We start from the raw sequence: 72,089 nt of genomic DNA, 5'->3' as shown, positions 1-72,089 counted from the left end.
CAGTACATTTACAAGAGTTGTGTGTAATGTTTTGTCAAGTCAAAGACAGGGTCACCAAAACCATAAAACCAGCTAAAATGATGCACTAACCTTTTACAATCTCCATCAGATGACACTCCTAGGACATTATGTTAGACAATGCATGCATTTTTAGTTCTATCAAGTTCATATTTATATCCAAAAACAGCGTTTTACTATGGCATTGATGTTGAGGAAATCGTTTCCCTCCAATAACCGGCAGTCAAGTCAGCGTCAGAAATTAAATAATTAAAATTAGAAAACATTGGTAAAATATTATATTGTCATTTAAAGAATTATAGATTTACATCTCTTGAACGCAATCAACTTGCCAGATTTAAAAATAACCTTACTGGGAAATCACACTTTGCAATAATCTGAGCACTGCGCCCAGAAAAATACGCGTTGCGATACAGACTAGACGTCATGTTGGGGAGATCTAAAATCGAAAATACTATGTAAATAATCCATTACCTTTGATTCTCTTCATCAGATGTCACTTCCAGGTATCACAGGTCCATAACGAATGTAGTTTTGTTCAAAAAAGCTCATCATTTATGTCCAAAAATCTCCGTCTCGTTAGCACATGATGTAAGCCAGCCGGACTTCTCGTCATGAACGAGGGGAAAAAATATATTTCCGTTCGTTCAAACATGTCAAACGTTGTATAGCATAAATCATTAGGGCCTTTTTTAACCAGAACATGAATAATATTCAAGGTGGACGAATGCATACTCTTTTATAACGTATTGGAACGAGGGTACCCAACATGAACTAGCGCGCCAGGTGTCTAATGGGACATCACCGTTCCATGGCTCTTGTTCGGTCAGATCTCCCTCCAGAAGACTCAAAACACTTTGTAAAGGCTGGTGACATCTAGTGGAAGCAATAGGAAGTGCCAAAATATTCCTAAACCCCTGTGTTTTTCAATGGGATAGGTTTAAAGTCAATACAACACATCAGGTATCCACTTCCTGTCAGAAAATGTCTCAGGGTTTTGCCTGCCAAATGAGTTCTGTTATACTCACAGACACCATTCAAACAGTTTTGGAAACTTTAGAGTGTTTTCTATCCATATATAATAAGTATATGCATATTCTAGTTACTGGGTAGGATTAGTAACCAGATTAAATCGGGTACATTTTTTTTATCCAGACGTGCAAATGCTGCCCCCTAGACCCAACAGGTTAATATTAACAATTGACAATTGAAGGCTCACTCATTCGGGAACAATTGCAATCAATATATATTTACGCTCAGTGTGTCGTCGTTCTTTGTTGGAGAGTTCGGTTCTGTTGGAGAGTCTCTCTCTCGGTTAGAATGGATCTTTCAAAGCAACATTCATTAATGTCGTCATAGAATGGTTGTTTCGTTGGTCTTCGCGTTCGATGATATAATTTACTTAGCTGCAGACTAATAATTAATATCAAAGACTTGTTCTTATTCTGTCGGTATCAATAGTCTAAAAGTTAACCACGTGGTATGGTTCACTTTCAGTAGAGGAATTGGAAGGTAAAACCTATTAGCCATGAGTGGAGGCCTGGTCTGAAGAAATGTAAATCAGGGGGTGTTTTATAGTGCCCATAGAACAGCTTGTCAAATGACGCCTGGTCCTGTATGGGTCCCTGGGGGCGTGCCTATGACTGAGTTAGATTTGGTTACAGAAATACAATTCTATCACATTACATCAGTACATAGCATCTCAATGTCAAAAAAGCTTTATCCTTATTAATACATTCTATACAACCATTATGATGCTATTATATAAACAGTTTTATGGTAATATGGCTATATTGTCTCTTCTGAGTATCACAAAATTGTACCAAGCGGATCAGTTCGTAGCTGGATTCTTCACCAATCTTCCATACCTTCTCCAGCACACACAAAATGTCGCTTGGCTCTCCAATTCTATGAGTGGGAAGAATTTCTGGCCATGTGGCCAGAGACTCTCCTGGAATTTTAGAGTTTTTACAACTCTTTACACACAGGGTGGATTGGGGAGGGGTCAACTGTCCTCCCTGTACCAAAAGAGGCCAACGTCATGACACATGAATATAGAATGGACGAATAAACGTTCAGGTTTTCCTCTTCGATCAGCCAAATAATACCAGGGTTCTGGAATAGAATCACCTGTATATAGAAAAATACCAGGGTTCTCCCAGGCCCTACCACCTAGTGGCTTTCTGGAATAGAAACACCTGTATATAGAATAATACCAGGGTTCTGGAATAGAATCACCTGTATATAGAATAATACCAGGGTTCTCCTAGGCCCTACCACCTAGTGGGCTTCCTGGAATAGAAACACCTGAATATAGAATAATACCAGGGTTCTCCTAGGCCCTACCACCTAGTGGCTTTCTGGAATAGAAACACCTGTATATAGAATAATACCAGGGTTCTCCCAGGCCCTACCACCTAGTGGCTTTCTGGAATAGAAACACCTGAATATAGAATAATACCAGGGTTCTCCCAGGCCCTACCACCTAGTGGGCTTTCTGGAATAGAAACACCTGTATATAGAATAATACCAGGGTTCTCCCAGGCCCTACCACCTAGTGGGCTTTCTGGAATAGAAACACCTGTATATAGAATAATACCAGGGTTCTCCCAGGCCCTACCACCTAGTGGGCTTTCTGGAATAGAAACACCTGTATATAGAATAATACCAGGGTTCTCCCAGGCCCTACCACCTAGCGGGCTTTCTGGAATAGAAACACCTGTATATAGAATAATACCAGGGTTCTCCCAGGCCCTACCAACTAGCGGGCTTTCTGGAATAGAAACACCTGTATATAGAATAATACCAGGGTTCTCCCAGGCCCTCCCACCTAGTGGGCTTTCTGGAATAGAAACACCTGTATATAGAATAATACCAGGGTTCTCCCAGGCCCTACCACCTAGTGGGCTTTCTGGAATAGAAACACCTGTATATAGAATAATACCAGGGTTCTCCCAGGCCCTACCAACTAGCGGGCTTTCTGGAATAGAAACACCTGTATATAGAATAATACCAGGGTTCTCCCAGGCCCTCCCACCTAGTGGGCTTTCTGGAATAGAAACACCTGTATATCGTGTTTTAAAGGGCAATAGAGTATTGAGTGAATTTCATTCTCGACCTCTTCAAGGTCACAGTAGTTACAAAGTCTCTCCTCTACTATTCCGATACTGTTGACACATGGAGGGTTAATATCCCTGTTCTTACCTGTGTACATAGTGATCTCTAATACCGGCCTCTTGACACATGGAGGGGCAATATACCTGTTCTTACCTGTGTACATAGTGTTCTCTAATACCGGCCTGTTGACACATGGAGGGGCAATATCCCTGTTCTTACCTGTGTACATAGTGATCTCTAATACCGGCCTGTTGACACATGGAGGGGCAATATCCCTGTTCTTACCTGTGTACATAGTGTTCTCTAATACCTGTTGACACATGGAGGGGCAATATCCCTGTTCTTACCTGTGTACATAGTGATCTCTAATACCGGCCTGTTGACACATGGAGGGGCAATATCCCTGTTCTTACCTGTGTACATAGTGATCTCTAATACCGGCCTGTTGACACATGGAGGGGCAATATCCCTGTTCTTACCTGTGTACATAGTGTTCTCCTGCTGTATGGTGCACATAACCTTTGTCTCACACATTCATTTGTTCTTTAATCAAACAAAAGTTTCTCAATTGATGTTTATGATTTATCTCCTCCACCAATTTATTTTCATATTGCTTCATCAGTTGTTTTATTATTGGTTTTCATGCAGATGTTCTTAGTCAGACAGTTGTGAAGGTTTTAGATTAGATGAGTTTATTAGTCACTTGGGACGGAGATGTAATTGCAGGGTGAAAATCTGGTCCAATAGGTAAACATTTAATAAATAAAAAGAGAAGTGAATGAGACATAATAATAATAATAATATATACACATTTATAACAGTAGCAATTATAAATTAAAGTTGGGTGGTGGGGTGCAGGGTAAATGTTCCTGTGTGGGGGAGGTGGGGTGCAGGGTAAATGTTCATGTGGGAGGTGGGGTGCAGGGTAAATGTTCCTATGTGTGGGAGGTGGGGTGCAGGGTAAATGTTCCTGTGTGGAAGGAGGGGTGCAGGGTAAATGTTCCTGTGTGGGGGAGGTGGGGTGCAGGGTAAATGTTCCTGTGTGGGGGAGGTGGGGTGCAGGGTAAATGTTCCTGTGTGGGAGGTGGGGTGCAGGGTAAATGTTCCTGTGTGTGGGAGGCGGGGTGCAGGGTAAATGTTCCTGTGTGGGAGGTGGGGTGCAGGGTAAATGTTCCTGTGTGGGGGAGGTGGGGTGCAGGGTAAATGTTCCTGTGTGGGGGAGGTGGGTGCAGGGTAAATGTTCCTGTGTGTGGGAGGTGGGGTGCAGGGTAAATGTTCCTGTGTGGGTGGTGGGGTGCAGGGTAAATGTTCCTGTGTGGGAGGTGGGGTGCAGGGTAAATGTTCCTGTGTGGGAGGTGGGGTGCAGGGTAAATGTTCCTGTGTGGGAGGTGGGGTGCAGGGTAAATATTCCTGTGGGGGAGGTGGGGTGCAGGGTAAATGTTCCTGTGTGGGGGAGGTGGGGTGCAGGGTAAATGTTCCTGTGTGGGAGGTGGGGTGCAGGGTAAATGTTCCTGTGTGGGGGAGGTGGGGTGCAGGTTAAATGTTGCTGTGTGGGTGGTGGGGTGCAGGGTAAATATTCCTGTGGGGGAGGTGGGGTGCAGGGTAAATGTTCCTGTGTGGGAGGTGGGGTGCAGGGTAAATGTTCCTGTGTGGGAGGTGGGGTGCAGGGTAAATGTTCCTGTGTGGGAGGTAGGGTGCAGGGTAAATGTTCCTGTGTGGGAGGTGGGTTGCAGGGTAAATGTTCCTGTGTGGGAGGTGGGGTGCAGGGTAAATGTTCCTGTGTGGGAGGTGGGGTGCAGGGTAAATGTTCCTGTGTGGGGGAGGTGGGGTGCAGGGTAAATGTTCCTGTGTGGGTGGTGGGGTGCAGGGTAAATGTTCCTGTGTGGGGGAGGTGGGGTGCAGGGTAAATGTTCCTGTGTGGGGGAGGTGGGGTGCAGGGTAAATGTTCCTGTGTGTGGGAGGTGGGGTGCAGGGTAAATGTTCCTGTGTGGGAGGTGGGGTGCAGGGTAAATGTTCCTGTGTGGGAGGTGGGGTGCAGGGTAAATGTTCCTGCGTGGGAGGTGGGGTGCAGGGTAAATGTTCAGGTGTGTGGGAGGTGGGGTGCAGGGTAAATGTTCCTGTGTGGGAGGTGGGGTGCAGGGTAAATGTACCTGTGTGGGAGGTGGGGTGCAGGGTAAATGTTCCTGTGCGGGAAGTAGGGTGCAGGGTAAATGTTCCTGTGTGGGAGGTGGGGTGCAGGGTAAATGTTCCTGTGGGGGAGGTGGGGTGCAGGGTAAATGTTCCTGTGTGGGAGGTGGGGTGCAGGGTAAATGTTCCTGTGGGGGAGGTGGGGTGCAGGGTAAATGTTCCTATGTGGGAGGTGGGGTGCAGGGTAAATGTTCCTGTGTGTGGGAGGTGGGTTCAGGGTAAATGTTCCTGTGTGGGAGGTGGGTGCAGGGTAAATGTTCCTGTGTGGGAGGTGGGGTGCAGGGTAAATGTTCCTGTGGGGGAGGTGGGGTGCAGGGTAAATGTTTCTGTGTGGGAGGTGGGGTGCAGGGTAAATGTTCCTGTGTGGGAGGTGGGGTGCAGGGTAAATGTTCCTGTGGGGGAGGTGGGGTGCAGGGTAAATGTTCCTGTGTGGGGGAGGTGGGGTGCAGGGTAAATGTTCCTGTGTGGGGGAGGTGGGGTGCAGCGTAAATGTTCCTGTGTGGGAGGTGGGGTGCAGGGTAAATGTTCCTGTGTTGGGGAGGTGGGGTGCAGGGTAAATGTTCCTGTGTGTGGGAGGTGGGGTGCAGGGTAAATGTTCCTGTGTGTGGGAGGTGGGGTGCAGGGTAAATGTTCCTGTGTGGGTGGTGGGGTGCAGGGTAAATGTTCCTGTGTGTGGGAGATGGGGTGCAGGGTAAATGTTCCTGTGTGGGTGGTGGGGTGCAGGGTAAATGTTCCTGTGTGGGAGGTGGGGTGCAGGGTAAATGTTCCTGTGTGGGAGGTGGGGTGCAGGGTAAATGTTCCTGTGTGGGAGGTGGGGTGCAGGGTAAATGTTCCTGTGTGGGAGATGGGGTGCAGGGTAAATGTTCCTGTGTGGGAGGTGGGGTGCAGGGTAAATGTTCCTGTGTTGGGGAGGTGGGGTGCAGGGTAAATGTTCCTGTGTGTGGGAGGTGGGGTGCAGGGTAAATGTTCCTGTGTGGGAGGTGGGGTGCAGGGTAAATGTTCCTGTGTTGGGGAGGTGGGGTGCAGGGTAAATGTTCCTGTGTGTGGGAGGTAGGGTGCAGGGTAAATGTTCCTGTGTGGGAGGTGGGGTGCAGGGTAAATGTTCCTGTGGGGGAGGTGGGGTGCAGGTTAAATGTTCCTGTGTTGGGGAGGTGGGGTGCAGGGTAAATGTTCCTGTGTTGGGGAGGTGGGGTGCAGGGTAAATGTTCCTGTGTGTGGGAGGTGGGGTGCAGGGTAAATGTTCCTGTGTGTGTCTGTGTGTAGGGGGGGGGGGGGGTCTTGCAGTCACTCTGAGTGTGGATTGCAGTCACTCCGTGTCCTTATCCATAGACTGATTTCAAGGTAAGGAAACAAATATCTAAAATATTTCAAATCGCTGAACTATCACTGTAATGTCATCGTATTAATTGTAGTCTTACTGTTGTACTTTTGAATGTTCTAATAAAATAAAAAGTCTAATAAAATAAATAATTTTGGAAGTTTGAAAGACGTGCCCCAACCCTCCCTGGGAGTTCCACTGAATCTTTTCAACGGCCAATAAGGTTTGAGTATTAAGTTAATCAGTTAGACCAGGAAGTCAGATAAGACAGACTGAGTGGGCGCAAAGCTCACCTTGACTAAAGGTTCTTTGAAAACGTCTGTGTCAAGCAACATGGACGCAGTGTTGCAGTGAGACTAGGTCAATGTGCTGATACACAAACAAGTCAAACAACATTGACATTGCATGCATAGGGTGGCAGGTAGCCTAGCGGTTAAGAGCGGTTCGAATCCCCGAGCCGACTTGGTGAAAAACCTACCGGTGTGCCCTTATGCAAGGCACTTAACCGTAATTGCTCCTGTAAGTCACTCTGAATAAGAGCGTCTGCTAAATGACTAAAATCATTAAAAAAATATATATAAACATCCAATCCTGTCAGACACTGAGTGGACAAAACATTATGAACACCTCTTTCCATGACAGACTGACCAGGTGAATCCAGGTGAAAGCTTTGATCCCTTATTGATGGCACTTGTTAAATCCACTTCAATCAGTGTGATTGAAGGAGAAGAGACGGTTTAAAGAAGGATTTTTTAAGCCTTGAGACAATCGAGACAATGGATTGTGTTTGTGTGCCATTCAGAGGGTGAATGGGCAACACAAAAGATTGGTTTGAGTGTCAAGAACTGCAACGCTGCTGGGTTTTTCACTCTCAACAGTTTCCCCGTGTGTATCAAGACTGGTCCACCACCCAAAGGACATCCAGCCAACTTGACACAACTGTGGGGAAGCAGTAGAGTCAACATGGCCCCAGCATCCCCATGGAACACCTTATCCATGCCCCGACGAACTGAAGCCGTTCTGAGGGCAAAAAGGGGTGCAACTCAATATTAGGAAGGTGTTCTTAATGTTTTGTACTCCCAGTTTACATCATCAATATTTGTTTTTTTCCAACTGTTTGGTTATTATAACAGCGTCACTGAATGTACAAAACATTAAGAACGCCTTCTCTTTCCATGACATTAGACAGATCAGGTGAATCCAGGTGAAACCTACGATCCCTTATTGATGTCACTTGTTAAATCCACTTCAATCAGTGTAGATGAAGAAGGGGAGGAGACAGGTAATAAAAAAATGCTTGAGACAATTGAGACATGGATTGTGTGTGTGTGTGTCATTCAGTGTGAATGGGCAAGATCAAAATACACTACAAAAGTATGTGGACACGTGCTCATCGAACATCTCATTCCAAAATCATGGGCATTGACATGGAGTTGGTCCCCCACTTTGCTGCTACATGTTGGTACATTCCTGCGGGGGGACTTGCTTCCATTCAGCCACAAGAGCATTAGTGAGGTCGGGTCACTGATGTTGGAGCGATTAGGTCCTGGCTCGCAGTCGGCGTTCCAATTCATCCCGAAGGTGTTCGATGGGGTTGAGGTGGGTTGAGGTTTGCAGGCCAGTCAAGTTCTTCCACATCGATCTCTGCCGTTGTTGCTCCTAGACGTTTCCACTTCACAATAACAGCACTTACAGTTGATAGGTGAGGGGGGGGGGGGTACCTCTAGCAGGGCAGAAATTTCACGAAATGACTTGTTGGAAAGGTGGCATCCTATGACGGTGCCACGTTGAAAATCACTGAGCTCTTCAGTAAGGCCTTTCTACTGACAATGTTTGTCTATGGAGATTGCATGGCTGTGTGCTTTTATAGACCTGTCAGCAACAGGTGTCTGAAATTGCTGAATCCACAAATTTGAAGGGGTGTTCACATACTTTTGTATATATAGTGTATTTAAGTTCCTTTGAACGGGGGTATGGTAATAGGTGCCAGGCGCACTGGTTTGTGTCAAGAACTGCAACGCTGCTGGGTTTTTTCACACTCAACAGTTTCCCCGTGTGTATCAAGAATGGTCCACCACCCAAAGGACATCCAGTCAACCTGCCACAACTGTGGGGAAGCATTGGAGTCAACATGGGCGCAGCATCCCTATGGAACGCTTTCCACACCTTGTAGTGTCCATGACCCAACGAATTGAGACTGTTCTGAGTGCAAAAGGGGGGGGCGGGGGTAACTCAATATTAGGAAGGTATTGTTCATTTTTTGTACACTCAGTAGAAACAGAATTAGTATCAAACAGTCAGGAAGACAGGGATGTGAATGATCTAGCTACTGCCTGTCTTATTTATCGGTGGACCGTTTCTTCTTCTCTCAGTTGTGGTGTGCCGTGCGAACCCCGGAGAGCGCCCACGAGGGACTCGTGACCCCAAAACCCCCCCCCAAATACAGCCTCATTGGCACCCTCTCCAACTCGCCAGACTTTGCTGAGCACTTCCAGTGCCCCACTGGCTCCCTTATGAACTGGGGTCACCGCTGCATGTCGTGGTAAGGCCTGGCAGACCCACTGGCTCCCTTATGAACTGGGGTCACCGCTGCGTGTCGTGGTAGGGCCTGGCAGACCCACTGGCCCCCTTATGAACTGGGGTCACCGCTGCGTGTCGTGGTAGGGCCTGGCAGACCCACTGGCTCCCTTATGAACTGGGGTCACCGCTGCATGTTGTGGTAGGGCCTGGCAGACCCACTGGCTCCCTTATGAACTGGGGTCACCGCTGCATGTCGTAGTAGGGCCTGGCAGACCCACTGGCTCCCTTGTGAACTGGGGTCACCGCTGCGTGTCGTGGTAGGGCCTGGCAGACCCACTGGCTCCCTTATGAACTGGGGTCACTGCTGCGTGTCGTGGTAGGACCTGGCAGAACCACTGGAGAGCGCTGCCTGCCTGTGGAGGCTACATGGAGAACCAAGAGGAGGAGGAGGAGGAAGAGAACCTCCAACTAATCATCTAATGTTTTTTTCATCTAGTAATATTTTATTTGTACATGACGCTGGATTACTTGTGGTTTGTGGGTAGAGCAGGACAGATCCCAGGTGAGCAAGAGGGAAGCGTGTGGAGAGAAACGTTGCTGTCAGCTGATGTGTGTGTAATTCCAGTGTTAGGGGATGGTATATTTCCTCTTCGTCCATACACCGTCACATCCCCCCACCCTACTCACCCGTGGGGCACAAAGGCACGTTTTATTTATTGTTTGCTGGACTTGGTAGGGGGCCGTCGATGTCCTCACTGTGTACCCTGTTTATAATTCAAACCAGAGCCTCTAATGACTGAGGGCTCTCACTGAAAGCACTGTAACCTCACAGGAAGTGCTCATCTGCCTCTGTGACCTCGCAGGAAGTGCAAAAAACTTGGCTGTGACCTCACAAGAAGTGCAGTAACTTCACTGTGATTGAACATTGCAGGGTTTTTTTCTGGATTAAAACGGGGCTTAGGGTGGTGGGTGTGACAGGGGGCATGGTAGGGCGCGGCATTTGGCGCAGTCGGCACAGCTGAATTTTTAAAGGCTGCCATCTTTGTGTTTTTTTTATCGCCATTTTTAAGACAATTTCCATGCAAATTTGCATGGAGCAAAGATGCATTTTTGCAGTTTTAAAGTTAATTTCCTGCAATTCTATGCATTTTGCCATGGCAAGTGCTGTGTTATTTTGCTCAAACTTAAAAACAATATCAATACTGTTAAATTAATTATTTTTGGAATTTCACAAATATTATAATATTAAAACATACATGCTTGTAGGTCTATTGTCTTTTTTACATACTTTATTATAAATAAAATTACAGTTTGGACTTAAAATTATTTTAGGCGGCCCCCCCCAAGGGTTCTGTGGCAGAAAAATCCCTGCATTGTATATGGCTTCATCTCAAATGTATATTTAGTTAAAATTCTATTTCCTAAATGACTTACAGAGCCACATAAGTCATCCACAAGAGAGCACCACTGCTTCCGGTCTGCATTCCCTATATAGTAAACACATAGTACTATGTGGCTCTGGTAAATAGTAGTGACCTATGGGGTGTCAAAGGTTATCATTTGAGATGGTGCCTTATAGTCTAATCTCTCCTTTTCTTTCTCCGTTGCTTCACAGGAAGTTGTCGTGGAAATTCTAACCAGAAAGGAAGATAGAGACAGTAGATTCCTCGAAACAACTATTTAAAAAAAAATAAGATTTGCATAAAAGGGAGCTGGTTAATAATAATCGCACAACAGGTGCAACAGTCAAAAGCCCAACAAACAAGAGTTGGGTCTCAGCCTTTATAGGAAAATACAACCTCTTTTGTCTATGTGGGAGTTTAGCAGGTGTGTGAGATCATGGTGGGGGCAGAGCGTACAAACAAGTGATAATGGCAGTTTTCTTACTTCTTTCTGCTGATAGAATTGTCGCTGCTGCTCAAGCGAGCCTCTGTTGTCTTCATATCTCCACCCAGCTGTACCCTTGAAAGATAGGGAAAGAACAGGATGGACCAAAAAACTGGTCACTCTCAGACGGCCCTTTTGTCTTTGGTCACGTGACTAAGTTACTGAGAAACAAGAGAGGGAAAACACTGGCTTCTTCTTACATGAGAGAAACAGACAGTGGAAATGTTTAGATTTAAGGTTTATATAAATGATGTGCATAATAGAGTTTGTAATTTTACCACTATATTCCACAGTTTTGAGACTAATCTCAACCTAATACAAAATTACAAGTAAGCATGTGAGTAATAATTCATAATATAAGTCAATTATGCCATAATCTAAGCAAAACTTAAAGCATTGGGGGGGATTTTTCTTACACTTGTACATTATCTGTGTAAATGGCTTCTGTTGAGCCACTGAGTGTTTTACCTTCACATGGTGCAAAACAGGGAATCATTAAACAATGAAAACAGTTCTACAGAAGTACACTCTTCATCTGTACAAAGAGGACAATCATCACGCCGATGCATCAATCTCCGTCTTCTTAAACAATGAAACAGTTCTACAGAAGTACACTCTTCATCTGTACAAAGAGGACAATCATCAAGCCGCTGCATCCATCTCTGTCTTCTTAAACAACGGGGCAGCTATTATTAGCTGGACTCCCATCCTGAGCCATTGGCTTGAGCTGGAGCGGCTGTTATTTAAGTCCCACCGTGGGACTATGCTGGTGTTGTATTCTTCAGTTGTATTGTTGTCACTTCTCCCAGGGCCCAGACAACAGCTAACAATGAAAAGACTGACCACGAAAGCAAAAGAAATGATGCATAGAGTCCGGTCCTGGTCCTCCTATGGCCACTGGGGTCACATATGACGATTCATCGGCTGGTACATCTTTGTCTGGGTTGTTGGGCACTTTCCTGCAGTGGCTTGCGTGAACCCACGTCGACCGCTCTGCAACCATCAGGAGCACCTGGAATGGACCAGTCCAGCGCTGTTGGTACCAAGTCTTTCTGCGGAGGTCTTTGTTGATCACTCAATCTCCTGGCTGCAATTTGTGGAGCTGTCCTCCTTTTGGTTCAGGCAAAGCCACTTTTATCCTGGGGAAAATAGACTTCAGAACATTGTTGAGTGCAGCACAGTAGCTTACCATTTGATCCTCGCAACCCGTCAGTGTCAAACTGTTCTGTGGGAACGGGGTGTTTAGGATTCCCATGGGTCTTTCTGTGAGTATTTCATGAGGTGCTAAACCAGGGGGTACGATGTGCACGTCCATGCATGTACATCCGAGCCAGAGGCATTACTGTTACCTATGACAATCCGGTCTCAACCTTCCTCTGCCTACATTGTTAGTCATACAAACCACAACTCCTCCCCTTTTACACAATGGTCTTGGCCATTCTCATTCCCCCAGGCCATTGGCAGATCAGAAACATCCTGTAGAGAAAACAGGTTTTAAACATAGATGGGTATTGCAACAAAATAGCCTCCAACAAGTTCTCAACCAATTTATCAAATCAAATGTATTTATATAGCCCTTCTTACATCAGCTGATATCTCAAAGTGCTGTACAGAAACCCAGCCTAAAACCCCAAACAGCAAGCAATGCAGGTGTAGAAGCACAGTGGCTAGGAAAAACTCCGTAGAAAGGCCAGAACCTAGGAAGAAACCTAGAGAGGAACCAGGCTATGAGGGGTGGTCAGTCCTCTGCTGGCTGTGCTGGGTGGAGATTACAACAGAACATGGCAAAGATGTTCAAATGTTCATAAATGACCAGCAGGGTCAAATAATAATAATCATAGTAGTTGTCGAGGGTGCAACAAGTCAGCACCTCAGGAGTAAATGTCAGTTGGCTTTTCATAGCCGATCATTCAGAGTATCTCTACCGCTTCTGCTATCTCTAGAGAGTTGAAATCAGCAGGTCTGGGACAGGTAGCACGTCCGGTGAACAGGTCAGAGTTCCATAGCCGCAGGCAGAACAGTTGAAACTGGAGCAGCAGCACGGCCAGGTGGACTGGGGACAGCAAGGAGTCATCATGCCAGGTAGTCCTGAGGCATGGTCCTAGGGCTCAGGTCCTCCGAGAGAGAAAGAGAGAATTAGAGAGAGCATACTTAAATTCACACAGGACACCAGATAAGACAGAAGAAATACTCCAGATATAACAGACTGACCCTACCCCCTCGACACATAAACTACTGCAGCACAAATACTGGAGGCTGAGACAGGAGGGGTCAGGAGACACTGAGGCCCCATCCGATGATACCCCCGGACAGGGCCAAACAGGCAGTATATAACCCCACCCACTTTGCCAAAGCACAGCCCCCACACCACTAGAGGGATATCTTCACCCACCAACATACCATCCTGAGACAAGGCTGAGTACAGCCCACAAAGATCTCCTCCACGGCACAACCCAAGGGGGGGGCGCCAACCCAGACAGGAAGACCACGTCAGTGACTCAACCCACTCAAGTGACGCACCCCTCCTAGGGACTGCATGGAAGAAAACCAGTAAGCCAGTGACTCAGCCCCTGTAATAGGGATAGAGGCAGAGAATCCCAGTGGAGAGAGGGGAACCGGCCAGGCAGAGACAGCAAGGGCGGTTCGTTGCTCCAGAGCCTTTCCGTTCACCTTCACACTCCTGGGCCAGACTACACTCAATCATAGGACCTACTGAAGAGATGAGTCTTCAGTAAAGACTTAAAGGTTGAGACCGAGTCTGCATCTCTCACATGGGTAGGCAGACCATTCCATAAAAATTGAGCTCTATAGGAGAAAGCCCTGCTTCCAGCTGTTTGCTTAGAAATTCTAGGGACAATTAGGAGGCCTGCGTCTTGTGACCATAGCGTACGTGTAGGTATGTAGGGAAGGACCAAATCGGAAAGATAGGTAGGAGCAAGCCATGTAATGCTTTGTAGGTTAGCAGTAAAACATTGAAATCAGCACTTGCCTTAACAGGAAGCCAGTGTAGGGAGGCTAGCACTGGAGTAATATGATAAAAATGTTGGGTTTAGTCAGGATTCTAGCAGCCGTATTCAGCACTAACTGAAGTTTATTTAGTGCTTTATCCGGGTAGCCGGAAAGTAGAGCATTGCAGTAGTCCAACCTAGAAGTAACAAAAGCATGGATTAATTTTTCTGCATCATTTTTGGACAGAACATTTCTGATTTTTGCAATGTTACATAAATGGAAAGAAGCTGTCCTTGAAACAGTCTTGATATGTTCGTCAAAAGAGAGATCAGGGTCCAGAGTAACGCCGAGGTCCTTCACAGTTTTATTTGAGACAACTGTACAACCATCAAGATTAATTGTCAGATTCAACAGAAGATCTCTTTGTTTCTTGGGACCTAGAACAAGCATCTCTGTTTTGTCCGAGTTTAAAAGTAGAAAGTTTGCAGCCATCCACTTCTTTATGTCTGAAACGCAGGCTTCCAGCGAGGACAATTTTGGGGCTTCACCATGTTTCATTGAAATGTACAGCTGTGTGTCGTCCGCATAGCAGTGAAATTTAACATTATGTTTTCGAATGACATCCCCAAGAGGTAAAATATATAGTGAAAACAATAGTGGTCCTAAAACGGAACCTTGAGGAACACCGAAATGTACAATTGATTTGTCAGAGGACAAACCATTCACAGAGACAAACTGATATCTTTCTGACAGATAAGATCTAAACCAGGCCAGAACTTGTCCATGTAGACCAATTTGGGTTTCCAATCTCTCCAAAAGAATGTGGTGATCGATGGTATCAAAAGCAGCACTAAGATCTCGGAGCACGAGGACAGATGCAGAGCCTCGGTCTGACGTCATTAAAAGGTCATTTACCACCTTCACAAGTGCAGTCTCAGTGCTATGATGGGGTCTAAAACCAGACTGAAGCGTTTCGTATACATTGTTTGTCTTCAGGAAGGCAGTGAGTTGCTGCGCAACAGCTTTTTCTAACATTTTTGAGAGGAATGGAAGATTCGATATAGGCCGATTTAGTTTTTTATAATTTCTGGGTTAAGAGAGGCTTTTTCAAGAGAGGCTTTATTACTGCCGCTTTTAGTGAGCTTGGTACACATCCGGTGGATAGAGAGCCGTTTATTATGTTCAACATAGGAGGGCCAAGCACAGGAAGCAGCTCTTTCAGTAGTTTAGTTGGAATAGGGTCCAGTATGCAGCTTGAGGGTTTAGAGGCCATGATTATTTTCATCATTGTGTCAAGAGATATAGTACTAAAACACTTTAGTGTCTCCCTTGATCCTAGGTCCTGACAGAGTTGTGCAGACAAAGGACAACTGAGCTTTGGAGGAATAAGCAGATTTAAAGAGGAGTCCGTAATTTGCTTTCTAATGATCATGATCTTTTCCTCAAAGAAGTTCATAAATGTATTACTGCTGAAGTGAAAGCCATCCTCCATTTGCGAATGCTGCTTTTTAGTTAGCTTTGCGACAGTATCAAAAAGAAATTTCGGATTGTTCTTATTTTCCTCAATTAAGTTGGAGAAATAGGATGATCGAGCAGCAGTGAGGGCTCTTCGATACTGCATGGTACTGTCTTTCCAAGCTAGTCGGAAGACTTCCAGTTTGGTGTGGCGCCATTTCCGTTCCAATTTTCTGGAAGCTTGCTTCAGAGCTCGTGTATTTTCTGTATATCAGGGAGCTAGTTTCTTATGACAGTTGTTTTTAGGGGTGCAACTGTATCTAGGGTATTGCGCAAGGTTAAATTGAGTTCCTCGGTTAGGTGGTTAACTGATTTTTGTCCTCTGACGTCCTTGGGTAGGCAGAGGCAGTCTGGAAGGGCATCAAGGAATCTTTGGGTTGTCTGAGAATTTATAGCACGACTTTTAATGCTCCTTGGTTGGGGTCTGAGCAGATTATTTGTTGCAATTGCAAACGCAATAAAATGGTGGTCCGATATTCCAGGATTATGAGGAAAAACATTAAGATCCACAACATTTATTCCATGGGACAAAACTAGGTCCAGAGTATGACTGTGGCAGTGAGTAGGTCCAGAGACATGTTGGACAAAACCCACTGAGTCGATGATGGCTCCGAAAGCCTTTTGGAGTGGGTCTGTGGACTTTTCCATGTGAATGTTAAAGTCACCAAAAATTTGAATATTATCTGCTATGACTACAAGATCCGATAGGAATTCAGGGAACTCAGTGAGGAACACTGCATATGGCCCAGGAGGCCTGTAAACAGTAGCTGTAAAAAGTGATTGAGTAGGCTGCATAGATTTCATGACTAGAAGCTCAAAAGACGAAAACGTCATTGTTTATGTTAGCAACACCTCCGCCTTTGCCGGATGCACGGGGGGTATGGTCACTGGTGTAACCAGGGGGTGAGGCCTCATTTAACACAGTAAATTCATCAGGCTTAAGCCATGTTTCAGTCAGGCCAATCACATCAAGATTATGATCAGTGATTAGTTCATTGACTATAACTGCCTTGGAAGTGAGGGATCTAACATTAAGTAACCCAATTTTGAGATGTGAGGTATCACAATCTCTTTCAATAATGGCAGTAATGGAGGAGGTCTTTATTCCAGTGAGATTGCTAAGGCGAACACCGCCATGTTTAGTTTTGCCCAACCTAGATCGAGGCACAGACACGGTCTCAATGGGGAAAGCTGAGCTGACTACACTGACTGTGCTAGTGGCAGACTCCACTAAACTAGCAGGCTGGCTAACAGCCTGCTGCCTGGCCTGCACCCTATTTCATTATGGAGCTAGAGGAGTTAGAGCCCTGTCTATGTTCGTAGATAAGATGAGAGCACCCCTCCACCTAGGATGGAGACCGTCACTCCTCAACAGGCCAGGCTTGGTCCTGTTTGTGGGTGAGTCCCAGAAAGAGGGCCAATTATCTACAAATTCTATCTTTTGGGAGGGGCAGAACACAGTTTTTTTACTGAGGAGTGGCTTCTGTCTGGCCCACTCTACCATAAAGGTCTGATTGGTGGAGTGCTGCAGAGATGGTTGTCCTTCTGCAAGGTTCTCCCATCTCCTCAGAGGAACAAAGCCTCCTTCACTCACACCGCCAAACATACCCTCCTAAAACTGACTATCCTACCGATCCTCGACTTCGGCGATGTCATTTACAAAATAGCTTCCAACACTACTCAGAAAACTGGATACAGTCTATCACAGTGCCATCCGTTTTCTCACCAAAACCCCATATACCACCCACCACTGCGACCTGTATGCTCTCGTCGGCTGACCCTCGCTACATATTCGTCGCCAGACCCATTTGCTCCAGGTCATCTATAGGTCTTTGCTAGTAAAAGCTCCACCTTATCTCAGCTCACTGGTCACCATAGCAACCCCCACCCATAGCACGCGCTCCAGCAGGTATATCTCACTGGTCATCCCCAAAGCCAACACCTCCTTTGGCCGCCTTTCCTTCCAGTTCTCTGCTGCCAGTGACTGGAACGAATTGCAAAAATTGCTGAAGCTGGAGACTTATATTTCCCTCACTAACTTTAAACATCAGCTATCTGAGCAGCTTACCGATCACTGCAGCTGTACATAGCCCATCTGTAAATAGCCCATCCAACTACCTACCATATCCCCATATTGTTTTTATTTATATTTTTTTCTCCCTTTTGCACACCAGTATTTCTTCTTACACATCATCATCTGCACATCTATCACTCCAGTGTTAATTTGTAAATTGTAATTACTTCACTACTATGGCCTATTTATTGCCTTACCTCCTTACTCCATTTGCACACACTGTATATAGATTTTTCTATTGTTATTGACTACTTTTGTTTATCCCACGTGTTGTTGTGTTTTTGTCGCACTGCCTTGCTTTATCTTGGCCAGGTCGCAGTTGTAAATGAGAACTTGTTCTCAACTAGCCTACCTGGTTAAATAAAGGTGAAATAAAAAAATTAACCAAAGTGCTTCTTCATTCATTACCCTGGTAAAGACAGTTATGCCGTGCTCCATGTTGGATCCAACATCCCTAACAAATTGATGTTTATAATGTGTTATTGTTTACTTGATTTACAGTAGGGTCTCGTTAGTCCGTTTGGTAACGGAGATACTTAGCTCATAATGTGTAGAGAACTGTTCCTTGGTGGATAGGCTATTGTACAACACACAGAGCTATTTTCCTTTATTCAGGACATTTAGAATGACAACACATTACAGAGTAGCCTAGTGGGATTATTCACAAAATTATCTGGTGATCAGGTTATGAATTGTCATGACAAAGACATTTTAGTTTCCATGTTTCACCTGAAATATTAAATGATTTATAGTTCTAGGTCTATGTTGTTGTTGTTAGGTGAAGTTATGGGTCCTACAGCAGGTCTATGTTGTTGCTAGGTGAAGTTATGGGCCAATTTGTTAAACACTTAATGTACAAACCCTCAGTTTCAGGCTGATGAGTGAAAGTTTCTCTAGGCTGAGGAGGTATATCCAAGCGAGCCAGAAGTGTGGAGCAAGAAGAAGAAATAGTGTGTGTGTGTGTGTGTGCGCTATTTCGGGACATAGGAGGAACTGTGAGGCGCTGTGACAGCCGCTTGATATATGATATAGGAGGGAGAGTGGGGTTAAACTCTCGTTGGGGAAAAGGCGACAAAACCAATAGATAACGGATAAGGAAAGCTATATGTAAAAATAGAACATTGATATAATAAAGTATGTTGAACTGATAAACCTGGGAAATACATAGGATACAATAAAAAGCAGTAAACGCATACACATAGTGTGTAGGCAGGAAAAACATACGAATAAAATATAAACTACAGATTTAAATAAAGTTATTTTATTCTAGCTAAGATAAAACACCCAACCGCGATATAAAGTTATAGCATAGCGCAGTAGAAACACTAGTAAAGAATAAAATATAAACTACAGAGAGTAGTTAAATAAAGCCAAGTTATTTTATTCTAAGATAAAACACCCAACCGCGATATAAAGTTATAGCATAGCGCAGTAGAAACACTAGTAAAGAATAAAATATAAACTACAGAGAGTAGTTAAATAAAACCAAGTTATTTTATTCTAAGATAAAACACCCAACCGCGATATAAAGTTATAGCATAGCGCAGTAGAAACACTAGTAAAGAATAAAATACCATAGAGCTGCTGGTTCCCTAGGGGGCCGCAGCCTAGGGGAAAAAGGATCAGATTACGATAACTAGGAGAGACAGAGAGGAGCTGGAAAAACCCTGAAAAATAGGAACTAGGACTAAGATAGACAGAATAAAATAGGAACGAAGCAATAAGAAGCAATCGGACAAACTAGCGAGCAAATAAATATAAAAAGAAAAGAATAGACATTATAAGAAAACAAAAAACAAAAGGATTGAATAAAGTAAAGCTGAGGTATAGATAACCCTCAAAATGAATAGGACAGATTCCCCCACCTTACTCCCATGGACAGATTCCCCCACCTCACTCCCATGGACAGATTCCCCCACCTCACTCCCATGGACAGATTCCCCCACCTCACTCTCATGGACAGATTCCCCCACCTCACTCCCATGGACAGATTCCCCCACCTCACTCCCATGGACAGATTCCCCCACCTTAATCCCATGGACAGATTCCCCCACCTCACTCCCATGGACAGATTCCCCCACCTCACTCCCATGGACAGATTCCCCCACCTCACTCCCATGGACAGATTCCCCCACCTCACTCCCATGGACAGATTCCCCCACCTCACTCCCATGGACAGATTCCCCCACCTCACTCCCATGGACAGATTCCCCCACCTCACTCCCATGGACAGATTCCCCCACCTCACTCCCATGGACAGATTCCCCCACCTCACTCCCATGGACAGATTCCCCCACCTCACTCCCATGGACAGATTCCCCCACCTCACTCCCATGGACAGATTCCCCCACCTCACTCCCATGGACAGATTCCCCCACCTCACTCCCATGGACAGATTCCCCCACCTCACTCCCATGGACAGATTCCCCCACCTCACTCCCATGGACAGATTCCCCCACCTCACTCCCATGGACAGATTCCCCCACCTCACTCCCATGGACAGATTCCCCCACCTCACTCCCATGGACAGATTCCCCCACCTCACTCCCATGGACAGATTCCCCCACCTCACTCCCATGGACAGATTCCCCCACCTTACTCCCATGGACAGATTCCCCCACCTTACTCCCATGGACAGATTCCCCCACCACACTCCCATGGACAGATTCCCCCACCACACTCCCATGGACAGATTCCCCCACCTTACTCCCATGGACAGATTCCCCCACTTTACTCCCATGGACAGATTCCCCCACCTTACTCCCATGGACAGATTCCCCCACCTTACTCCCATGGACAGATTCCCATGAGGAAAAGGGAGAACGAACACCCACCTTACTCCCATGGACAGATTCCCATGAGGAAAAGGGAGAACGAACCCCCAGCTTACTCCCATGGACAGATTCCCATGAGGAAAAGGGAGAACGAACCCCCACCTTACTCCCATGGACAGATTCCCATGAGGAAAAGGGAGAACGAACCCCCACCTTACTCCCATGGACAGATTCCCATGAGGAAAAGGGAGAACGAACCCCCACCTTACTCCCATGGACAGATTCCCATGAGGAAAAGGGAGAACGAACCCCCACCTTACTCCCATGGACAGATTCCCATGAGGAAGAGGGAGAACGAACACCCACCTTACTCCCATGGACAGATTCCCATGAGGAAGAGGGAGAACGAACCCCCACCTTACTCCCATGGACAGATTCCCATGAGGAAGAGGGAGAACGAACCCCCACCTTACTCCCATGGACAGATTCCCATGAGGAAGAGGGAGAACGAACCCCCACCTTACTCCCATGGACAGATTCCCATGAGGAAGAGGGAGAACGAACCCCCACCTTACTCCCATGGACTGATTCCCATGAGGAAGAGGGAGAACGAACCCCCACCTTACTCCCATGGACAGATTCCCATGATGAAGAGGGAGAACGAACCCCCACCTTACTCCCATGGACAGATTCAAAAAAGGAAGAGGGAGAACGAACCCCCACCTTACTCCCATGGACAGATTCCCATGAGGAAGAGGGAGAACGAACCCCCACCTTACTCCCATGGACAGATTCCCATGAGGAAGAGGGAGAACGAACCCCCACCTTACTCCCATGGACAGATTCCCATGAGGAAGAGGGAGAACGAACCCCCACCTTACTCCCATGGACAGATTCCCATGAGGAAGAGGGAGAACGAACCCCCACCTTACTCCCATGGACAGATTCCCATGAGGAAGAGGGAGAACGAACCCCCACCTTAGTCCCATGGACAGATTCCCATGAGGAAAAGGGAGAACGAACCCCCACCTTACTCCCATGGACAGATTCCCATGAGGAAAAGGGAGAACGAACCCCCACCTTACTCCCATGGACAGATTCCCATTAGGAAGAGGGAGAACGAACCCCCACCTTACTCCCATGGACAGAATCCCATGAGGAAAAGGGAGAACGAACCCCCACCTTACTCCCATGGACAGATTCCCATGAGGAAAAGGGAGAACGAACCCCCACCTTACTCCCATGGACAGATTCCCATGAGGAAGAGGGAGAACGAACCCCCACCTTACTCCCATGGACAGATTCCCATGAGGAAAAGGGAGAACGAACCCCCACCTTACTCCCAAGGACAGATTCCCATGAGGAAGAGGGAGAACGAACCCCCACCTTACTCCCATGGACAGATTCCCATGAGGAAGAGGGAGAACGAGCCCCCACCTTACTCCCATGGACAGATTCCCATGAGGAAGAGGGAGAACGAACCCCCACCTTACTCCCATGGACAGATTCCCATGAGGAAGAGGGAGAACGAACCCCCACCTTACTCCCATGGACAGATTCCCATGAGGAAGAGGGAGAACGAACCCCCACCTTACTCCCATGGACAGATTCCCATGAGGAAGAGGGAGAACGAACCCCCACCTTACTCCCATGGACAGATTCCCATGAGGAAAAGGGAGAACGAACCCCCACCTTACTCCCATGGACAGATTCCCATGACGAAGAGAGAGAACGAACCCCCACCTTACTCCCATGGACAGATTCCCATGAGGAAAAGGGAGAACGAACCCCCACCTTACTCCCATGGACAGATTCCCATGAGGAAGAGGGAGAACAAACCCCCACCCTACTCCCATGGACAGATTCCCATGAGGAAGAGGGAGAACAAACCCCCACCTTACTCCCATGGACAGATTCCCATGAGGAAGAGGGAGAACAAACCCCCACCTTACTCCCATGGACAGATTCCCATGAGGAAGAGGGAGAACGAACCCCCACCTTACTCCCATGGACAGATTCCCATGAGGAAGAGGGAGAACGAACCCCCACCTTACTCCCATGGACTGATTCCCATGAGGAAGAGGGAGAACAAACCCCCACCTTACTCCCATGGACAGATTCCCATGATGAAGAGGGAGAACAAACTCCCACCTTACTCCCATGGACAGATTCCCATGAGGAAAAGGGAGAACGAACCCCCACCTTACTCCCATGGACAGATTCCCATGAGGAAAAGGGAGAACGAACCCCCACCTTACTCCCATGGACAGATTCCCATGAGGAAAAGGGAGAACGAACCCCCACCTTACTCCCATGGACAGATTCCCATGAGGAAGAGGGAGAACGAACCCCCACCTTACTCCCATGGACAGATTCCCATGAGGAAAAGGGAGAACGAACCCCCACCTTTCTCCCATGGACAGATTCCCCCACCTTACTCCCATGGACAGATTCCCCCACCTTACTCCCATGGACAGATTCCCATGAGGAAGAGGGAGAACGAACCCCCACCTTACTCCCATGGACAGATTCCCATGAGGAAGAGGGAGAACGAACCCCCACCTTACTCCCATGGACAGATTCCCATGAGGAAGAGGGAGAACGAACCCCCACCTTACTCCCATGGACAGATTCCCATGAGGAAGAGGGAGAACGAACCCCCACCTTACTCCCATGGACAGATTCCCATGAGGAAAAGGGAGAACGAACCCCCACCTTACTCCCATGGACAGATTCCCATGAGGAAAAGGGAGAACGAACCCCCACCTTACTCCCATGGACAGATTCCCATGAGGAAGAGGGAGAACGAACCCCCACCTTACTCCCATGGACAGATTCCCATGAGGAAAAGGGAGAACGAACCCCCACCTTACTCCCATGGACAGATTCCCATGAGGAAAAGGGAGAACGAACCCCCACCTTACTCCCATGGACAGATTCCCATGAGGAAGAGGGAGAACGAACCCCCACCTTACTCCCATGGACAGATTCCCATGAGGAAGAGGGAGAACGAACCCCCACCTTACTCCCATGGACAGATTCCCATGAGGAAGAGGGAGAACGAACCCCCACCTTACTCCCATGGACAGATTCCCATGAGGAAGAGGGAGAACGAACCCCCACCTTACTCCGATGGACAGATTCCCATGAGGAAAAGGGAGAACGAACCCCCACCTTACTCCCATGGACAGATTCCCCCACCTTACTCCCATGGACAGATTCCCATGAGGAAGAGGGAGAACGAACCCCCACCTTACTCCCATGGACAGATTCCCATGAGGAAAAGGGAGAACGAACCCCCACCTTACTCCCATGGACAGATTCCCATGAGGAAGAGGGAGAACAAACCCCCACCTTACTCCCATGGACAGATTCCCATGAGGAAGAGGGAGAACGAACCCCCACCTTACTCCCATGGACAGATTCCCATGAGGAAGAGGGAGAACGAACCCCCACCTTACTCCCATGGACAGATTCCCAAAAGGAAGAGGGAGAACGAACCCCCACCTTACTCCCATGGACAGATTCCCATGAGGAAGAGGGAGAACGAACCCCCACCTTACTCCCATGGACAGATTCCCATGAGGAAGAGGGAGAACGAACCCCCACCTTACTCCCATGGACAGATTCCCATGAGGAAGAGGGAGAACGAACCCCCACCTTACTCCCATGGACAGATTCCCATGATGAAGAGGGAGAACAAACTCCCACCTTACTCCCATGGACAGATTCCCATGAGGAAAAGGGAGAACGAACCCCCACCTTACTCCCATGGACAGATTCCCATGAGGAAAAGGGAGAACGAACCCCCACCTTACTCCCATGGACAGATTCCCATGAGGAAAAGGGAGAACGAACCCCCACCTTACTCCCATGGACAGATTCCCATGAGGAAGAGGGAGAACGAACCCCCACCTTACTCCCATGGACAGATTCCCATGAGGAAAAGGGAGAACGAACCCCCACCTTACTCCCATGGACAGATTCCCCCACCTTACTCCCATGGACAGATTCCCCCACCTTACTCCCATGGACAGATTCCCCCACCTTACTCCCTTGGACAGATTCCCATGAGGAAGAGGGAGAACGAACCCCCACCTTACTCCCATGGACAGATTCCCATGAGGAAGAGGGAGAACGAACCCCCACCTTACTCCCATGGACAGATTCCCATGAGGAAGAGGGAGAACGAACCCCCACCTTACTCCCATGGACAGATTCCCATGAGGAAGAGGGAGAACGAACCCCCACCTTACTCCCATGGACAGATTCCCATGAGGAAGAGGGAGAACGAACCCCCACCTTACTCCCATGGACAGATTCCCATGAGGAAGAGGGAGAACGAACCCCCACCTTACTCCCATGGACAGATTCCCATGAGGAAAAGGGAGAACGAACCCCCACCTTACTCCCATGGACAGATTCCCATGAGGAAGAGGGAGAACGAACCCCCACCTTACTCCCATGGACAGATTCCCATGAGGAAGAGGGAGAACGAACCCCCACCTTACTCCCATGGACAGATTCCCATGAGGAAGAGGGAGAACGAACCCCCACCTTACTCCCATGGACAGATTCCCATGAGGAAAAGGGAGAACGAACCCCCACCTTACTCCCATGGACAGATTCCCATGAGGAAAAGGGAGAACGAACCCCCACCTTACTCCCATGGACAGATTCCCATGAGGAAGAGGGAGAACGAACCCCCACCTTACTCCCATGGACAGATTCCCATGAGGAAAAGGGAGAACGAACCCCCACCTTACTCCCATGGACAGATTCCCATGAGGAAAAGGGAGAACGAACCCCCACCTTACTCCCATGGACAGATTCCCATGAGGAAGAGGGAGAACGAACCCCCACCTTACTCCCATGGACAGATTCCCATGAGGAAGAGGGAGAACGAACCCCCACCTTACTCCCATGGACAGATTCCCATGAGGAAGAGGGAGAACGAACCCCCACCTTACTCCCATGGACAGATTCCCATGAGGAAGAGGGAGAACGAACCCCCACCTTACTCCCATGGACAGATTCCCATGAGGAAAAGGGAGAACGAACCCCCACCTTACTCCCATGGACAGATTCCCATGAGGAAAAGGGAGAACGAACCCCCACCTTACTCCCATGGACAGATTCCCATGAGGAAAAGGGAGAACGAACCCCCACCTTACTCCCATGGAAAGATTCCCATGAGGAAGAGGGAGAACAAACCCCCACCTTACTCCCATGGACAGATTCCCATGAGGAAGAGGGAGAACGAACCCCCACCTTACTCCCATGGACAGATTCCCATGAGGAAGAGGGAGAACGAACCCCCACCTTACTCCCATGGACAGATTCCCATGAGGAAGAGGGAGAACGAACCCCCACCTTACTCCCATGGACAGATTCCCATGAGGAAGAGGAAGAACAAACCCCCACCTTACTCCCATGTACAGATTCCCCCACCTTACTCCCATGGACAGATTCCCATGAGGAAGAGGGAGAACGAACCCCCACCTTACTCCCATGGACAGATTCCCATGAGGAAAAGGGAGAACGAACCCCCACCTTACTCCCATGGACAGATTCCCATGAGGAAGAGGGAGAACAAACCCCCACCTTACTCCCATGGACAGATTCCCATGAGGAAGAGGGAGAACGAACCCCCACCTTACTCCCATGGACAGATTCCCATGAGGAAGAGGGAGAACGAACCCCCACCTTACTCCCATGGACAGATTCCCAAAAGGAAGAGGGAGAACGAACCCCCACCTTACTCCCATGGACAGATTCCCATGAGGAAGAGGGAGAATGAACCCCCACCTTACTCCCATGGACAGATTCCCATGAGGAAGAGGGAGAACGAACCCCCACCTTACTCCCATGGACAGATTCCCATGAGGAAGAGGGAGAACGAACCCCCACCTTACTCCCATGGACAGATTCCCATGAGGAAGAGGGAGAACGAACCCCCACCTTACTCCCATGGACAGATTCCCATGAGGAAGAGGGAGAACGAACCCCCACCTTACTCCCATGGACAGATTCCCATGAGGAAGAGGGAGAACGAACCCCCACCTTTCTCCCATGGACAGATTCCCATGAGGAAGAGGGAGAACGAACCCCCACCTTACTCCCATGGACAGATTCCCATGAGGAAGAGGGAGAACGAACCCCCACCTTACTCCCATGGACAGATTCCCATGAGGAAGAGGGAGAACGAACCCCCACCTTACTCCCATGGACAGATTCCCATGAGGAAAAGGGAGAACGAACCCCCACCTTACTCCCATGGACAGATTCCCATGAGGAAAAGGGAGAACGAACCCCCACCTTACTCCCATGGACAGATTCCCATGAGGAAGAGGGAGAACGAACCCCCACCTTACTCCCATGGACAGATTCCCATGAGGAAAAGGGAGAACGAACCCCCACCTTACTCCCATGGACAGATTCCCATGAGGAAAAGGAAGAACGAACCCCCACCTTACTCCCATGGACAGATTCCCATGAGGAAGAGGGAGAACGAACCCCCACCTTACTCAAATGGACAGATTCCCATGACGAAGAGAGAGAACGAACCCCCACCTTACTCCCATGGACAGATTCCCATGAGGAAAAGGGAGAACGAACCCCCACCTTACTCCCATGGACAGATTTCCATGTGGAATAGGGAGAACGAACCCCCACCTTACTCCCATGGACAGATTCCCATGAGGAAGAGGGAGAACAAACCCCCACCTTACTCCCATGGACAGATTCCCATGAGGAAGAGGGAGAATAAACCCCCACCTTAATCCCATGGACAGATTCCAATGAGGAAGAGGGAGAACAAACCCCCACCTTACTCCCATGGACAGATTCCCATGAGGAAGAGGGAGAACGAACCCCCACCTTACTCCCATGGACAGATTCCCATGAGGAAGAGGGAGAACGAACCCCCACCTTACTCCCATGGACTGATTCCCATGAGGAAGAGGGAGAACGAACCCCCACCTTACTCCCATGGACAGATTCCCATGAGGAAGAGGGAGAACGAACCCCCACCTTACTCCCATGGACTGATTCCCATGAGGAAGAGGGAGAACGAACCCCCACCTTACTCCCATGGACAGATTCCCATGAGGAAGAGGGAGAACGAACCCCCACCTTACTCCCATGGACAGATTCCCATGAGGAAAAGGGAGAACGAACCCCCACCTTACTCCCATGGACAGATTCCCATGATGAAGAGGGAGAACGAACCCCCACCTTACTCCCATGGACAGATTCCCATGAGGAAAAGGGAGAACGAACCCCCACCTTACTCCCATGGACAGATTCCCATGAGGAAAAGGGAGAACGAACCCCCACCTTACTCCCATGGACAGATTCCCATGAGGAAAAGGGAGAACGAACCCCCACCTTACTCCCATGGACAGATTCCCATGAGGAAAAGGGAGAACGAACCCCCACCTTACTCCCATGGACAGATTCCCATGAGGAAAAGGGAGAACGAACCCCCACCTTACTCCCATGGACAGATTCCCATGAGGAAAAGGGAGAACGAACCCCCACCTTACTCCCATGGACAGAGTCCCATGAGGAAGAGGGAGAACGAACCCCCACCTTACTCCCATGGACAGATTCCCATGAGGAAAAGGGAGAACGAACCCCCACCTTACTCCCATGGACAGATTCCCATGAGGAAAAGGGAGAACGAACCCCCACCTTACTCCCATGGACAGATTCCCATGAGGAAGAGGGAGAACGAACCCCCACCTTACTCCCATGGACAGATTCCCATGAGGAAAAGGGAGAACGAACCCCCACCTTACTCCCATGGACAGATTCCCGTGAGGAAGAGGGAGAACGAACCCCCACCTTACTCCCATGGACAGATTCCCATGAGGAAAAGGGAGAACGAACCCCCACCTTACTCCCATGGACAGATTCCCATGAGGAAGAGGGAGAACGAACCCCCACCTTACTCCCATGGACAGATTCCCATGAGGAAAAGGGAGAACGAACCCCCACCTTACTCCCATGGACAGATTCCCCCACCTTACTCCCATGGACAGATTCCCCCACCTTACTCCCATGGACAGATTCCCCCACCTTACTCCCATGGACAGATTCCCCCACCTTACTCCCATGGACAGATTCCCATGAGGAAGAGGGAGAACGAACCCCCACCTTACTCCCATGGACAGATTCCCATGAGGAAGAGGGAGAACGAACCCCCACCTTACTCCCATGGACAGATTCCCCCACCTTACTCCCATGGACAGATTCCCATGAGGAAGAGGGAGAACGAACCCCCACCTTACTCCCATGGACAGATTCCCATGAGGAAGAGGGAGAACGAACCCCCACCTTACGCCCATGGACAGATTCCCATGAGGAAGAGGGAGAACGAACCCCCACCTTACTCCCATGGACAGATTCCCATGAGGAAGAGGGAAAACGAACCCCCACCTTACTCCCATGGACAGATTCCCCCACCTTACTCCCATGGACAGATTCCCATGAGGAAGAGGGAGAACGAACCCCCACCTTACTCCCATGGACAGATTCCCATGAGGAAGAGGGAGAACAAACCCCCACCTTACTCCCATGGACAGATTCCCCCACCTTACTCCCATGGACAGATTCCCATGAGGAAGAGGGAGAACGAACCCCCACCTTACTCCCATGGACAGATTCCCATGAGGAAGAGGAAGAACAAACCCCCACCTTACTCCCATGTACAGATTCCCCCACCTTACTCCCATGGACAGATTCCCATGAGGAAGAGGGAGAACGAACCCCCACCTTACTCCCATGGACAGATTCCCATGAGGAAAAGGGAGAACGAACCCCCACCTTACTCCCATGGACAGATTCCCATGAGGAAGAGGGAGAACAAACCCCCACCTTACTCCCATGGACAGATTCCCATGAGGAAGAGGGAGAACGAACCCCCACCTTACTCCCATGGACAGATTCCCATGAGGAAGAGGGAGAACGAACCCCCACCTTACTCCCATGGACAGATTCCCAAAAGGAAGAGGGAGAACGAACCCCCACCTTACTCCCATGGACAGATTCCCATGAGGAAGAGGGAGAATGAACCCCCACCTTACTCCCATGGACAGATTCCCATGAGGAAGAGGGAGAACGAACCCCCACCTTACTCCCATGGACAGATTCCCATGAGGAAGAGGGAGAACGAACCCCCACCTTACTCCCATGGACAGATTCCCATGAGGAAGAGGGAGAACGAACCCCCACCTTTCTCCCATGGACAGATTCCCATGAGGAAGAGGGAGAACGAACCCCCACCTTACTCCCATGGACAGATTCCCATGAGGAAGAGGGAGAACGAACCCCCACCTTACTCCCATGGACAGATTCCCATGAGGAAGAGGGAGAACGAACCCCCACCTTACTCCCATGGACAGATTCCCATGAGGAAAAGGGAGAACGAACCCCCACCTTACTCCCATGGACAGATTCCCATGAGGAAAAGGGAGAACGAACCCCCACCTTACTCCCATGGACAGATTCCCATGAGGAAGAGGGAGAACGAACCCCCACCTTACTCCCATGGACAGATTCCCATGAGGAAAAGGGAGAACGAACCCCCACCTTACTCCCATGGACAGATTCCCATGAGGAAAAGGAAGAACGAACCCCCACCTTACTCCCATGGACAGATTCCCATGAGGAAGAGGGAGAACGAACCCCCACCTTACTCAAATGGACAGATTCCCATGACGAAGAGAGAGAACGAACCCCCACCTTACTCCCATGGACAGATTCCCATGAGGAAAAGGGAGAACGAACCCCCACCTTACTCCCATGGACAGATTTCCATGTGGAATAGGGAGAACGAACCCCCACCTTACTCCCATGGACAGATTCCCATGAGGAAGAGGGAGAACAAACCCCCACCTTACTCCCATGGACAGATTCCCATGAGGAAGAGGGAGAATAAACCCCCACCTTAATCCCATGGACAGATTCCAATGAGGAAGAGGGAGAACAAACCCCCACCTTACTCCCATGGACAGATTCCCATGAGGAAGAGGGAGAACGAACCCCCACCTTACTCCCATGGACAGATTCCCATGAGGAAGAGGGAGAACGAACCCCCACCTTACTCCCATGGACTGATTCCCATGAGGAAGAGGGAGAACGAACCCCCACCTTACTCCCATGGACAGATTCCCATGAGGAAGAGGGAGAACGAACCCCCACCTTACTCCCATGGACTGATTCCCATGAGGAAGAGGGAGAACGAACCCCCACCTTACTCCCATGGACAGATTCCCATGAGGAAGAGGGAGAACGAACCCCCACCTTACTCCCATGGACAGATTCCCATGAGGAAAAGGGAGAACGAACCCCCACCTTACTCCCATGGACAGATTCCCATGATGAAGAGGGAGAACGAACCCCCACCTTACTCCCATGGACAGATTCCCATGAGGAAAAGGGAGAACGAACCCCCACCTTACTCCCATGGACAGATTCCCATGAGGAAAAGGGAGAACGAACCCCCACCTTACTCCCATGGACAGATTCCCATGAGGAAAAGGGAGAACGAACCCCCACCTTACTCCCATGGACAGATTCCCATGAGGAAAAGGGAGAACGAACCCCCACCTTACTCCCATGGACAGATTCCCATGAGGAAAAGGGAGAACGAACCCCCACCTTACTCCCATGGACAGATTCCCATGAGGAAAAGGGAGAACGAACCCCCACCTTACTCCCATGGACAGAGTCCCATGAGGAAGAGGGAGAACGAACCCCCACCTTACTCCCATGGACAGATTCCCATGAGGAAAAGGGAGAACGAACCCCCACCTTACTCCCATGGACAGATTCCCATGAGGAAAAGGGAGAACGAACCCCCACCTTACTCCCATGGACAGATTCCCATGAGGAAGAGGGAGAACGAACCCCCACCTTACTCCCATGGACAGATTCCCATGAGGAAAAGGGAGAACGAACCCCCACCTTACTCCCATGGACAGATTCCCGTGAGGAAGAGGGAGAACGAACCCCCACCTTACTCCCATGGACAGATTCCCATGAGGAAAAGGGAGAACGAACCCCCACCTTACTCCCATGGACAGATTCCCATGAGGAAGAGGGAGAACGAACCCCCACCTTACTCCCATGGACAGATTCCCATGAGGAAAAGGGAGAACGAACCCCCACCTTACTCCCATGGACAGATTCCCCCACCTTACTCCCATGGACAGATTCCCCCACCTTACTCCCATGGACAGATTCCCCCACCTTACTCCCATGGACAGATTCCCCCACCTTACTCCCATGGACAGATTCCCATGAGGAAGAGGGAGAACGAACCCCCACCTTACTCCCATGGACAGATTCCCATGAGGAAGAGGGAGAACGAACCCCCACCTTACTCCCATGGACAGATTCCCCCACCTTACTCCCATGGACAGATTCCCATGAGGAAGAGGGAGAACGAACCCCCACCTTACTCCCATGGACAGATTCCCATGAGGAAGAGGGAGAACGAACCCCCACCTTACGCCCATGGACAGATTCCCATGAGGAAGAGGGAGAACGAACCCCCACCTTACTCCCATGGACAGATTCCCATGAGGAAGAGGGAAAACGAACCCCCACCTTACTCCCATGGACAGATTCCCCCACCTTACTCCCATGGACAGATTCCCATGAGGAAGAGGGAGAACGAACCCCCACCTTACTCCCATGGACAGATTCCCATGAGGAAGAGGGAGAACAAACCCCCACCTTACTCCCATGGACAGATTCCCCCACCTTACTCCCATGGACAGATTCCCATGAGGAAGAGGGAGAACGAACCCCCACCTTACTCCCATGGACAGATTCCCATGAGGAAAAGGGAGAACGAACCCCCACCTTACTCCCATGGACAGATTCCCATGAGGAAGAGGGAGAACAAACCCCCACCTTACTCCCATGGACAGATTCCCATGAGGAAGAGGGAGAACGAACCCCCACCTTACTCCCATGGACAGATTCCCATGAGGAAGAGGGAGAACGAACCCCCACCTTACTCCCATGGACAGATTCCCAAAAGGAAGAGGGAGAACGAACCCCCACCTTACTCCCATGGACAGATTCCCATGAGGAAGAGGGAGAACGAACCCCCACCTTACTCCCATGGACAGATTCCCATGAGGAAGAGGGAGAACGAACCCCCACCTTACTCCCATGGACAGATTCCCATGAGGAAGAGGGAGAACGAACCCCCACCTTACTCCCATGGACAGATTCCCATGATGAAGAGGGAGAACAAACTCCCACCTTACTCCCATGGACAGATTCCCATGAGGAAAAGGGAGAACGAACCCCCACCTTACTCCCATGGACAGATTCCCATGAGGAAAAGGGAGAACGAACCCCCACCTTACTCCCATGGACAGATTCCCATGAGGAAAAGGGAGAACGAACCCCCACCTTACTCCCATGGACAGATTCCCATGAGGAAGAGGGAGAACGAACCCCCACCTTACTCCCATGGACAGATTCCCATGAGGAAAAGGGAGAACGAACCCCCACCTTACTCCCATGGACAGATTCCCCCACCTTACTCCCATGGACAGATTCCCCCACCTTACTCCCATGGACAGATTCCCCCACCTTACTCCCATGGACAGATTCCCATGAGGAAGAGGGAGAACGAACCCCCACCTTACTCCCATGGACAGATTCCCATGAGGAAGAGGGAGAACGAACCCCCACCTTACTCCCATGGACAGATTCCCATGAGGAAGAGGGAGAACGAACCCCCACCTTACTCCCATGGACAGATTCCCATGAGGAAGAGGGAGAACGAACCCCCACCTTACTCCCATGGACAGATTCCCATGAGGAAAAGGGAGAACGAACCCCCACCTTACTCCCATGGACAGATTCCCATGAGGAAAAGGGAGAACGAACCCCCACCTTACTCCCATGGACAGATTCCCATGAGGAAGAGGGAGAACGAACCCCCACCTTACTCCCATGGACAGATTCCCATGAGGAAAAGGGAGAACGAACCCCCACCTTACTCCATTGGACAGATTCCCATGAGGAAAAGGGAGAACGAACCCCCACCTTACTCCCATGGACAGATTCCCATGAGGAAGAGGGAGAACGAACCCCCACCTTACTCCCATGGACAGATTCCCATGAGGAAGAGGGAGAACGAACCCCCACCTTACTCCCATGGACAGATTCCCATGAGGAAGAGGGAGAACGAACCCCCACCTTACTCCCATGGACAGATTCCCATGAGGAAGAGGGAGAACGATCCCCCACCTTACTCCCATGGACAGATTCCCATGAGGAAAAGGGAGAACGAACCCCCACCTTACTCCCATGGACAGATTCCCATGAGGAAAAGGGAGAACGAACCCCCACCTTACTCCCATGGACAGATTCCCATGAGGAAAAGGGAGAACGAACCCCCACCTTACTCCCATGGAAAGATTCCCATGAGGAAGAGGGAGAACGAACCCCCACCTTACTCCCATGGACAGATTCCCATGAGGAAGAGGGAGAACGAACCCCAACCTTACTCCCATGGACAGATTCCCATGAGGAAGAGGGAGAACGAACCCCCACCTTACTCCCATGGACAGATTCCCATGAGGAAGAGGGAGAACGAACCCCCACCTTACTCCCATGGACAGATTCCCATGAGGAAGAGGGAGAACAAACCCCCACCTTACTCCCATGGACAGATTCCCCCACCTTACTCCCATGGACAGATTCCCATGAGGAAGAGGGAGAACGAACCCCCACCTTACTCCCATGGACAGATTCCCATGAGGAAAAGGGAGAACGAACCCCCACCTTACTCCCATGGACAGATTCCCATGAGGAAGAGGGAGAACAAACCCCCACCTTACTCCCATGGACAGATTCCCATGAGGAAGAGGGAGAACGAACCCCCACCTTACTCCCATGGACAGATTCCCATGAGGAAGAGGGAGAACGAACCCCCACCTTACTCCCATGGACAGATTCCCAAAAGGAAGAGGGAGAACGAACCCCCACCTTACTCCCATGGACAGATTCCCATGAGGAAGAGGGAGAACGAACCCCCACCTTACTCCCATGGACAGATTCCCATGAGGAAGAGGGAGAACGAACCCCCACCTTACTCCCATGGACAGATTCCCATGAGGAAGAGGGAGAACGAACCCCCACCTTACTCCCATGGACAGATTCCCATGAGGAAGAGGGAGAACGAACCCCCACCTTACTCCCATGGACAGATTCCCATGAGGAAGAGGGAGAACGAACCCCCACCTTTCTCCCACGGACAGATTCCCATGAGGAAGAGGGAGAACGAACCCCCACCTTACTCCCACGGACAGATTCCCATGAGGAAGAGGGAGAACGAACCCCCACCTTACTCCCATGGACAGATTCCCATGAGGAAGAGGGAGAACGAACCCCCACCTTACTCCCATGGACAGATTCCCATGAGGAAAAGGGAGAACGAACCCCCACCTTACTCCCATGGACAGATTCCCATGAGGAAAAGGGAGAACGAACCCCCACCTTACTCCCATGGACAGATTCCCATGAGGAAGAGGGAGAACGAACCCCCACCTTACTCCCATGGACAGATTCCCATGAGGAAGAGGGAGAACGAACCCCCACCTTACTCCCATGGACAGATTCCCATGAGGAAAAGGGAGAACGAACCCCCACCTTACTCCCATGGACAGATTCCCATGAGGAAAAGGAAGAACGAACCCCCACCTTACTCCCATGGACAGATTCCCATGAGGAAGAGGGAGAACGAACCCCCACCTTACTCAAATGGACAGATTCCCATGACGAAGAGAGAGAACGAACCCCCACCTTACTCCCATGGACAGATTCCCATGAGGAAAAGGGAGAACGAACCCCCACCTTACTCCCATGGACAGATTTCCATGTGGAATAGGGAGAACGAACCCCCACCTTACTCCCATGGACAGATTCCCATGAGGAAGAGGGAGAACAAACCCCCACCTTACTCCCATGGACAGATTCCCATGAGGAAGAGGGAGAATAAACCCCCACCTTAATCCCATGGACAGATTCCCATGAGGAAGAGGGAGAACAAACCCCCACCTTACTCCCATGGACAGATTCCCATGAGGAAGAGGGAGAACGAACCCCCACCTTACTCCCATGGACAGATTCCCATGAGGAAGAGGGAGAACGAACCCCCACCTTACTCCCATGGACTGATTCCCATGAGGAAGAGGGAGAACGAACCCCCACCTTACTCCCATGGACAGATTCCCATGAGGAAGAGGGAGAACGAACCCCCACCTTACTCCCATGGACTGATTCCCATGAGGAAGAGGGAGAACGAACCCCCACCTTACTCCCATGGACAGATTCCCATGAGGAAGAGGGAGAACGAACCCCCACCTTACTCCCATGGACAGATTCCCATGAGGAAAAGGGAGAACGAACCCCCACCTTACTCCCATGGACAGATTCCCATGATGAAGAGGGAGAACGAACCCCCACCTTACTCCCATGGACAGATTCCCATGAGGAAAAGGGAGAACGAACCCCCACCTTACTCCCATGGACAGATTCCCATGAGGAAAAGGGAGAACGAACCCCCACCTTACTCCCATGGACAGATTCCCATGAGGAAAAGGGAGAACGAACCCCCACCTTACTCCCATGGACAGATTCCCATGAGGAAAAGGGAGAACGAACCCCCACCTTACTCCCATGGACAGAGTCCCATGAGGAAGAGGGAGAACGAAGCCCCACCTTACTCCCATGGACAGATTCCCATGAGGAAAAGGGAGAACGAACCCCCACCTTACTCCCATGGACAGATTCCCATGAGGAAAAGGGAGAACGAACCCCCACCTTACTCCCATGGACAGATTCCCATGAGGAAAAGGGAGAACGAACCCCCACCTTACTCCCATGGACAGATTCCCATGAGGAAGAGGGAGAACGAACCCCCACCTTACTCCCATGGACAGATTCCCATGAGGAAAAGGGAGAACGAACCCCCACCTTACTCCCATGGACAGATTCCCATGAGGAAAAGGGAGAACGAACCCCCACCTTACTCCCATGGACAGATTCCCGTGAGGAAGAGGGAGAACGAACCCCCACCTTACTCCCATGGACAGTTTCCCATGAGGAAAAGGGAGAACGAACCCCCACCTTACTCCCATGGACAGATTCCCATGAGGAAGAGGGAGAACGAACCCCCACCTTACTCCCATGGACAGATTCCCATGAGGAAAAGGGAGAACGAACCCCCACCTTACTCCCATGGACAGATTCCCCCACCTTACTCCCATGGACAGATTCCCCCACCTTACTCCCATGGACAGATTCCCCCACCTTACTCCCATGGACAGATTCCCCCACCTTACTCCCATGGACAGATTCCCATGAGTAAGAGGGAGAACGAACCCCCACCTTACTCCCATGGACAGATTCCCATGAGGAAGAGGGAGAACGAACCCCCACCTTACTCCCATGGACAGATTCCCCCACCTTACTCCCATGGACAGATTCCCATGAGGAAGAGGGAGAACGAACCCCCACCTTACTCCCATGGACAGATTCCCATGAGGAAGAGGGAGAACGAACCCCCACCTTACGCCCATGGACAGATTCCCATGAGGAAGAGGGAGAACGAACCCCCACCTTACTCCCATGGACAGATTCCCATGAGGAAGAGGGAAAACGAACCCCCACCTTACTCCCATGGACAGATTCCCCCACCTTACTCCCATGGACAGATTCCCATGAGGAAGAGGGAGAACGAACCCCCACCTTACTCCCATGGACAGATTCCCATGAGGAAAAGGGAGAACGAACCCCCACCTTACTCCCATGGACAGATTCCCATGAGGAAAAGGGAGAACGAACCCCCACCTTACTCCCATGGACAGATTCCCATGAGGAAGAGGGAGAACGAACCCCCACCTTACTCCCATGGACAGATTCCCATGAGGAAGAGGGAGAACAAACCCCCACCTTACTCCCATGGACAGATTCCCATGAGGAAAAGGGAGAACGAACCCCCATGGTAACTGGACACATGGAAATAAGAGGAACGGTAGAAGTAACGGAGGAAGAGGGGGCCTGCACACCTGGAGCAGAATGCGCACCCTCTCACTCAACAGGAAGAGGCCCAACAAAAACAAAGAGACACACAAGAATTGAAGAAGAAGGTTTCAATTGCTATGGTGGATTGATGAAAACCCTGAAAGCAATGGAAACAGAAATAGGGAAAAAGGAAACATTGAAACACAAAAGAAGGAAGAAAAGAAAAGGACCAGAAGAAAGAGCAACCAAGGAAGCCCTTTTAAACACCAGAGGAATCCCAAATAGGGGACAGTCTTGGTGAAGAATCTGAAGAAGAGGAAGAAAGTGGTAGACTTGGTATAAATCAACTAGAAAGAAGAAGTAAACTATTAACACAACAGATACAAGAGGAGTATGAACGAGCACAGGAAGAATATGTACAAGAGCAAGAAAGACAAGATGAGGCGATAGCTCGCAACCTACAGGAGAGCCTGAGATATGAGCCCACAGAAACAGATCGCAGAGTACTCAGAGAAGGGGCAAAGAAGAAAGCAGGACACTAGTCTAGTTCCGAATAAACAATGTCCAATCCTGATTAAAGGAAATCAAGAACACTACATACCATGGGCTACGCAGGACCTGGAAGGGTTGGTTGCCCGGTTGCCGGACCTCCATGAGGGAGCTGGAAAGTGGATCAGGACCTTTGAATAATTTACAATGGGGAAATTGCTGGCGGTGGGCGACATAAGGGCATTGTTGGCATGGGTAACGAGCGTGCAGAGAATGGGAGAAATCATGCAGGAGGGAGGAATCAACGGCACAGAGTGGGAAGTGTCAAGGGATGGACTGATGTTTGACAGGTATAGGCCTGCCGTCTGGAGGGCCCTAAGGGCAGCATACCCAACAAAATTGGACCCCAAGGCACTAAGGGGAGAGGCCATTGGAGCTACAGAAAACCCGGCTGCATACCTGCATGGACAATTGAAAAGATGGAGAATGGAAACAGAGCAGGACCCGGAGGAAAATGAACTGATGACAACAATATTCCGGACCTCAGTGGTGGAAGCCATGCCCCAGCCAGTAAGGAACCAACTGGAGGACGTAGTGGGACTTACTTCAAAACCTTACAAAGAATTTCTGTGACTATGTAATTCACGCTGTGGAGAAACATAGAAAGGAAGAGCAGAAACAAGCTGAACAAGGAAAGGAAATCCAGAGAAGGTTGGCCCAGTTGCAGCTGGAAGAACTGACCAAGGGAAAGAAGAAAGTCCAGGCCTCGGTAACCACTCCTGTGCCCGAGATTGGAACAATGGCTGCTGTTTCCCCAGGAGGGACGCAACCGTCAACCCCCGGGCGGGCCCAAGTGCCTGCCCCATTGCCAGTAGCAAATGTGTATGCACAGCCCCCGAATTGGAATGGTGGGAATAGACAACAGAAAAACATACAGGTGGATCAAGGGAGAGGGCCCAGGAACCCGCGGGGGTCGCCTGGTGTGTGTTGGGGTTGCTACCAACCAGGACACACCAGACGTGAATGTCCCACAAACCCGTGGCAGGATCGGACTGGGGATAACACCTACAATAGGCGTCCACCAACAAACAACAGCTCCGGTGGCTGGCGGCCACCTGCTGGTGGAAACCATAATGGCTGGGGCCCTACTGGGGGATGGCAGGGCAGCCAAAACCCACCCCCGGGCCCTGTGAACCCATGGTCAGGACCCAATCAGACGTACTAGGGGTGCCCAGAGAATCCTAAAGGGGAGGGTCAGTTCCCAATTCTAACCACAAGAGCTGACCAAGAACCTGTGTTGCAGGTTCAAATAGAGAATAAAGACATACCCATGATGATATATACTGGAGCCACTTACACATGTGTGAGTTCAAATTATGCCTCTCATCTCCCCATGTCTGGTAAATATGCCAAAACAATAGGATTCTCGGGAAATACGCAGCTAATTCCAATGACCGCTCCAGTTCATCTTACTGCCAATGGTAAATCAGCCACAATCCCAATACTGGTATCAGATCAAACACCAGTTAATCTTTTAGGAAGAGATGCCCTATGCAAAATGGGTATAGAAATTAAATGTTCCCCCGACGGGGTGATAATAGAAAAAATAGGACTACAATTACCAGTGGTAAGCACAGGAGTCATGGCCAACGTATATTGGTTAGGAGGAATTGAGACAGATGTAGACAGAACAGCGAGGAGATGGGGTAAATTTATTCAGGCCCAAATACCTAAAGCCGTTAGAGCAAAAGCTGAATATCACTGCACAATGCAATTTGACCCTCATCAGGACCCATTATTAGAACAGCTCTGGGTTATGGGGGCAAATGGTAGGAAAGCACCAATTATGTCCCAATATATAATCATTGGAGAACAGGGAGCAGCCATGGATGTGATGGATGAAGATGGATCTGAATTTGTACAAAAATGGTTCAATGTTTCTGACTCTATCCCTCACATCACATTGCTGGTGAATCAAGGTTTCACATCAAAAGATCTAGGACCCATGATGAGGAAAGCTAAAAAGACAATATGGGACAAAACAGACAATCCATTGATCTTCCATTCCGAAGATAAAGCATTTATCAAGATAGTAACCACTACAATGATGATTGGCGATTCTAGGGAGATAGAGGTCAGTGCAGGCCAACAAGTAGTGTTAGGTGAAGGGATAGGGCTACTTAGTGAGCTTAGAGAAGAAATGGAAAAAAAACATACCATCAGAAGTATGGTCACAACATGACACCGACGTGGGGCTTGTCAAATCAGCAAGTCCGATCAACATAAAAGTAAAACCAGACGCCAAACTCCCCTGGAAAGCCCAGTATCCTATGAAGCCTGAAGCTGAAGAAGGAATAAATTCAACAATTGAAGGATTGATCAAGACAGGAGTATTGATTGAGATGCCAAGTGTTTGCAATACACCTTTGCTACCTGTGCTTAAAGCCGATGGTAAAAAATGGAGATTGGTACATGACTTAAGGGCTATTAATGATATAGCACAAGATTGTCCAGCGGAAGTTCCCAATCCTCACACGCTGTTGACTAACGTTCCCCCAGATGCCAAATACTTCACCGTGATTGATCTATGTGGAGCATTTTTTAGTGTCCCCCTGGCGGAGGAATGTAGGTACTTGTTTGCATTTAGGTACAGAGGAAAAACTCTGTCTTACTCTCGTCTCCCCCAAGGATTTAAAAATAGCCCGCACTTGTTCAATCAAATATTGAGAGCAGATCTAGAAGAATTAATGCTTGACGGCACTCTGATCCAATATGTAGATGACCTGTTAATCTGTGCCTCCACAGTAGAACAGTGCCACTCAGACTCACTAAAAGTACTGCAGCCGTTAGCAGACGGAGGACACAAGGTCTCTAAAACAAAATTACAGTACTGTCAACCCCAGGTTGAGTACTTAGGCAGAACAATAGCCCATGGAACCAAAGCCATAGCTCCAGGACAGCTAGAGGGAATTAGCAAAGCACCATTACCACAAACGGTAGCGCAAATGATGACCTTTTTAGGAATGACAGGACTTAACCTGACTGGACAAAGGAGTATGTAGTCAAGACAGCTCCTCTGAGAGAAATAATGAAGGAAGCAGGACAGCTTAATCTAAGAGCACCGCTGGAGTGGAACGCGGATGCTGTAGTTGCGTTTGAAACACTTAAAAAAGAGATGCAGACAGCACCGGCCCTAGCGGCCCCCGACTACACTAAACCATTTTTGTTATACGTAGCAAATAGGTGTGACAACTATGCGGCTGCTATTCTCATGCAGGAAACATGTAGTGGTAGGAAGAAACAGCCTATTGCGTGCTACAGTACTAAATTAGATCCAGTAGCCCAAGGCTACCCACCCTGTTATCAGGGATTGGCAGCCTTGCATTAAAGATTTGCCTATTCACAGGGCTTAACCTGTTATGGCTAGGGGGCAGTATTTTCACGGCTGGATAAAAAACGTACCCGATTTAATCTGGTTACTACTCCTGCCCAGTAACTAGAATATGCATATAATTATTGGCTTTGGATAGAAAACACTCCAAAGTTTCTAAAACTGTTTGAATGATGTCTATGAGTATAACAGAACTCAAATGGCAGGTCAAAACCTGAGAGATTCCTTTACAGGAAGTGGCCTGTCTGACCATTTCTTGAACTTCTTTGCCATCTCTATCTTTTACAAATGATCTCTGCTCTAACGTGACACTTCCTACGTCTTCCATGGGCGCTCAGAGCCCGGGAAAAACAGAATGTCGTCATCCCAGCCCCAGGCTGAAACACATTATCGCCTTTCTCAAGTGGCCGATCAAGGGACTGTGGGCTTAGGCGCGTGCCCTGGCCGCCCCCGTCTTTGTGATTTTTCCTCTGTTTGCCGAAAAGGAGATTCCCGGTCGGAATATTATCGCTTTTTTTACGAGATAAATTGCATAAAAATGTATTTTAAACAGCGGTTGACATGCTTCGAAGTACGGTAATGGAATATTTAGACATTTTTTGTCACGAATTGCGCCATGCGCACGACCCTGATTTACCATTTCGGATAGTGTCTGGGACGCACGAACAAAACGCCGCTATTCGGATATAACGATGGATTATTTTGGACCAAACCAACATTTGTTATTGAAGTAGCAGTCCTGGGAGTGCATTCTGACGAAGACAACAAAAGGTAATCAAACTTTTATAATAGTAAATCTGATTTTGGTGAAGGCTAAACTTGCCGGGTGTCTAAATAGCTAGCCCGTGATGGCTGTGCTATGTACTTAGAATATTGCAAAATGTGCTTTCACCAAAAAGCTATTTTAAAATCGGACATATCGAGTGCATAGAGTTCTGTATCTATAATTCTTTAAATAATTGTTATGCTTTTTGTGAACGTTTATCGTGAGTAATTTAGTAAATTGTTAGCAAATTCCCCGGAAGTTTGCGGGGGGTATGCTAGTTCTGAACATCACATGCTAATGTAAAAAGCTGTTTTTTGATATAAATATGAACTTGATTGAACAAAACATGCATGTATTGTATAACATAATGTCCTAGGTGTGTCATCTGATGAAGATCATCAAAGGTTAGTGCTGCATTTAGCTGTGGTTTTGTTTTTTGTGACATTATATGCTAGCTTGAAAAATGGGTGTCTGATTATTTCTGGCTTGGTACTCTGCTGACATAATCTAATGTTTTGCTTTCGCTGTAAAGCCTTTTTGAAATCGGACAGTGTGGTTAGATAAAGGAGAGTCTTGTCTTTAAAATGCTGGGAAATAGTCATATGTTTGAAAAATTGAAGTTTTTGTATTTTTGAGGAATTTGTAATTCGCGCCATGCTTATCATTGGATATTGGAGCAGGTGTTCCGCTAGCGGAACGTCTAGATGTAAGAGGATAACTGGGTAGATGCTTTGCCGCTTGCACTAATGAGCAGTCGCATGGAAACTAACAGAAACACGCACTTGTCACCGCATGAAATGCTTACGGGTCGACCCATGCCTGTGCCATCACTAGGGGGACTGTACAAAGGTCCCTCTTTAGACATACTAGAAACAGAACTAAAATCATATGTAAAGCATCTAACCAAGATACATGAAGTTATATATTCACAGGAGAAAAAGAAGGAACCGGAATAGAGACCAGAGGGGCCACGCCAGGTGATACCAGGGGACCTGGTCTACATTCTGGTGTTCCGGAGAAAGTGGGATCAACCAAGGAGAGAAGGAGGTGGCCGAAGCAACATCAACAGCCGTCCAGGTGAAAGGAAGCAAGACGTGGTATCATCTCAACCACTGCACCAGAGTCCCAACAGAAAGGAAGAAACAACCGGATAGAAAAGAGGATGCTGATACACCAAACGGGGGCGCGACAGGAGAAGAAGCAGCGGAAGAAATTGTGGCTCCAAAAGGAAGCCAGGAAGCTAACAGGCCAAGTGGAAGCCAAGAAACAACTGATACACCACCAACTGCTCTCAGAAGAAGTAAACGAAGAAACAGGGCGGAAGAAGAAACCTGCCAACCAACAATATTCAAACCTGTGGGACCAGAGACTCCAAGGGGGGGGAAACGATATGCCTGATACTCCTGGTGATATGCCTGCTGTGGCAGATATCTATGGCGAAAGCCCAATACAATGGGACCCAGAAGTACACCCCAGAGAATGGGAACAATTCTTCCCTGGAATTAATGACTACCCAGATGGGGAGCCAGGTGGGTCAGAGGAGGGAGATCCACAAGCTAAAGAAGGAAATACCCCTACAGGAGCCACTGAAGAAGGAAATATCCCAACAGAAGCTACTGAAGGAGAGACGAGCCCAACAGGAGCTGCCGAAGGAGAAACTACTCAAACAGCAGGAGGAGAAACTTCCCAATGGAGAAAAGAGGGAGACGTTCCAAGGGCCGAAGGGCAAGGGACTTTTCCCACAATTGACTTCTCGACACTCACCCGGTCCCCTTGATGAACAATTGAATAGGAAAAAAAGAGAGGAACCTGCCGAACAACCGGGTGGGAAAAACAAGGTTAGCATTCCAGTCCCACCTCAGATCATAACGGAAACAGGAGAACAAAGATCGGTCACGATATACAGGGTAAAACCCCTACCTGATGTCGCGTACTGTGGATGGACTCATCATCAGACGAAGGGAGAAGTGATTTGGGATCCGAAAGGATGTGACAACAATAACCAAAGAAGAAAATGAATGGGTGCTCAGCATAAAAAACATTGAACCCGTTGAAGGAGAATAATTTATAGTTGAACTGGCACGTACAGGACTGACTGAAGGGAGCAGTTCAACCACCATGAAAATCGAATTCACACCGGCACCCAATCTAGAGGTGCTTACAACGACTAGAACCACGACGACTGTGGCAGCTGCTGTACACACCACAGTGGTCACCACCAGAGTACCAACTACTACTCTGGGTGAAAAATCCACTATACCTACAACAAAACCAAAAGCATCAGAAACAGCAGGGTTCTTTACTGACATTTGGAACTTGTTGACAAAACCCAACAGTCCACCTCAAGAGGACGACGCGGATGAAACAGCAAATATGTTAGAACCAGAACCGCTCAAGGACAAAACATTGGAAGAAGCGGTAAAGAATGATTGGTATAAATGGGCTAGGTATACGGCGGACAGACATAGAATGGACGATTGTATCTTGTGCAGCAAATCACCCTTGTCTGAAGTGTTAATAGTACCTGAACCTGCATCATTTGACAGTTGTGCTAATTGGAAAAATGCTAATTGTAAACCGGGAAAGTACCATATTCCTTTGTGACATTGAATGCAGAATGGCCTTGGGTAGTACTAGGGGTAAAACTATGTTAAATGAGACTGTACTGGCTAATAAGGAATGTGCTGCATACAACATTAAAACTGATTTAACTAGACCTCAGACAGAAAAAAGTACTGTGGTTAAGGGAAAATATGAATGTTTCTATAACTATGGTATTGGTGGGATTAACGTAGGAAACACAACTGTTAAATGTGACACTATCTGGGTGTTAGAGATTGCGGGGATTCGCAAATTTGATGAGAAAGGATTAACTACCAATAGGAGGGGTTCGTGTGGCCACATCACTCAGGTTGCACCGTCTCTTACTATGTTAAAAACCCAAGATAGAGGTATTGCTGATAGCTTTTGGATGTGTGGGAAAAACAAACTTCTGAATGTTCTTCCTGAAGAATGGACTGGATTATGTGCTTTAGTCAGAGCAGTCCAACAGGTTACCATCATCAAAACACCACAGGAGGAGCATGTTAACACTAGAACTAGGAGGGAGTATGAATCAGATCCTAGATTGTACCTTGATTCAATTGGACAATCCAGAGGTGTGCCCAACGAGTTTAAGGCCAGAGATGAGATTAAATCTGGATTTGAATCTATATTTTTGTGGGTAACACCCAATAAGAACTTAGAGTGGATTAATTATATATACTATAACCAACAAAGATGTATTAATTATACTGACTCTGCCTTGACAGCCTTAGGAGAACAGGTAAAGGCCACAAGCCAGATGACATGGCAGAATAGGGAAGCTCTCAACTGGCTTTTGGCAGAGAAGGGGGGAGTTTGTGTAATGTATGGAGATGCTTGTTGTACTTTTATTCCCAACAACACTGCACCTAATGGAACATTTTCCCTAGCTATGAATAAACTTAAAGGGTTAAGAGCAGAAGTAAAGGTGAATGCGGGGTTTGATTCTCATGTCTGGGATTGGTTGGACCTGGCTTTGGGAAAATGGGGTGCTATGTTTACTAGGCTGGCCATTATGATGGGTGGAGGTCTAGTAGCATTGGGCATTGTATTTTGCTGTGTGGTGCCTTTGGTTAAATCACTTGTGGTCAAAACCACTGTTAAAAACAGATGGCAGTACATGGAGCAGACCCTAGACATAAGAGGGGGGTCAAGAAAGAAGTTTAAGGAACATATACTGGATCCACCTCTCATAATCAATCCTGTCCCTGGTAACCCTGGACATTATACGGACAAGTATGGAAAACCTTGCAATGCTATTGGAGGACCCCTTGATTGACCTTTTGGTAATCCTAACTGTCGTCATGGGGTAATTCTTGGGGGAGGTTATGAGTGCCATGATTGGCGTCCTGGTGGGTTTCCTGTGTATGCCAAAGACCCTGATTCGGATGAGATAGTGCTTGTCCATGTACACAAAAAATGTCTGCAACCCAGGCGTTGCAAGTGGTGCTCCCAAGAGGACAATGATGGACATTACCATCATCCTGAACCCTTATTATGTGCAATGTGTCAAAGAGAGGATTGCCCTATATGTGGAAATAAGGAATGTGCCCCTATGATGTAAATTCTGGTATGACTTTGAACAAACCTTAAGTGTATGTCGTATTTTATGTTTGTTTTATGGTTTTCATACATATATAAATGTATGCATTTTCTTTTAAATTTAAGCCAGTTTTGCCTTCCTAAAATGAGGATCATTTATTACACGCTAGGTAACAGAAGGTATTCCGGTTACAAGTGTCTACGGACCATGCCCTTAATCTTCTAGCAGTAATGAGTGATGTATGCTTAATTTCTGTTAGAAAGGGGTCCGCGAGGAAGAATCGTGTTAGAGTCTCAATTTGGAATGTTGTCTGTAACTTTTATTTTTGCTCACTCAGGCCTTGTTCAGATTCATAGTAAGAATATTAACTTTAATTAGGTCTATTATGTTTATTATTCTTTTAAATTCTTGTTATATTCTATACTCTACATAACTGAGATAACCTCAGGAAAGGCTATGTACTACATGCTCATGCTTCTTCATAGTATACTAATTTGTTATGTGTATCCTCATTTACTATTTTAAGCCTGACTGGATCTTTTACTCCTACCCATGTTATTGGATTGGAGATGTTTGGTCCAGTATATGATTATGTTTTATCTGTTCACATTTCGTTCAACACACTTACTATTCTATGTATCTATTATTTTGCTTCCATCCTTATTGTCTCTAGTTTAATCAGGTTTGATGTGGGACTAATTAGTCCCAGAGGAGGGATTGATGTGGGAGACTGCTGAGGGAAAGAAATATAAATACATTAGCTAGCGAAAGAGGAGACTGGCAGCTGGCCCTGAGTGGAGATAACAGGTGGCCATACATCCCCAAGTAGGAACCACGCAACGGCCAGGCAAGCTGAATGTATGGCCATGACTAAATATATGCCAAGCGTAAGCATGCAAAGCATGCCTTATTTTCATATCCATATGAGGAGAATCTAGCCACCAAAATGTTAGAGCTAAAAGCAGATGAGGGCGTTATCCAGCCACTACTATGTTAGAGCTAAAAGCAGATGAGGGCGTTATCCATTGGGTTGAAAGAAAATGGTGGCAGAACGCATGGTTTTACTTCATTTACATAAAGGGTGGACCTATGTATTGTATGTGCATAAAAGCAGAGCCGGGGCCTAAGGAAGGGAGTCGTTGTTCCGCGGACCGGCTCGGCTTTACTACTCTGTATTAAAGTCTATATTAAATTTACAAGTTCTTGTAAGAAGTGTTATTCTTAAGACAATTTTCCACCACACTAGCAGGCTGGTTAAGTTAGCATTAGCCTAGCTAACTTCTCCGACCATGCGTTCACTGAGCTACTCTCCTGCTAAAGAAGAGGACATCACAGTAAAACAAGAAGTAGAGGGTGAGGCCGTTACTGTGAAAGAAGAAAAAGACGCGTTCAGAGTGAAAGAGGAGGAGGATGTTACAGTAAAAGAAGAGGAGGATGCAGTTTATGGAGTGAAAGAGGAAGAGGGGGAGATGACTGTTACATCGATAGAGGAGGAAACTGGACATCTGGGCCCGGTTTCCCAAACGCATCTTAAGGCGTCCAATGGTTCTAACGGTGAACTTAGCCATAAGATGTTTTTGAGAAACCGTTCCCCGATTAACACTAGTAAGTACTGTCTTAACAGAGGCACAAACTCTGCAGTTGTTGAACTGATGTTTGGTGTTAAAGGGGAAATATAAAATTTCTACATCCATATTTGGACTTTTAAAATATTTATATATAGCCATTGATTCTTGAAGAATATAACACATGCCTCATGAGCTTAGTTTACCCCATCAGATCCCCAAATAAGCTTTTTTTTACTCCAACATCTAGAAACAATGTAAATCAACACTGTACAGCCTCAACATGGTTAAAACTGTAATGTTGATATCATGGATGGTCAGTCATTGCATCCATAGGTCTGTCTATGCATTTGAAAGTAGTTACATTTCTCCAAACCCATCATCTTATTACCAAAACAGTGTTTGAACCGCAGATTGGTTGAGTGATTGCTGTGTGAGTTTTTTTAAACAGCAACAAAATGGCTGCCTAGAGACTTGGTTTGGTAAACAGCTGAGGGATGGGGGAAGGAGAAATGTAATCACTCTCAAATTGAAAGAGAAAGCTATTGTAGCAACCTTCAGGCTATCCCCTGAATTCACTACACTATGAATACAAAGACTGGCTGTTCATGATGTCATAATGATAGTTTAACCAGGTTTCTAGGCTAAATAGTATATTCTAGAATTCATCCATGATGTCATAATGATAGTTTAACCAGGTTTCTAGGCTTTATAGTATATTCTAGAATTCATCCATGATGTCATAATGATAGTTTAACCAGGTTTCTAGACTATATAGTATATTCTAGAATTACCAGTGTAGATTTCCTGTGGGGGTCAAATTATTACAGCTGTTGATAAGTCATTGTATAATATTCAGACAATTTTTTCATGCCATTACATAAAAGGCGAAACATTCCTAGATTCAATAACATTCATGAATTGGTTTGAAACCTTTGTTTTAAACCCTTCTCAAAGTTGGTGCCTTGACGGATTTGTGAAAGACGGTTTGTCAAAAAACACTTATTTAAATGTTACCTTTATTTAACCTGTCTGGGCAACGTGGGACATTTGCGTCCCACCCTAGTCAACAGCCAGTGGAATCATGTCGCGCAAAATACAAATACCTCATAAATGCTATCACTTAAATTTCTCAAATATATGACTATTTTACACTATTTTATAGATACACCTCTCCTGAATCGAACCACGTTGTCCGATTTCAAAAAGGCTTTACAGCAAAAGCAAAACAGATTATGTTAGGAGAGTACCCTGCCAAAAATAATCACACTGCCATTTTCAAAGCAACTAGCATGCATCACAAATACCCCAAAACACAGCTAAATGCAGCGCTAACCTTTGACAATCTTCATCAGATGACACTCCTAGGACATCATGTTACACAATATATGCATTTTTTGTTCGATAAAGTTCATATTTATATATAAAAACAGCATTTTACATCGGCGCGTGACGTTCAGAAAATATTTTCCCTCAAATGCTTCCGGTGAATCAAATATAATATTGTCATTCAAAGAATTATAGATTAACATCTCGTGAATGCAACCGCATTGCCAGATTTAAAAATAACTTTACTGGGAAATCACACTTTGCAATAAACGAGGTGCTATGCTCAGAAAAATAGGCTAGGCGATACAGGTTAGCGCCATCTTGGACTCATCTAAAATCAAATATACTATTGTAAATATTCACTTACCTTTGATTATCTTCATCAGAAGGCACTTCCAGGAATCCCAGGTCCACAACAAATGTAGTTTTGTTCGAAAAAGTTGTTAATTTATGTCCCAATAGCTCCTTCTTGTTAGCGCGTTCCGAAGGCTACTCATAATTTACGAAGCGCGCGGGACTTGTCCTCACGAATGTGCAAAAAAAAATGTATTTACGTTCGTTCAAACATGTCAAACGTTGTATAACATAAATCTTTAGGGCCTTTTTCAATCAGAACTTCAAAAATATTCAAGGCGGACGATTGCATTGTCTTACTAAACGTTTCGGAGCGAGAGAGTACCCACGGGCACGCGCATCATAGTAGTAATGGCCCTCCCTCTATGACAAACTTTCCAGGCCTCTCGTTCGGTCAGTTTTTACGGGAGAAGACTCAAACCACTTTGTAAAGACTGTTGACATCTAGTGGAAGCCTTAGGAAGTGCTAAATGAATCCTAACTCACGGTGTGTTTCATAGGCAAAGGGTTGAAAGTGATTCCACAAATCAGATTTCCACTTCCTGTTAGGGTTTGTCTCAGGGTTTTGACTGCCATATGAGTTCTGTTATACTCACAGACACCATTCAAAAAGTTTTAGAAACTTCAGTGTTTTCTATCCAAATCTACTAATTATCTGCATATTCTTGTTTGTGGGTAAGAGTAGTAACCAGTTTAAATCGGGTACGTTTTTTATCCGGCCGTGAAAATACTGCCCCCTATCCCCAACAAGTTAACTGGGCAAGTCAGTTAAGAACAAATTCTTATTTCCAATGATGGCCTACCCCGGACAACGCTGGGCCAATTGTGCACCACCCTATGGGACTCCCAATCACGGCCGGTTGTGATACAGCCTGTAGTGACGCCTCAAGCACTGAGATGCAGTGTCTTAGACCGCTGTGCCACTCGGGAGCCCCAAAATCATGTTCTAGTGCTGTCCCCAACTAAAATACATCTTGGTCAACCAAGAGTCATCTGTTCTTTCTACAAATCGCCCCATGTGTTTTTATAAAATCAACTATATGTACGTAACTTGTCTGATGCTGTAAGCATGCTGTTTGATTAAATAATTACAGATACACAAGTTACTCGAGGGAGCCAGTCACCAATTTAACCAAGAAAAACTCTTCCCTCCTCCTCCCCCCGCTGCTGCTGGACTTCGTAAATTCTGCCGTTTTGCTCCTGAAGTTTTTTTCAGTAATTGACTACACCAGAGGTCGTAAAACTTTTCCATTTAGAGTGACAATGTATCTTACCATTTCTACCGATCTGCGTGCCAGTTATGATTTTCATATGCATATTTTACTGGAACAGTTTAATTTAATTCATAATAGTATCTCAAAATCATTGTCTGTGATTAATCTACATTCTATCTAAATCTAAATGAAAATTATACAAATCTAAAAGTAACTTTTATTGCCATTGCCAACTATGTAAAAATAAACTTGAAACATTGTATCAACTATCAATTGGGTCCCCCGAAACTTGTGATAGCAAGCTTGCAACATTGTATAAAATATTCTCGGCCCTCAGTTTCCCGGCGCCAGTGAGTTCAGGACAGACACAGCTGTCGGCTATTTGTGCAAAGGAAAAGAAGTAATCAGGTATTTTATGACATTTCCACTGGATCAGAGCATAACATTTTTCCCTTTCATGCCGAGTGGAAATATTTTACGAAAATACTTAGAGGAACTATTGTCGTACGCAATTGATTTTGATTAGACTTTGTTTACTTGCTGTTTGAGGTGAAGGAAAAATTACTTTGAGAAGCTCCACAACTCATTAGTGGTGGTGCATTAAGACAATCAGAAATACTATCAGACATCACCAAATGGACACATTTATAGGCCTACATTTGCGTGCAGGCCAGGTAGACTAGTCCTACTTCTATATGTGTAATCAGGTGTGCGTCCTTACTCAACATTGACAGGAGTGTTTCAAACAAAAGACAATTAATAAATTGCGAGGTCGGATCTGGGTGGTCTGCCAGGGGCCGTTTCATTTAGTGTCCGTTTGGGTCGGCATGGGAATTGATTGTCTATAGTATGTTGTACCGAAGTTGACCGAATGAAAGGGAACAGTAGTTATAGTCATAACGTTACGCTTGTCATATGATGAACTTCAACTTAAATACTGGATCTTGCTGTCGGACAGTTTTTTTTAAATTCTGAAATGCACTCGAATTACGTATCATTTAGTGGCTCCTTATGTTATGCTGGGAAAACAGTTTTCGTGGGCACAGAAATACTGAATAATTTCAGAGTTTGCTAAATCCAATGGTTTTTAACTGAGATTCATCTTGTAATCCAATGGCGTGTTGTAAATGTTATGTTTTTTTCGTCTTTTTTAAAATATATTGCAATATATTTCAATCTTTTTTTTCCATTTTTAAATTAAATACACCTTCCGGCAACCCGCCTCACCCATTATAATACGGATCTGCTATTTTTTAGGCCTTATAGCTAGAACCTCCATCAGCAGCTAACCAGCTAATTAGCTGGCAGCTATTTAGTCATTGTTAACCACTGCTAGATGTCTTTACCTTTTTAGCTCAGATACCAGCCGCTTTTAGCCTGGATAATACCTACCAGTCTGCACAGCGCGATATCAACCCTGAGCATATCGAACTGTTTTTCTCCACTACATCACCGTATTCCTGCCGTAAGCTCTGGACCATTACACCGGATAATCGCAGCTAGCTAGCTGCTACCGAGTGACCTAGCCTCAAGCTAGCCTTGAGCCAGGCCCATCTCCCGGCCTGCTCAGTGGACCCTAGGATCACTCAGCTACACAGCTGACGCCTCCCGGACTCTTCACTAAGACGACTAGAAGCCACTACATCACCGGATTCCTGCTGTAAGCTCTGGACCTTTGCACCGGAGTGGCTATAGTGGCTAACGCCCTTGTCCCGAAGCTAGCACCAGTTAGCCTCGAGCCAGGCGCATCTCCCGGCTAGCGTAGTAATGACTACCTAACGGCTTCCCTGGTTCATATATTCCTGTTCACTGGACCCTATGATCACTTGGCTACATAGCTGATGCCTGCTGGACTGTTCATTAATCACGGTACTCTGTTTTGTTTATCTGTTGGCCCCAGCCTCGAACTCAGGCCCTGTGTGTAGTTAACTGACCCTCTGCCCATTCATCACCACTTTACCTGTTGTTGTTGTCTTACCCGTTGTTGTCTTAGCTAGCTCTCCCAATCAACACCTGTGATTGCTTTTTGCCTCGCTTTATGTCTCTCTAATGTCAATATGCCTTGTATACTGTTGTTTAGGGTAGTTATCATTGTTTTATTTTACTGCGGAGCCCCTAGTCCCACTGAACATGCCTCAGAGAACTCTTTTGTCCCACCTCCCACACATGCGGTGACCTCACCTAGCATAACTGGTGCCTCCAGAGATGCAACCTCTCTTATCGTCACTCAACGCCTAGGTTTACCTCCACTGTACCCGCACCCTACCATACCCCTGTCTGTACATTAGGCCTTGAATCTATACTACCCAGCATTCTGCTCCTTTTATTTTCTGTTCACAACGCACTAGATGAGCAGTTCTGATAGCCTTTAGCCGTACCCTCATCCTACTCCTCTGTTCCTCGGGTGATGTAGAGGTTAACCCAGGCCCTGTGTGTCCCCAGGCGCTCTCATTTGTTGACTTCTGTAACCGTAAAAGCCTTGGTTTCATGCATGTTAACATCAGAAGCCTCCTCCCTAAGTTTGTTTGACTCACTGCTTTAGCACACTCCGCCAACCTTGATGTCCTTGCCGTGTCTGAATCCTGCCTTTGGAAGGCCACCAAAATTCTGAAATTTCCATCCCCAACTACAACATTTTCCGTCAAGATAGAACTGCCAAAGGGGGAGGAGTTGCAATCTACTGCAGAGATGGCTTGCAAAGTTCTGTCATACTTTCCAGGTCTATGCCCAAACAGTTCGAGCTTCTAATTTTAAAAATGAATCTCTCCAGAAACAAGTCTCTCACTGTTGCCAGCTGTTATAGACCCACCTCAGCTCCCAGCTGTGCCCTGGACACCATATGTGAATCGATTGCCCCCCATCTATCTTCAGAGTTTGTTCTGTTAGGTGACCTAAACTGGGATATGCTTAACACCCCGGCCGTCCTACAATCCAAGCTAGATGGGCACCCTCATAGATATTATCCTGACCAACTTGCCCTCCAAATACACCTCTGCTGTTTTCAATCAGGATCTCAGCGATCACTGCCTCATTGCCTGCATCTGTTATGTGTTCGTGGTCAAACGACCACCCCTCATCACTGTTAAACACTCCTGCGAGCAGGCCTTTCTAATCGACCTGGCCCGGGTATCCTGGAAGGACATTGACCTCATCCCATCAGTATAGGATGCCTGGTTGTTCTTTAAAAGAAATTTCCTAAATAAGGATTTTCTTAAATTAGCATGCCCCTTTAAAAAATGTATAACTAAGAACAGATATAGCCCTTGGTTCACTCCAGACCTGACTGCCCTCGACCATTACAAAAACATCCTCTGGCGTAATGCACTAGCATCGAATAGTCTCCGCGATATGCAACTTTTCAGAGAAGTCCGGAACCAATACACACAGTCAGTTAGGAAAGCAAAGGCTTTTTCAAACAGAAATGTGCATCCCGTAGCTCTAACTCCAAAAAAATTTGGGACACTGTAAAGTCCATGGAGACTAAGAGCACCTCCTCCCAGCTGCCAATCTGCACTGAGGCTAGGAAACACTGTCACCACCGATAAATCCACAATAATGGAGAATTTCAATAAGCTTTTCTCTACGGCTGGAGATGCTTTCCTCCTGGCTACCCCAACCCCGGTCAACAGCTCCGCACCCCCCGAAGCTACTTGCCCAAGCCTCCCCAGCTTCTCCTTCATCAAAATCCAGATAGGTGATGTTCTGAAAGAGCTGTAAAACCTGGACCCGTACAAATCAGCTGGGCTAGACAAGCTGGACCCTCTTTCTAAAATTATCTGCCGCCATTGTTGCAACCCCTATTACTAGACTGTTCAACCTTTCTTTCGTATAGTTCGAGATTCCTAAAAATCAGAAAGCTTCCGTGGTCAACCCCCTCTTCAAAGGGGGTGACACTCTAGACCCAAACTGTTACAGACCTATATCCATCCTGTCCTGCCTTTCTAAAGTCTTCGAAAGCCAAGTTAATAAACAGATCACTGATTATTTCGAATCCCACCGTACCTTCTCCGCTGTGCAATCCGGTTTCCGAACTGATCATTGTTGCACCTCATCCACGCTCAAGGTACTAAACGATATCATAACCGCAATCGTTAAAAGACAGTACTGTGCAGCCGTCTTCATTGACCTGGCCTGTTGTCCGAACCTCTGGCAGTCTCTATGGGGGTACCACAGGATTCAAATCTCGGGCCGACTCTTTTCTCTGCATATATCAGCGATGTCGCTCTTGCTGCGGGTGATTCCTTGATTCACCTCTCCGCAGACGACACCATTCTGTATACATCTGGCCCTTCTTTGGAGACTGTGTTAACCTCTTGCTTCGAGATAGGATCCCGTTAACGGGATTGTTTGACAAAATAGCATGGCATGAAATTTTAAAACAACAAAATTCTAATAATTTCAATTTTTTAAAACATACAACTATTTTACACCATTTTAAAGATACACTTCTCGTTAATGCAACCACATTGTTCGATTTCAAAAAGGCTTTACAGCGAAAGCAATACATTACATTATGATAGGACACCACCAAAACAAGAAAAGCCACACAGCCATTTTCCTAGCAAGGAGATGCGTCACAAAAACCCGAAATACAGCTAAAATTAAGCACTAACCTTTGCCGATCTTCATCAGATGACACTCATAGGACATCATGTTACAAAATACATGTATGTTTTGTTCGATCAAGTTCAGATTTATATCCAAAAACAGCATTTTACATTGGCCCGTGATGTTCAGAAAATGTTCACACACAATGTGCACACATATTACAGAAATACTCGTCATAAACGTTGACAAATTACATAACAATTATTTAAAGAATTATAGATATACTACTTTTAATGCAACCGCTGTGTCAGATTTCAAAACAACTTTACGGGGAAAGCACATTGTTCAATATTCTGAGTACAGAGCTCAGCCATCAAAGCAAGCTATACAGTTACCCGCCAAGTCATGGCGTCTGCAAAACTTCAAAATAGTGTTATAAATCTTTCCTTACCTTTGCTGATCTTTGGCAGAATGCACTCGAAGGATTCCCACTTCCACAAGAAATGTTCATTTGTTCGATAAAGTCCATAATTTATGTCCAAATACCTCCGTTTTGTTGGCGCGTCCAGAACACTATTCCAAAGGCACGAGACGGGGGCGCAAATAAATAGACGAAAAGCTCAAAAGTTCCATTACAGTTTGTAGAAACATGTCAAACGATGTTTACAATCAATCTTTGGGGTATTTTTAATGTAAAAATGCGATAATTTTCCAACCGGACAATAGCGTATTCATTCCAGAAGGAAAAGAAGGAAAGGCGCGCATCACCAAGTCCCATGTCCTCAGACAGGCCACTCATTGACTGAGCTCCTGTTTTCTGCCTAGTAACAGGAGAAGGATGAAACCCCTCTGCAGGCCCCCCTGTGGCTCAGTTGGTAGAGCATGGTGTTTGCAATGCCAGCATGGTGTGTTATACATACTGGCCTTCCCCGTGGCTCAGTTGGTAGAGCATGGTGTTTGCAATGCCAGCATGGTGTGTGCAACGCCAGGGTTGTGGGTTCGATTCCCACGGGGGGCCAGTACAAAACAAATGTATGTATTCACTACTGTAAGTCGCTCTGGATAAGAGCGTCTGCTAAATGACTAAAATGTAAATGTAAATTTAAACCAGTTTCTAAAGACTGTTGACAGCCAATGGAAGCCTTAGGAAGTGCAACATGACCCCTTAGACACTGTAGTTTTGATAGGAATTCAAAAGAAAAACTACAATTCTCAGATTTCCCACCTCCTGTTTGAATTTTTCTCAGGATTTAGTAGATACAGTATGTAGATACAGTACGAGTTCTGTTATACTCACAGACATCATTCAAACAGTTTTAGAAACTTCAGAGTGTTTTCTATCCAAATCTACTAATAGTATGCATATCCTACCTTCTGAGTCTGAGTAGGAGGCAGTTTAATTTGGGTACGTTTTTCATCCGAACGTGAAAATACTGCCCCCTATCCCTAAGAGGTTTTAACAAACCTCCAAACGAGCTTCAATGCAATACAGCACTCTTTCGGTGGCCTCCAACTGCTATTAAATGCTAGTAAAACAAAATGCATGCTCTTCAACCGATCGCTGCCCGTACCAACCCGCCCGACTAGCATCACTACTCTGGACGGTTCTGACCTAGAATATGTGGACAACTACAAATACCTAGGTGTCTGGTTAGACTGTAAACTCTCCTTCCAGACTCATATTAAGCATCTCCAATCCAAAATTAAATCTAGAATCGGCTTCCTATTTCACAACAAACCCTCCTTCACTCACACTGCCAAACATACCCTCGTAAAACTGACTATCCTACCCATCCTTGACTTCGGTGATGTCAGTTTCAAAATAGCCTCCAACACTCCAATCAGCAAACTGGATGCAGTCTATCACAGTGCCAACCGTTTTGTCACCAAAGCCCCATATAGCACCCACCACTGCGACCTGTATGCTCTCGTCGGCTGGCCCTCGCTACATATTCGTCGCCAAACCCACTGGCTCCAGGTCATCTACAAGTCTTTGCTAAGGTCGCCTTAACTCAGCTCACTGGTCACCATAGCAACACCCATCCATAGCACGCACTCCAGGAGGTATATCTCACTGGTCATCCCCAAAGCCAACACCTATTTTGGCTGACTTTCCTTCCAGTTCTCTGCTGCCAATCACTGGAACGAATTGCAAAAATTGCTGACTTTGGAGACTTATATCTCCCTCACTAACTTTAAGCATCAGCTATCTGAGCAGCTTACCGATCGCTGCAGCTGTACACAGCCCATCTGTAAATAGCCCATCTGTAAATAGCCCATCCAACTGCCTACCTCATCCCCATGTTTTTATTGACTTTTGTTGCTCTTTTGCACACCAGTATTTCTACTTGAACATCTATCACTCCAGTGTTAAATTGTAATTACTTCACTACTATGGTCTATTTATTGCCTTGCCTCCGTACTCCATTTGCACACACTGTATATAGATTTTTCTGTTGTGTTATTGACTGTACATTTGTTTATCCCACGTGTAACTCTGTGTTTGTGTCGAACTGCTTTGCTTTATCTTGGCCAGGTCACAGTTGTAAATGAGAACTTGTTCTCAACTGGCCTACCTGGTTAAGTAAATAACTAAAATCTTAACTTTATTGACAACACCCAAATGGATACTGTCATTAACGCGGTTCTTCAATAATTACACATAATTCTTAATGCTTTAGCAAGCATTATATTAAACAGGACATTCAAAAATATCCTTACAATTATAATCCAAAGTAGTGTGAAATGAACTCATAAGCAACCTGGTAATGGAGGTTACTTCCCTCAGTTTCCCCCATTCACATTCAGAATACATTGTGAAAAACTAAAATCTTTGCTCACCATTTTTGCTCCAGGCAGATATAGTACATCCATAACTATCGCTTTCCTCATTAGCAGGGAGGAGTTTCTGCAATCAAATTGCCCTCGTGCTGCAATTTTAGCAAATACAGAAAGGGGCCTATATTGGAGACCAAAAGTTGTCTGGCACACTGCTTAGAGTTTCAACAACATTAATATCTTATTTCTAGCCTACAATCATCGATGTTACTACTAATGTGAAAACAAGACAAAATATGACTGTTCTTGCTCATTTTAAGGCAAATGTCAAATTTTTACATTCATTACAGATGTCAGTTGTTGTACAACATCATGGCTACGCTGTTGGCATCACCTTTTACAGTGGATTACCGCTGTTGTGGGCCTTTAACCATCTGTATGACTTTGTTGTTCACACAGGAGTGAGACGGACCTACCGTGGGTCCTCTGGGGAGCCTCAACAACCTCATGATGCTGACGAGGCAGAGAAGAGTCTCTCCACATTAGAACACCTCAAGAAACACCCACAGAGATCCACAGGGAAGAGAACTCACTGCTGCTCTGACTGTGGGAAGAGGTTTGTTTCTCCAGGACATTTAAAATCACACGAGAGAATACACACGGGGGAGAAACCTTATAGCTGTGCTCAATGTGGGAAGAGATGCACCCAGTCAACAGACCTTAAAAAACATGAGAGAATACATACAGGAGAGAAACCTTATAGGTGTGATCATTGTGGGAAGAGTTTTGTTCATTCTGGGAAGCTGACTGTACACAGGAGAATACACACAGAGAAGCCTTATACCTGTGATCAGTGTGGGAAGACATTTGTTCAATCTCACCAGCTGACATTACACCAGAGAATACACACAGGAGAGAAACCCTATTGCTGTGATCAATGTGGGAAGAGTTTTACAAGATCTTGCGAACTGACATTACACCAGAGAATACACACAGGAGAGAAATCGTATAGCTGTGATCAATGTGGGAAGAGTTTTGCTGCATCTAGCAATCTGACTGTACACCAGAGAACACACACAGGAGAGAAACCTTATAGCTGTGGTCAATGTGGGAAGACATTTGTTCAATCTCACCAGCTGACATTACACCAGAGAACACACACAGGAGAGAAACCTTTTAGCTGTGATCAATGTGGGAAGAGTTTTGGTCAATCTAGCTATCTGACTCTACACCAGAGAATACACACAGGAGAGAAACCCTTTAGCTGTGATCAATGTGGAAAGCGTTTTGCTGCATCTAGCAATCTGACTCTACACCAGAGAATACACACAGGAGAGAAACCCTATTGCTGTGATCAATGTGGGAAGAGTTTTACAAGATCTAGCAAACTGACATTACACCAGAGAATACACACAGGAGAGAAACCTTTTAGCTGTGATCAATGTGGGAAGAGTTTTGCTGCATCTAGCAATCTGACTCTTCACCAGAGAATACACACAGGAGAGAAATCTTATAGCTGTGATCAATGTGGGAAGAGTTTTGGTCGATTTGGGCAGCTGACTGTACACCAGCGAACACACACAGGAGAGAAACCTTATAGCTGTGATCAATGTGGGAAGACATTTGTTCAATCTCGCCAGCTGACATTACACAAGAGAACACACACAGGAGAGAAACCTTATAGCTGTGATCAATGTGGGAAGAGTTTTGCTGTATCTAGCAATCTGACTCTACACCAGAGAATACACACAGGAGAGAAACCTTATAGCTGTGCTCAATGTGGGAAGAGTTTTACAGAATCTGGCAATCTGACAAGACACCAGAGAATACACACAGGAGAGAAGCCTTATAGCTGTGATCAATGTGGGAAGAGTTTTTCTGCATCTAGCAATCTGACTCAACACCAGAGAATACACACAGGAGAGAAACCCTATTGCTGTGATCAATGTGGGAAGAGTTTTATAAGATCTAGCAAACTGACATTACACCAGAGACTACACACAGGAGAGAAACCTTTTAGCTGTGATCAATGTGGGAAGAGTTTTGTTCATTCTGGGAGTCTGACTGTACACAGGAGAGAAACCCTATTGCTGTGATCAATGTGGGAAGAGTTTTATAAGATCTAGCAAACTGACATTACACCAGAGAATACACACAGGGGAGAAGCCTTATACATGTGATCAGTGTGGGAAGAGTTTTGCTGTATCTAGCAATCTGACTCTACACCAGAGAATACACACAGGAGAGAAACCTTATAGCTGTGCTCAATGTGGGAAGAGTTTTACAGAATCTGGCAATCTGACAAGACACCAGAGAATACACACAGGAGAGAAGCCTTATAGCTGTGATCAATGTGGGAAGAGTTTTGTTCATTCTGGGAATCTGACTGTACACAAGAGAACACATAGAGGAGAGAAACCTCTTAGCTCTGCCCAGAGATAATCTGATAAAAGATCTCTGATCAAATATCAGAAAATACATGGAGTTGTTTCATGATATCAATAAATAAACTTCACAATGTAGAATGTTAACACATTGTAGTAGGACAATGTAGACACCTAAACGTTTGCCCCTTCAACAATTGATTTCAACATGATATGGATATTAGCCTTGGGGAAAATCCAGGCTCTGAAAGGGTTGTTACACTTACCACGTTGGTGACCCACTTGAATCAAAATGCAACACTTCAAAATGTAGATAGCTGTTTTCTACAAATTGTCCTCTAACCAGGGATGTACACATTATTCCCAGATTCCGTGTGGTTTTTGAGCTGTTAGTTTAACAGGACGTGCAACTTCATCTCCCTCCTGTCACACAAATGATTTTAGCATGATATCGATGAATAAGTGTTGTGTTCCTTTGTTTAGCGACCCCTACATTTAAATGCGTCACTCCAAAATGTAGCTGACTGTCTTCTGCAGGTTGTCCTCTAATCAGTGAGGTAAAATATATCTCCCATTTCCATGTGTTTTTTTAGTTGTGTTAGTTTCAACAGCACGTACAACCTAATCGATATCAGTGATTTATTGCTACTTGTCAAAACAACAGTGTTTTTGGTGCTTGTACAGTTTATAAGGTGCTTGTTTAAAAAATACAAGTAATATGATTATTGTGGCAGATGTTTGTGTATATAGCACATGTTATGTTTAGGTTTTCAATTTATCACAAACTGTTTCTGCATATTGGTTATTGATTTAGACAGCCCACCAGACATTATTTCCTAAAGGACTTAATGATGAAATGCCTATGTATTTTATGTTGTGATTCTGAACTTGAAATATTTCCCTATTTAAGATAATTCTGATGCTTTTCGTACGATGTACCCAATGATTAATGAAAACTTGTCCTCATTGTGGTTTTATTTAATGCGTCTTATTTATACACTGTAGTGTTTGTGAAATGCTTGTTATGTTTGGTAGCACTTATTTATTTGTCCTTTGCCTCCAACCCCTTTCCATGCATGGAAAATATCCCACCCAGCAAAATGTAATTGAAAAGATGTTGAAAATAAGACTATGCCCAACATCCAATACACATTCAGTTTTAGTTGAAAGTGAAAGTTGAGAAGATGTAGTTTTTTTCATTGACTTGAAAACAACTTAAATTCAACGTCCTTGCAGCCTATACACATTGACTCAGTATAATAAATTGGTCTATAATCAATTGTATTAACAATCCTACATCACTCCAGCATTTATTGACAACATTCAAATTCTAATTGTCTTTATTCCACTACTGAAGAAGCATGACTCAAATCACCTCATATTTCAAACATTCAGCCTGACAAAAGATACATGTTTTATTATTCCATGCCTCACCATTAAGTTAATTATTGCCAATACATATTAACAAAGGGGTGTACATTTGGTTTGATATTTCATATTTACAATTAATGTAACATTTAGTAATCAATGATTTATGCAACCAACTGACAATTTTTGGGTACAATTATATTGACGTAATATCAGGGATAATTTTATAATGTAATTTTATAATATCAGGGATCATTCTCAGATGTGCCAACCCAAATGTACTAGAGCATGACATTGGGGACTGGGCCCCGATCCAACAACATGCCTATCTAGTGAACCCTGAAAAGAGAGAGAAGCTCCGCAGTGAGGTGTGGAAAGTTACTATGGATATTGCAGGAGTTTCCTCTTGAAATCAGACATGTCTGTGGTGAGGACAACTTGGTTGCTGATTGTCTCAAGGGTGGGCAGTCAAAAATGTTTTGTGTTTAGCCATTGCGTTGCCATGGATCCCAATTTATTTTGACTGCACGTTTTTCCGTATTGGAGATGAGTTTTGTTTGGGCTCGTTCCAAGGAAGACGAGAGTTCTAGAAGCTAGTGAGTTTTAGGAAGACGAGAGTTCTAGAAGCTAGTGGGTTTTAGGAAGACGAGAGTTCTAGAAGCTAGTGGGTTTTAGGAAGACGAGAGTTCTAGAAGCTAGTGGGTTTTAGGAAGACGAGAGTTCTAGAAGCTAGTGAGTTTTAGGAAGACGAGAGTTCTAGAAGCTAGTGAGTTTTAGGAAGACGAGAGTTCTAGAAGCTAGTGAGTTTTAGGAAGACGAGTGTTCTAGAAGCTAGTGAGTTTTAGGAAGACGAGAGTTCTAGAAGCTAGAATTTTAGGATTCTATAGAAAGAAAAAGGATTAAAAAAATTATACGTGTAATAAATAATTATTATTTTGTTTTCTTGTTTTTATTTGTTGATTGTATATTATTATTTAGAAATACGTGTTTTTTCTTGTTGACAGCCAGTAGACACCATGTTTATATTGTAGAAGGTGAAGCTTTGTAGATGATTAAGTGAAATGGAAGTTGTAGAGATACTCTGAATGATCGGCTATGAAAAGCCAACTGACATTTACTCCTGAGGTGCTGACCTGTTGCACCCTCGACAACCACTGTGATTATTATAATTTGACCCTGCTGGTCATCTATGAACATTTGAACATCTTGGCCATGTTGTGTTCTAATCTCCACCCGGCACAGCCAGAAGAGGACTCCACCCCTCATAGCCTGGTTCCTCTCTAGGTTTCTTCCTAGTTTCTGGTCTTTCTAGGGAGTTTTTCCTAGCCACCGTGCTTCTACACCTGCATTGCTTGCTGTTTGGGGTTTTAGGCTGGGTTTCTGTACAGCACTTTGAGATATCAGCTGATGTAAGAAGGGCTTTATAAATACATTTGATTTGATTGATTGATTGATTGATTGTACAACTGAATGCATTCAACTGAAATGTGTCTTGGGTACATATTGGTGTCGCCTGGTTAGTCAGTATGTGTTACACCTGTGCTGGCTTGTCCATCTCGTTAGTGGGAAGGTGTTTCACCTGAGCTGGTCCAGGTTCTATTTAAGAGTGTCTGGCCCAGTGCTCCAGTTGTCTTGATACATGTGGAGAGTCAACACCTTTAGTTGCTCCACCTTTTTGGTTTGCTTCCTGTCTTTAAGTTTGGTGTGGGTTTTTCTTTTGTTTGTCTCTTCTTGGGCAGATTTAGTGGGTCTCATGGTGGGTGTCTTTTAGGTCCCAGTTGTTGTTACTAGTCAACTTCCAGTGGACACCCCCATAGTGTCTTTCAGAGCCCCTCCTAAAACCCCACCTGTTTAGTTGTGGTTGTTGTCAGTGACTCTTTGTTAGTTCCTCTTCTATTTAAGGGACATTTCTGGTTTCCTGCTGGGGAACGTAACAACAAACAAACTTCTATTTTGGGTTGGATGTTGCATCATATTGTTAATATTTTAATCAAATGGCATTTCCTTAGAATGTTCATTAGTCTTCCATTTAATCTTGTTTTTTATCCTTAAGTTTGTTATGTAGTAAATGTGAGTTTTTATTCATTTTTTTCTTTCCGTGAAGCCATGTCTGAAATTTGCTATATAAATAAAGCTTGATTTGAATATATTGCGAAACGAATCAACCCAATGACCGACCAATCAACAGACTCTTGCAAAAGCAACACATATTTTGGGCAGCATTTAGCCTAGTGGTTAGAGCGTAGGGCCAGTAACTGAAAATTTGCTTGATTGAATCCCCAAGCTGACAAGGTAAAAATCTGTTGTTATGCCCCTGAACAAGGCAGTTAACTCACTGTTCCCCGGTAGGCCGTCATTGTAAATAAGAATTTGTTCTTGCCTAGTTACATACATGTAATTTTTTTAAACAAAAAATATATATCTTGGTCCATCTTAGTATGAAAAACAGTATAAATGATGTATATCAAAAATAGTGTTGAAATCAACAAAGGATTCAACTATTGAACATTGAAACAAACAAATGGATCAACCAGATCAATCCCACTTTTCCAGCCTGCTGAAGGCTTGGTGGAGTGGTAAACACCACCCCCGGCTCTACCAGGGGCTTGAGGTGGTCTCCCACAGCTCTGCTTATGTCATGTTCTGTGGCCTTGCTGTTCCATTTCTTGACTGTCCCTGCAACACAGAAACACATTTAGTTATATTATATAAAACACTCAAAGTAATGGATATGGAGCATCAATGGCCTCAGTTACACCTGGCACCTAAATGTGACTTCTGATCACTCCAAGCTGCATTAGGTTCAGATCTACCAGGATGGGCCTTTGACATAGTCTGGATGCAGTCAGGCCACTGAATATGCATAAGCAATGTAAAGAGATGGGGTGAATGAGTGGAAAGGTACATTTGACACAAATGACCTTCATAATATCAAAGAACAAATGTGTGTCTGAGGGGAAATTAACTTTCATACAGCCAAAAGGGGTGAGAAATTACACCAATATCAGTGGACAATTTGCACTAATGTAAATAAACATAGATGGAACATATTCCCTTTTGCTGACGTGATGAACCGCTAAGGGGACATAAATATTTACCATCTAAACCATGTGTGACCTCTCACCTCTCTGGCTGTAGAAGTGTTCTTCCTAACCAGTCCCTCAACAGCTCTCTGACTGAGCTCCACCCTCACTGGGTCTTCAGAGGAGAGGAAGGCTGAGGAGGGATGGAAGGATGAATGGATCAGTCAGTCAATAAAGTGTAGAGCTGCTGTCTGACAAAATCACTAATTTAGTAGTTCATTAAAGTAAATAAGGCTTTATGACTGCTGAATACCAACTATCAATCACTTAGATCATGTATTTTCAGGTAGAGATACATCCTTGGGACGTCCATAGCCCATTGAAGTTAAGGGGTTAAGGTTAGGGGTTAAGGTTAGGGTTTAGGGTAGGGATGTCCCAAGGATCCCAGATAGCATTGACCATCGTGCATTATTCTGTCTCTTTTACATAGCAGGTGTAAAATAAACACAGACAAGACAAGTAGGCACGCAGTGCATTATGGTCATTGTAGTTTAAAAATAGCATCTAATTATGTAGGGTGACCATACGTCCTCTTTTTCCCGGACATGTCCTCTTTTTGGACCTAAAAAAATGCGTCCGGCCGGGATTTCTAAATCGCCCAAAATGTCCGGGATTCGGCTTTTGCTTCCTACAGTCGCCATTCATTGTGTGCGTTTTGGGGGTTTTGCATTGCTTTGACCGCTTTCAAGCGCTCGTACTAAGACCGAAGCAATTGTTAACGCTGTGATAGCACCACATTCTGTCGACATAGCTCAGAAAGCACTAGAAGACATACCTTACTGTGGTGTTTCTACTGATGGGAGCAATCACGGTGCTGTGAAAATATTCCCTCTAACATTAGCTATTTAGCCAACTAGTTATGGTCAGCGAGCTGGAGCCCAACTACAAGAGACCAGTTAGAACCCGATTAACAAAACCCAACTAAAACATAACTGCAGATCAAAAGAGCAGAGACATACAGAATGATGGCTGGGAAAATCCTCAACATCCAAAATAGATAGATTCCAGAAGTCAGTCAGCTAGTGCGCTAGCAGTAAGCCAAGGTGGAAAAAGTGACAAAACTCCCGTAGTCGGCTTCACAGAGAATATGCTGAAAAGTAGTGATGGGGAAACAAAGCTTCCTGAAGCATTGACGAGCAAGCAGGTTGATATCCTAGACCCACGGCAAGAGGCACCAGAGCTACTGTGCTAACGGGTTCCCTCTAGATAACACAACCACACAGTACATGAAAAGCATGAGGTGTGACTAACGTTTGCAAGCTTGAGCTAGATATCAACCTAGTGTGACCTTCCTGGTCCCCCAACTCAGTGAGTCAACACAGGAAGGAGCAATGGATGGATAGTTCATTTATTTCCAAAGCTGCAATGATGGGACACACACAGTATGGATGAATGATCAGTAGTGACGGGATATAAATAGCAATCCCATAGTAATTCTCCACAAATCTGCCCTATAATATACTAACAAAAAACTATCAAGATGTCTGTCAAAGTTATTATGATCATATAGTGGATTTAACAGTTCCTAATAATTCCTAATTTACTATAATAAAATAAATACATAGTTTCCATGTGTAATCTCATATTCACAACATCAGAATAAACTGTCATCCTTTTTAGTATCAAAATATATCAAATTAACCTGGAATATTACTCAACGTCCCCCTCTGGTGGTGAAGAAGTATAATCCACCTAAACTAACAGAACCGGGCTGATAAACTGGCTGGTGTTCATGAGTTTATAAAACACATACTTTATACATGTCATAAATTACCTGCATTGATGAGACACACAGTGTGGATGAATGATCAGTAGTCGACAGGATATAAATAGCACTCCTAAAGAAGATGCAGTGTGGATGAATGATCAGAATATAAATAGCACTCCTAAAGAAGATGCAGTGTGGATGAATGATCAGGATATAAATAGCACTCCTAAAGAAGATGCAGTGTGGATGAATGATCAGGATATAAATAGCACTCCTAAAGAAGATGCATTTTCCAGTTTGCTACCAACTTGATAGAGGGAACTTCAGCATAAAACCCACATGGAAAACTGAGATTCGGCAAATAACATATAAAGAGAGGCCAAACCAACAACAGAAGTTACTAAAACATAAATTGCTAATTTATGATTTAAAAGGTGGATGGTTTATGATCTAATGTCAACTTTATACATTTCTATCCCAGGACCACTCAATTTCCAAATTCTCCATAAATCTGCTTTGGATTACCCAGAATCCCATACCTTTATCACTGACTGTAATGTAAAGACACGAGCAGCAGTCTAAGGTCCTGCATCTCAGTGCTAGAGGCATCACTACAGACCCTGGTTCAAAACTAGGCTGTATCATAACAGGCCGTGATAGGGAGTCCCATAGGGCAACGCACAGTGGCCCAGCATCGTCTTGGTTAGGGTTTGGGCAGGGGGTTTGGCAGGGGTAGGTCCGTCATTGTAAATAATAATTTGTTCTTAGCTGGCTTGCCTGGTTAAATACATTTTTTAAATGTAACTTCATTACACCGTTACACTGGCATACAAACTCGGTAGCATAGAGTTGATAATACATATGACGATGGGAAATAGTGCATTGTGGGTTTTTTAGAAGATTTCCCGAAATAAGTTAATACATTTGTAATAACGCAAAAACATAACTGTTTGTACTTATAGGGAAACCATATCGTGACTACAACTAGGCTACTAAGTCTTTAACCACACTGTGTTGTTACGCTGGTGAGTAAAAACTCATGCTTCCTACACTTTAACTTTTTGTCTGAAAATAAAGTATACATTTTACTCTACTGTGTTACCCACTCCAGTCAGCAGATGGCGGTGTGGGAATTTAAGGCAATGCTGTTGGTGTGACGTATAATGTAGTGGACGGAACGCTTCTTTCAACAGCAAACAGTTACTCAGCCACCTCGGTAGCTTGTTAGACAAAATAGCCGAACCAATAAAGCTCTTTAGACGCGTTAGTGTATATTAGCCACAGTGTTTTAAACCCACTTCTGTCGTCTAGTTAGTTATCCGATTTAATTTCATATTTACGGTGTTGTTGTTATTATTCAGCTAGTGGGCTGGTTAAGTTAGCATTAGCCTAGCTAGCTAACATCTCCGACCATGCGCTCACAAAGCTACTCTCCTCCTGTTAAAGAAGATGAGGTCTGCTGGACGGAGAAAGAAGCTCTCGTCAAAGAGGAGGAGGAAGAGGAGGCTGTTACAATACAAAAACAAGTAGAGGGTGAGGCTGTTACCGTGAAAGAAGAAGAGGAAGACGTGTTCAGAGTGAAAGAGGAGGAGGATGTTACAGTAAAAGAAGAGGAGGATGCAGTTTATGGAGTGAAAGAGGAAGCGGGGGAGATGACTGTTACATCGATAGAGGAGGAAACTGGAGATCTGGGCCCGGTTTCCCAAACGCATCTTAAGGCGTCCAATGGTTCTAACGGTGAACTTAGCCATAAGATGGTTTTGAGAAACCGTTCCCTGATTAACACTAGTAAGTACTGTCTTAAATACAGAGGCACAAACTCTGCAGTTGTTGAACTGATGTGTGGTGTTAAAGTGGAAATATGCAATAGCTACATCCATATTGTGACTTTTATATTAGTTATTTATAGCCATTGATTCTTGAAGAATATAACACATGTCTCATGAGCTTAGTTCAACTGTTGTACCCCATCAGAACCCCAAATAAGCTTTTTTTTACTCCAATGTCTAGAAACAATGTAAATCAACACTGTATAGCCTCAACATAGTTAAAACTATAATGTTGACATCATGGATGGTCAGTCCTTGCATCCATAGGTCTGTCTATGAATTTGAAAGTAGTTACATTTCTCCAACCCCATAATCATCTTATTACCAAAACAGTGGTGGAATGACAGCTTTGTTGTTGTATGAACGGCAGATTGCTGGGTTGTGTGGGTTTTTTCAACAGTAACAAAATGGCTGCCCAGAGGCTTGGTTTGGTAAACAGCTGAGGGATGGGGGAAGGAGGAGTGTAACCACTCAAATTTATTCATCCAGGATGTCATAATGATAGTTTAACCAGGTTTCTAGGATATATAGTATATTCTAGAATTCATCCATTATGTCATAATGATAGTTTAACCAGGTTTCTAGGATATATAGTATATTCTAGAATTCATCCATGATGTCATAATGATAGTTTAACCAGGTTTCTAGGCTATATAGTATATTCTAGAATTCATCCAGGATGTCATAATGATAGTTTAACCAGGTTTCTAGGATATATAGTATATTCTAGAATTCATCCATGATGTCATAATGATAGTTTAACCAGGTTTCTAGGCTATATAGTATATTCTAGAATTCATCCATGATGTCATAATGATAGTTTAACCAGGTTTCTAGGCTATATAGTATATTCTAGAATTCATCCATGATGTCATAATGATAGTTTAACCAGGTTTCTAGGCTATATAGTATATTCTAGAATTCATCCATGATGTCATAATGATAGTTTAACCAGGTTTCTAGGCTATATAGTATATTCTATAACTGCCAGTGTAGATTTCCTGTGGAGGCAAATTATTAGAGCTGTTAAGTCATTGTATAATATTCAGCCAATTGTTTTTCATGCCATTACATTAAAGGCAAGACATACCTAGATTCAATTACATTCATGAATTGGTTTGAAACCTTTGTTTTAAACCCTTCTCAAAATTGGTGCCTTGCCGGATTTGTAAAAAATGGATTGTCATGAAACTCTATTTTTTAAATGTATTTATATGTAACCTTTATTTAACTAGGCAAGTCAGTTAAGAACAAATTCTTATTTACAATGACTGCCTACCCCGGACACCGCTGGGCCAATTGTGCGCCGCCCTATGGGACTCCAAATCACGGCCGGTTGTGATACAGCCTGGATTTGAACCAGGGTGTCTGTAGTGAAGCCTCAAGCACTGAGATGCAGTGTCCTCTGCGCCACTCGGGAGCCCCAACATCATGTTCTAGTACTGTCCCCAACTAAAATACATCTTGGCCAAGAGTCATCTGTTCTTTCTACCAATCACCCCATGTGTTTTAATACAATCAACTATATGTACTGAACTTGTCTGATGCTTTAAGCATGCTATTTGATTAAATAATTTAAACACACAAATGACTGGAGGGAGCCAGTCGTCAACATGACCTGACCGGAGGGAGCCAGTCGTCAACATGACCTGACCGGAGGGAGCCAGTCGTCAACATGACCTGACTAGAGGGAGGGAGCCAGTCGTCAACATAACCTGACTAGAGGGAGGGAGCCAGTCGTCAACATAACCTGACTAGAGGGAGGGAGCCAGTCGTCAACATAACCTGACTAGAGGGAGGGAGCCAGTCATCACTATAACCTGACTAGAGGGAGGGAGCCAGTCATCAACATAACCTGACTAGAGGGAGGGAGCCAGTCGTCAACATAACCTGACTAGAGGGAGGGAGCCAGTCGTCAACATAACCTGACTAGAGGGAGGGAGCCAGTCGTCAACATAACCTGACTAGAGGGAGGGAGCCAGTCGTCAACATAACCTGACTAGAGGGAGGGAGCCAGTCGTCAACATAACCTGACTAGAGGGAGGGAGCCAGTCGTCAACATAACCTGACTAGAGGGAGGGAGCCAGTCGTCAACATAACCTGACTAGAGGGAGGGAGCCAGTCGTCAACATAACCTGACTAGAGGGAGGGAGCCAGTCGTCAACATAACCTGACTAGAGGGAGGGAGCCAGTCGTCAACATAACCTGACTAGAGGGAGGGAGCCAGTCGTCAACATAACCTGACTAGAGGGAGGGAGCCAGTCGTCAACATAACCTGACTAGAGGGAGGGAGCCAGTCGTCAACATAACCTGACTAGAGGGAGGGAGCCAGTCGTCAACATAACCTGACTAGAGGGAGGGAGCCGACCAGTTCTGAAAGCCTTTCGCCGCACCCTCATCCTACTCCTCTGGTGATGTAGAGGTTATCCCAGGCCCTGTGTGTCCCCAGGCGCTCTCATTTGTTGACTTCTGTAACCGTAAAAGCCTTGGTTTCATGCATGTTAACATCAGAAGCCTCCTCCCTAAGTTTGTTTTACTCACTGCTTTAGCACACTCCGCCAACCTTGATGTCCTTGCCGTGTCTGAAACCTGGTTAGGAAGATAACCAACAATTCTGAAATTTCCATCCCCAACTACAACATTTTCCATCAAAATGAGAGGAGTTGCAATCTACTGCAGAGATGGCCTGCAATGTTCTATCATACTTTCCAGGTCTAAGCCCAAACAGTTCAAGCTTTTAATTAAAAAAATGAATCTCTCCAGAAATAAGTCTCTCACTGTTGCCGCCTGTTACAGACCCCCCTCAGCTCCCAGCTGCCCTGGACACCATATGTGAAATGATTGGCCCCCATCTATCTTCAGAGTTCGTTCTGTTAGGTGACCTAAACTGGGATATGCTTAACCTCTCTAGGGGGTGTGGGACGCTACCGTCCCACATGGCCAACATCCAGTGAAATTGCAGAGCACCAAATTCAAAAACAGAAATACTCACTATAAGAATTCATAAAACATACAAGTGTTATACATCGGTTTAAAGATTAACTTCTTGTTAATCAAACCACGGTGTCAGATTTCAAAAAGGCTTTACCGTGAAAGCATACCATGCGATTATCTGAGAACAGCGCCCAGCAGACAAATCATTACAAACAGTTACCAGCCAAGTAGAGGAGTTACACAAGTCAGAAATAGCGATAAAATGAATCACTTACTTTTGATGATCTTCATATCGTTGCAACTCACAAGACTCCCATTTACTCAATAAATGTTTGTTTTGTTCGATAAAGTCTCTCTTTATATCCAAAAACCTCCGTTTTGTTCATGCGTTTTGTTCAGTAATCCACAGGCTCAAAGGCAGTCACTACAGCCAGACGAAAAATCCTAAAAGTATCAGTAAAGTTCGTAGAAACATGTCAAACGATGTTTATAATCAATCTTCAGGTTGTTTTTAGCCTAAATAATATATAACATTTCAACCGGACAATAACGTCGTCAATATAAAAGGTAAACAAGAAAGGTGCGCTCTCGGTCTCGCGCATGAAAAATCTCTGAGATACTGAATGGTCCACTCATTCAGAGTGGTCTTACACTCTCATTTTTCAGGATGCAAGCCTGAAACTATTTCTAAAGACTGTTGACATCTAGTGGAAGCCCTAGGAAGTGCAATTTGAGACCTAAGTCAATGGAATCTGTATAGGCAGTCAATGGAAAACTACAACAACAACAAATCCCACTTCCTG

At 45.8% G+C, this 72,089-nt stretch overlaps 1 protein-coding gene across 1 annotated transcript; it reads left to right on the top strand.

Annotated features, from left to right (window-relative positions):
- The first annotated feature begins 43,499 nt into the window (after positions 1 to 43,499).
- LOC145876054 (uncharacterized) lies at positions 43,500 to 60,140 on the top strand. Its single transcript, XM_082971826.1, has 3 exons — positions 43,500 to 43,904; positions 59,117 to 59,532; positions 59,701 to 60,140. Exons 1-3 carry the CDS (start codon positions 43,500 to 43,502, stop codon positions 60,074 to 60,076), a joined length of 1,197 nt encoding a protein of 398 aa, XP_082827952.1. The 3' UTR covers positions 60,077 to 60,140.
- Positions 60,141 to 72,089: the final 11,949 nt, after the last annotated feature.

Source organism: Salmo salar, unplaced genomic scaffold (assembly GCF_965601325.2).
Source record: "Salmo salar unplaced genomic scaffold, fSalSal1 ptg000432l, whole genome shotgun sequence".
In the NCBI taxonomy this organism is placed as follows: domain Eukaryota; kingdom Metazoa; phylum Chordata; class Actinopteri; order Salmoniformes; family Salmonidae; genus Salmo; species Salmo salar.
Note: the sequence above shows the minus strand (reverse complement) of the source record. Positions and strands in the feature narration are given on the sequence as shown.

Bases quoted from the DNA above. Each gene is read 5' to 3' on its own strand.
- LOC145876054 (XM_082971826.1), top strand. From the start codon at position 43,500: ATGGCGAAAGCCCAATACAATGGGACCCAGAAGTACACCCCAGAGAAT. The intron at 43,905-59,116 runs GTTAGCATTCCA...CAATCTCACCAG, and splicing joins AACCGGGTGGGAAAAACAAG to CTGACATTACACCAGAGAAC. The intron at 59,533-59,700 runs GCAGCTGACTGT...TGCTGTATCTAG, and splicing joins AAGAGTTTTGGTCGATTTGG to CAATCTGACTCTACACCAGA.